This window comes from Vigna angularis, chromosome 3 (genome assembly GCF_016808095.1).
Source record: "Vigna angularis cultivar LongXiaoDou No.4 chromosome 3, ASM1680809v1, whole genome shotgun sequence".
Taxonomy (NCBI): domain Eukaryota; kingdom Viridiplantae; phylum Streptophyta; class Magnoliopsida; order Fabales; family Fabaceae; genus Vigna; species Vigna angularis.
The window spans coordinates 23083004-23155092 of NC_068972.1; the positions used below are offsets into that span (position 1 = coordinate 23083004).

General features: G+C 32.9%; 5 protein-coding genes and 2 non-coding genes across 10 annotated transcripts; 5 read left to right on the forward strand and 2 right to left on the reverse strand.

Moving 5' to 3' along the window:
- The first annotated feature begins 6010 nt into the window (after positions 1-6010).
- Positions 6011-8753, forward strand: LOC108324908 (U1 small nuclear ribonucleoprotein C). 2 transcript variants are annotated; one of them, XM_017557854.2, is made up of 7 exons: positions 6011-6144; positions 6250-6292; positions 6379-6421; positions 7119-7160; positions 7244-7514; positions 7981-8253; positions 8407-8753. In XM_017557854.2, exons 2-6 carry the CDS (start codon positions 6285-6287, stop codon positions 8238-8240), a joined length of 624 nt encoding a protein of 207 aa, XP_017413343.1. In that variant the 5' UTR covers positions 6011-6144; positions 6250-6284; the 3' UTR covers positions 8241-8253; positions 8407-8753. The 2 variants fall into 2 exon arrangements, with proteins under 2 accessions (XP_017413343.1, XP_017413345.1); XM_017557856.2 differs by having other exon boundaries at positions 6026-6144; positions 6283-6292.
- A 4558-nt stretch (positions 8754-13311) lies between these two features.
- On the forward strand, positions 13312-13383 carry TRNAP-AGG (transfer RNA proline (anticodon AGG)). Its single transcript has one exon. It is a non-coding gene; the product is annotated as a tRNA-Pro (tRNA).
- Positions 13384-14186: 803 nt separating this feature from the next.
- On the forward strand, positions 14187-25455 carry LOC108324123 (protease Do-like 2, chloroplastic). Its single transcript, XM_017556955.2, has 20 exons — positions 14187-14642; positions 15213-15263; positions 15722-15795; positions 15872-15935; positions 16398-16442; positions 17375-17482; positions 17976-18053; positions 18165-18231; positions 18379-18437; positions 19090-19189; positions 20185-20264; positions 22122-22178; positions 22946-23049; positions 23861-23948; positions 24045-24130; positions 24241-24265; positions 24357-24428; positions 24639-24689; positions 24780-24840; positions 24931-25455. The coding sequence occupies exons 1-20, from the start codon at positions 14343-14345 to the stop codon at positions 25173-25175; spliced, it is 1815 nt and encodes a 604-aa protein (XP_017412444.1). The 5' UTR covers positions 14187-14342; the 3' UTR covers positions 25176-25455.
- A 462-nt stretch (positions 25456-25917) lies between these two features.
- TRNAL-AAG (transfer RNA leucine (anticodon AAG)) lies at positions 25918-25998 on the reverse strand. Its single transcript has one exon. It is a non-coding gene; the product is annotated as a tRNA-Leu (tRNA).
- A 9288-nt stretch (positions 25999-35286) lies between these two features.
- LOC108325490 (classical arabinogalactan protein 26) lies at positions 35287-36154 on the forward strand. Its single transcript, XM_017558569.2, has one exon. The coding sequence runs from the start codon at positions 35410-35412 to the stop codon at positions 35824-35826; it is 417 nt and encodes a 138-aa protein (XP_017414058.1). The 5' UTR covers positions 35287-35409; the 3' UTR covers positions 35827-36154.
- Positions 36155-36518: 364 nt separating this feature from the next.
- On the reverse strand, positions 36519-39798 carry LOC108325156 (protein NETWORKED 4B). 3 transcript variants are annotated; one of them, XM_017558171.2, is made up of 3 exons: positions 39712-39798; positions 39050-39184; positions 36519-38294 (listed from the first exon to the last, which is right to left on the reverse strand). In XM_017558171.2, the coding sequence occupies exons 2-3, from the start codon at positions 39135-39137 to the stop codon at positions 36691-36693; spliced, it is 1692 nt and encodes a 563-aa protein (XP_017413660.1). In that variant the 5' UTR covers positions 39138-39184; positions 39712-39798; the 3' UTR covers positions 36519-36690. The 3 variants fall into 3 exon arrangements, with proteins under 3 accessions (XP_017413660.1, XP_017413662.1, XP_017413661.1); XM_017558173.2 differs by having other exon boundaries at positions 39050-39159; positions 39712-39753; XM_017558172.2 differs by having other exon boundaries at positions 39690-39740.
- Positions 39799-48273: 8475 nt separating this feature from the next.
- On the forward strand, positions 48274-52139 carry LOC108326411 (tubby-like F-box protein 3). Its single transcript, XM_017559905.2, has 6 exons — positions 48274-49044; positions 50100-50187; positions 50387-50516; positions 50746-50925; positions 51087-51574; positions 51786-52139. The coding sequence occupies exons 1-5, from the start codon at positions 48712-48714 to the stop codon at positions 51556-51558; spliced, it is 1203 nt and encodes a 400-aa protein (XP_017415394.1). The 5' UTR covers positions 48274-48711; the 3' UTR covers positions 51559-51574; positions 51786-52139.
- Positions 52140-72089: the final 19950 nt, after the last annotated feature.

Genomic DNA, 72089 nt, shown 5'->3' on the forward strand with positions numbered 1-72089 from the left:
TGCAATACTAGGGAGTTATCACACCCCCACACTTAAACAACTGCCCTCCTAGGTAGGGACAAACTAAAAAGAAAAAGAAAAGACTCAAATTAAAAGGAAAAGACTAAAGACAACTAGGAAAATTAGACTCTATCACATTTAACTCAACTATACCAATTCACACAACAACTAGCTATTTTCTCTAATCAAAACTGCACAAACAGAATCATCAACTCCAAATTCAAGTTTCAGCAACTCTAGCAAGCAAAGAATAATTAGATTCAACCAAAACAAGCAGAAAGATACAATTCAAAGAAGTAGCAACCCAATTTCAACCTTATAGGATAAAGTGTTTATACTCAAAGCACTCAAATAAGACCTACAACCTCTCATAACTACAACTTTTACACAAAAAGAAACAATAAAATGGAAAAGAAATGAGCAAGTAAGAAGCAACAAGAAACCTAAAGCAATGAAACTAAACTAATAAGAACAAAAATGTATAAGAAAGAAGAACCTAAAGAGAATTTTAAACAGACTAAAACATAACCTAATATTGGAAAGAATCTTGAAAGAAGTATGAAACTAAACAAGTCCTAAAGAAATGAAAAGAATCTAAAACAGGACAATAAAAGTTAGAAAAAGAACCTAAAATTAGTCCTAAACTACCTAATATATTGACAGGAAGTAAAACTAAACTATTCCTATAAGCTATCTAAACAAGGACAGATTAACCAAAGAATTGAAAAAGAAAAAAAACTAAACAGATTTAGACAGTAGAAAAAAGAAAATAGAACCTAATTGAAGACTACAAACAAATCATGAAACTAAAATGAAGAATAGAGACTAATCAAAAACTAAAATAGAGCAAGAAATTAACATAAAGAAGAGACAATAGAAACAGGAAAAGAAAGGAACCTAAGCTAAAACAAACTGAACAAGAAAAAGAATGGACTTTAAAAACCTTAAGAACTATTATCCACAAAGTTAAAAGCTAAACTAAATCTTATTTACAAACTAAAACATGAATGATTATTTACACCTATGAGCTAGCTATTTACAAACTCATTCAAATGAACACACTCAGAAAAAAAAATTACCCCCTATTTTATTCAGAAACAAAGACTATTTTACTCAAACAGACACAACAATTATAACAAAGCAAAAGCAAAAAAAAATTAACTATACCCTCTCACATCCCAGAAATTGGGGTGTTACGGAGTAGCCCATGAATGATTAGTAAATCTTGTTCATAGCATTGGGCATGGTTTGTTGCTTTGGGAAAGAGGATCCAGACTATAAGATAATGGATGAGGTGCTCATCCATCTTGAGACCTCCCACTAGCAACTATTTCTTCTCAATATGTTTGTTGAGGATTCTTGAAGAATGAGCGGTAGGCCAAATTCTACTGAATCCTTCAATCCAAGTATAAACTTTTATAACATCTTCACGTATAATAAAAGTGAACATGTCATTCAATCATTGCTCACATGTACACTCTATCGTTAACTATTTAGACGTCGTCATAAAAAAGGACCAAATTGAATATAAATTATGAAAATTGGGACCACATTGAACACTAGAAAAAATGTGTTCCATATTAAACAAAGTCGACAAAAATAAGGATCAAAAGTGATATTAAGCCTTTTCTTTTCTATCTTAATTTTTTTTTCATATAAAGAAAAGTAAAAAAAACAAATGAATTTTTGTATTCTTCACTTTGTTTTGAAGCTTTTTTTAAGTTCATTGTTCTTAGAATTTTTTAAGGAGTAAAATCTCTAAGATTTTATCCAATTTTGTTGAGTTTTAAAATTTTCATGTTTTTCGTGTTATTTGTCTATAATTGTGCATTTGATTTGTAAAAATTAATTGTTTTTTTTAATCATCAATTAATTGTCTACTTTGATTTTGCATGAGTTTTGGTGTTTGAAAGACAATCTCTTTAATTTTCTTTACTTGTGTTTTGCACTACAAAATTGAAAAGAAAAGAAAAAAATAGTAGATCCATGTCAACAGGAAACAAGCATATGGAAAGAAAAGAAAACATTAAATATCTAAGAGCAAAAAAATTAAAGAGTTCAACCCAAATTTTCACTACTTTTTTATTCGGGTAGGTTATTGATTTATTGAATTGCAATCAATTTTTTTCTTAGAGTATTCGTATTATCTCATTTAAATCTTTTTTGTAGTCCTACATTTTCTAATTTTGTTGTTTTGTGTTTTATAAAATTCTTTAAAGTTTTGTCTATAGTTTTGTATTTTTTTTTTGACCTCTTGAGTTTAGATTTCACTATTACAATGTTTTGTTTTTCATTGTTTGCTTAAGTTACTAGAGTTCTTTATTATGTATTAAAGAGAATTTTAGATAAAAAGTTTAGATGATGATGATTCATGGAGAAGTGTTGAAGATTTAAAGAATACTTGGATTCAAGGGATATTGAAGTTTTGTAATTTTTGTATTTTATTTAAATTAGTAGATTAAGAGTTAATAGGTAGAACCAAATACTATAGCACTCAGGAAAGTTTTATTTTTCAATGAAACGTGAGATATATCATAAATAATAATTGATTATCACAATTAATTTTAGTTTTTCAACTTTGTAATAATCGATTACCACTTATGATAATCAATTATCAAAGAGAGAAAATAACTTTGAAATAGTTTTTAGAATAATTGATTATCATTTATGATAATCAATTATCAATGATAGTTGTAAAATGGACTTTTCTAATAATAAATTGTCAATGATAGTTGTGAAATGAACTTTTGAGTTTTTGACATAATTTTCAAAATACAAGTCTATAAATATTTAACTTAAACCTAATTTTAAAATAACTTTTCACTTAGAGGTTTAAGAGTTGTGTGCTAGAGAAACTCTCAATATTTGTGAAAAATGACTTTGAAAAAAATAGGGTGAATGGAGCGATTTTCACTAAGTATGTCTTGTGATTGAGTGTCACTATTATTGCTAGGAAAATTGTTCATCCTTTTTGTGTCAAAGGTTGTGTTGTTCCTTTTTTGTGTGTCAAGAGAGGTTTTCTCTAACCTTAAGTTTATTTTCTATGATGGTAAGTTATTTGTGATTTTTAGTGTTTAGTTAATTCCTTTTTAGAGAGGTAGGGTGTTTTGATATAAACTAGTATAAAATTTTTTGCACGAATTTTTCTTTTTCTATTCTCTTTATCTTTATTATTGTTATTTATGAAGAATTGGTTTTATTTATAAAATCAATTTATAATTTTTTTAAAAGGTATAGTTTTTATTAAATAAACTAATTTTCCCCTTATTGGTTTTTGTTTGTATGCCAACATTTTGCTGTGTGATTCTAATAAAAGCTTGCATTAATAATTATTCAAATTTGTAAGAAATGATGAGATAAAATCAAATATGTGCTGAAGATGCTTATGTTAGGATACCTTCACCCTTTATTGGTGAAATTTATCCATTCTGAAAATCAAATCCACTCAAATCATACCATCTTTTTCTTAATTCAAATAATACCTTACTCCCTTCTTCGTTTTTTCAAATACATCCATTCACTATTTATAAATCTTCTCTTCTCCCAATCCAAATACAAGTGATAAATTATTAATAAATTCGTTTATATATATATATATATATATATATATTTAAAACGCATCACCTTATCTCACATACAGAATGTCTCACATAATATTTAATTACTAATGTGAAATTTTATAAAAAATCTCGCTGAAAAAAAGACTCAACGTGTGTTCGCATGAACAGATTACACTGTTCATGCGAAATTGCAAGTGATGATTTGAATAAGCTGTGTTGTTCATTTGAGAGGATGAGGAAGGATCAATGACGACGGATTTGCAGGATTCTTCGAATTTTGGTCACCCGCATTGGAGAAGAGATTTGCGCGGATTGTAAGCGAAAAGTCATGTGTGCCCTCCACCAATTTGTTAAATTCCACCAATTTGTTAAATTCCATCCCTGTATATCACTTTACCATGTATAACCGATTCTCTACCACAATGTAGTAACACAAAACCGATTCCAAGGGTGAGGTTATTAAGATAGTGTGATGTATGTCCAACCAGATATTGTTGTTTTTCATTTGCAGGGTTCTAGATGGGGAGGAAGAAGGACGTTGTGCGTGTTGATGGCATGAAGAAGCAAAGGGTTGAAGATGAATCCGCGTGTTTTAGAGGCAAAAAAGACGATGAACAGTGCATATAAGGTAGGAAGAAGGTGGTGTTTTCGGTTCCAACAGAGACGTATTCGGTTACCCTCGTCTGAAGTTATTTGTGCACATGTATATTCGGTTCCCTCAAAGGGGTATCCGGTTCCACGGGTGGGAAAAGTTGTGCCATAAAATGTATTTGGTTACGGGGAGGGGTATTCGGTTCCAAAATGTAAGTTGGAATAGGTGGTGGAAGCGTTCGGCCAGGGTTCTTCTTGGATGACACCATGGTGGACGCGAATATCCGAAGTGGAGAGGTATGGTAGGGGTGAGTGGTTGTGTGTGCTGAACACAAGCATTGGAATCGGTCTTCTTTGTAGGCAATAAAAAGGTTTCGGTGGAGGCTGTTATGGAGGACGTGGTGGAGGCCATCTGAGAGAAAGGAAGGTGGAGAAGAAACCAACAATATGAGAGAAACGAAAGTGGAAAAGGAAACAACAAAATGCGGATGAGGAGTGAAACATGTGTACTCCATGCAGAGAAATCGATGGAGGATTGGGTTGTAGAATAAGCAAGTCAAGTTATGGTTTCAGAACCGACGAACCCAAATGAAGGTGATTTAGAAGTGGTGCGTTTTGTTGCTGTATATATATGCTTGACTTTGTCTTAATAGTTGCTGGAACTGATGACCAGGATTATGCAAGTGTATATATATGCTTGACTTTGTCTTAATAGTTGCTGGAACTGATGACCAGGATTATGCAAGTGATTTAGAAGCAAGGCGTAAAAAGGTTGAAGAAGCATTGCAGAAAAAGAGGTATTTGCTTGTTCTTGATGATGTGTGGAATGAAAACCCAGAGAAATGGAAGGAGTTGAAGGGGATGTTGGAGTGTGCAAGGGGAGCAAAGGGAACTACCATTTTGGTCACTACTCGACTCGAGGAAGTTGCTTCCACCATGCAGACGCATCCTGCTTACCATTTGAAAAAATTGTCAGAAGACGAAAGTTGGTCGTTGTTCATATACCATGCGTTTGAACCAAACCGAGAAGACATGGAAAAAGTCGTGCCAATTGGCAAAGATATAGTGAGAAATTGCGTTGGTTCGCCGCTTGCAATCAAAACATTGGGAAGCCTATTACGTGATGAAAGTGACCTAAAATAATGGCAGAATGTAAAGGAAAGTGAGATTTGGGATATACGGGACGGAAGTAGTTCTGCGACAGATGAGGAAAATTCTATAATGCGTGCTTTGAAATTAAGCTATTCTAATTTGGAGTTGTCTTTGAGGAGATGTTTTTATTTTTGTGCAATTTTCCCAAAGATTTTGAAATAGACAAGGAAGAATTGATTCATCTCTGGATGACTAATGGATTTATTGAAAGTGAAAGAAACATGGAAGTGGAGGATGTTGGAAATAAAGTATGGAATAAATTGCATCGTAAATATTTTTTCAGGAAGCAAAGTGTGATGAGTATGGTATGGTCAAAAGTTTCAAGATGTATGATCTATTTCATGATCTTGCCCAAATTATAATTTTTTTACTTTTTAAAAATTAATTTTAATAATTATTTTTAATTTTTTACTCTTTATAAATATTTTTACAATTAAATATAACATTAATAAATATTATTTTATATTATTTTAATAATTAAAGGTATTTTGGTAATCTTTAATTTTTATCAATTAAATAAATTTTTTAAATTTATTATATCAATCAAATTCTACACTAATTTTCACAAATTATCTCCCACAAAATGCAACTGAACAAAGCATCAGTAAAAAAAAAAAGTTAAAGTTCCATTTAAATAAAATTATTAGAAAATCTAAAATTATTTAGAAACTTTTATAGGAATTAAATTGGTATTTACTCAATAAGAGTTAAAGATCAAATGAGACTATAAATTAATACCTCTGTGGAATCCGGACACTTCCGCGCTCTGGGCACATTGTCTCTCTTTTAATCGCTGATTGTATCGATTTTTCACCCTTTCCATCCGGAACATCAAGCTCAGGTTAATAACTTCGATTATTGTTCTTCTTCTTATTTTTTTATTTTTTTTTGTAGGGTTTTAAGTTTTTTCTCCTTTCACGATTTTGATAATTTGCTCCACTTCTAGGGTTTTTGACGGGACTCATTGTCATTGAAACAGTCATGCCTCGGTACATATGAAATTGTGGATTCCTTTATATTTCAGTTTTCATGAATCCACGATATTCATTTTTTCTTGATCGATTTTGCATTGCAGGTATTACTGTGACTACTGCGACACCTATTTGACCCATGATTCTGTAAGTTGTTTTCCTCATCAATTTTGTTTCCCCCTTCACTCTAAGTTAGTTTAGTCTAGTGAATTTGTTACGTTTTGTTGTACCAGTAAACTGCATTTGAAAATAGTTTATTATTTGTGTCATTGTCATAGTCTGCTAGAAAGATTTTCTACCTGGCATTAATAAGATGCATTTGCAAGCTGAATGTGTATTGTTTCCTGTGTCATGTGGGATTCTCAGGTGTAGTGACCTCTTTGTTATGGCTAAGGTTTTGCACCTGAAACCCCCTAAATCCTCATTCTTTTACTCAAATAATTGGGGTTGGAGTGTAATTTGGGATGCAAAACAAACTGAGGTAGACGTTTGAAGGATTTTGTTAGATGTGCCATGATTTTAAGAAGGATGAGGAATTGGGATTCTCTGATTTTGGGTGATATATAATGTTTTTATGGTGATTTTTGAGTGTAAGAGGGTTTGAAATGATTTTATAGGTGATTTTGAGGATATTTTATTTAGAAAATGATGATTTTAGTGTTTTAGTTGAAGGAAAACTTATGAAAGGGTTTTATTGTGACAAATGAAATAAAAACTGGGGGATTAACTTTGATGTTATTCGGGTACCAAATTACACATTAATTACGGTAGAGGAACTAAAAGTGTACTTTAACCATTAGTGTTTCATGAAGGTCTGTTAGCCACATTGTTTGTCTTATTGCAGCCATCTGTTAGAAAGCAGCACAATGCAGGTTACAAACACAAGGTACCATGAAATTTTTAACTTCTTGGAATAAATCTAGAATGTACACCATATTCATGGCGTTTAGTATCTGATCATATCTTCAGGCAAATGTGAGAACCTACTACCAGCAATTTGAAGAACAACAAACACAGAGTTTAATTGATCAGAGGATCAAAGAACATCTTGGGCAAGCTGCAGCGTTTCAGCAGGTTGGTGTAGCTTATAATCATCTGATGGTTCAGAGGCCAAACCTTCCTCCTGTGTTGCCGCCACCAAGACTGCCTATTCCTGGAAATGCACAAGTACCTGGAGGCCAACCACTAATGCCAGGGATGAGACCACCTGTCTTTCCTAGACCACTTCCTGGGGCACCAGGTGAATTTTATTTTGCACATTGCTTTTGTGAAGTTCATAAATCTTCCATCTCTTCTTATTGAAACATTCAATCTAGCTTGGGCTGTCATATTTATGTCTTTGCATTTTACTTGCAGATATGTGGTTCTTTCAATTATTATCTTAACAGTGACTCTTGTTATGCATATGCCAAGGGCTAACCACAAATTAATTTTGGTTTCTATTGTTGCAACGACATTGTTATTTAAATCTCCTTTTATATGGAGCTTCTTTGGATTTTCTGTATTAAAAATAATTATTTTGTTAAATAAATAAAATAAGTTTTGGACAAGAAAACCTATCTATGCTTTTATCTGTTTCTTCTTTAAGTTGTTATTTTATCTAATGCTGAAGTTCTGAAAAATTTGATAGTCATGTTCAAGCATTATAAATTTGTTCTTTTATTACCCAATATCTGATGTAATTGATTTTCAATTGGAATATATAGGATATGTTTCTGCACCTACGATGCCTCCAATGTTACCCCCACCTGGTGCTCCCCAGGTGTCAGGTCAACTTAATACCCTACCAAGACCCCCTTCATTAGCTCCCCCTCCAACTGTTCCTGGTAGCACTGCTGCCCCAGCTTCCAATGGTGCTCCCTCTATGGTATCATCAGCATTGTACCAAGCCAATCCACCAGCACCATCATCTGGAGGTTATGATAATTACAATGCCAGTGCTCAAGCACCTGAGGGAAATCACTGACCTGGTTAAAATGGTATGTTATTTAATATTAATTATTGAATTTTATCAAATAAAATACTTGTTCAACTATAACTTGGGTGAAAGCATTGTAGTTGCTGGAATCACGTATCCACTGAATTTCAACTGATTAACATTTTTTGCTATTTCATTTATTTGTGCTATGCAGTTCTCTCTGTAGAATGCTATCTCTATTGGAATCTTAAGACTAGAGCTATTTGTGCTCTCCCTACCCGCCGTTCGTCAAACGAGGACTTGCCATTTGTGGTCATATGTAGACTAATCATTGGTATGTAGCATGTCCATCAGCTTGAATTCGGAAAAAAATCTTTTAAGTTACGTCTTTGATGGAAGATTTATGTTAAGTGCCGATCGCCATAAATTTCCAATGTGGCTTGTTGATGATAGCTTCTATTCTGCAATTAGTTTATTTTTAAACTGAGTTGCATTAGTGATAAATGTACTTGTATTGTAGGTTTGGAGGAAAATCCATTATTTCAAATTGTGTTTTTGGCTCTGAATTTTCTAAAAGCTTTACCTGTTAATCAGCAACAAAAGTCTTATTTCACAATGTAAGGTCAGTTACATAGATCACATGCCATTTTCCTCGGTTAAGGCTAAATCTTCATAGATATTACTCACCACGAGATCCTTCTTAGCAACTTCTTTTAATGTTCTTCTTGGTCTCCCTTCTCCCTTTTCAAGGATTGAAAAAGCCATGAAATCTCACAATGTAAGGTCAGTTACATAGATCACACATGCCATTTTCCTCGGTTAAGGCTAAAATCTTCGTAGATATTACTCACCACGAGATCCTTCTTAGCAACTTCTTTTAATATTCTTCTTAGTTTCCCTTCTCCCTTTTCAAGGATTGAAAAAGCCATGCAATCTATTTTCCTCATTTTTATGTTATTTGTAATGTTCAAACGACCTCTACTGATTTTTTTTGTCATCTTTTCATCAATAGTTGTCATACTAATATCTCATTATATAGTTTTTTCATACCCTATCATTTTTTGTGTGATCACACGTCAATCCTAACATTATAATATACGCCATTCTTACACGTGTTTAATATATGGGAAATTGAAACAGAAGTTCCCACTTCATTAATTTCAAATTAAAATAGTGGCAACGAATGAAACAAAAAAATGGTTTGTTTTCTTGGTTTACTATTCTAGTAGTGTGTAGTATTGTTAAATAATTTCCGAACGAGACCTATACAGTTTATATAAAAATCCTGCACTTAAGAGAGGTCATTTCTAGCAGACATTAGATATCACCCAACGTTTGGATATGGCGCTTAATTGGGGATTTCTTTTTGCACGTTCCATATTTTTCTTCTGCATGTTTATTGTGACATCCCAAAAATACAGCATAACACCATAAAATCAGAAAATCACATTTAATAATATTTCAATACAGTTTTCCAACTAAAAACAAAATAAAACCCGAACGAACGCTCAAGGACGAACGTCCTTGAGTACAAATCCAACATAACGGACGAATGTGCAAAAGTCGCACGCCACACATAAGAGTTTTACAAATTTAAGATAAACGTACAAGAAACCTGACCGAACGGTTTACACAGGATAATTACTGAACGGTTGAATTAACTCAAAAGAAAACAAGAGATGGTCGAACGACCCCTCAATTCAACTAAATACAATACTGGCCGAGCGATCTCACTGCTCGATCTTCACTTCAACATCAACCAGGCTCTCTTCATTCAATGCTTCTTCCAAACGCTCATCTCCCTCTGCTCACACCCACACGGATGATCATTGCAATGACAAGACGGACGTACAAGTACAATGGGCAACACAAGGAAAACGAAAGGGTAAGCTTACGTAATTTAACTCATGCATCAACATACAAATTTAGGTAAACAATTCAACATACATGCATATTTCAACGCACTCATTCATCACATATCAATATACTGTAAAGTAAGTACTAATTAAACTCAACACGACTGACTGTCCGGACTGTATAAATTCCCGTGTAGCTACGATGATCGTGCACCCGGGTGGTGTGGTAACTGGCATTCTCATCAGCTGCCACCCGAGGTTAGTCCGTTCCGTCCAAATTACTGTTATGTGACGGTTCCGTCCAAATTACTGTTATGTGACGGGGACCTCCTGCCATTCCCACGCATGACATACCCCATCTATGTGAGGACGAGTAGTCACGGAATATCAGGATCGAATCGCCTGCTAAGTCTGTCCACGGTCATACTTTATAACTTTCAACTTTCATCCATGAGTCGTTCCTGCCTGGAACGCTCGTTCAACATTCATAACTTTACTTTCATCTCATATACTGTTCATCATTCACTTTTCATCATGTATTCATATTTTCATTTCATCTCATATACTGTTCATCATTCACTATTCATAATTCACTAGTCATCATTCCATAATCATTTTCATCATTCATAAGGAAGCCATTAAAAACGAACGTTCTGTCCCCAATAAGACCGAGGACGAACGCTGTGAGCCGAGACCCAAAAAGACGCTCGTTCAAATCAGAGTACGAACGACAGCATTTCAATGACGTTCGCGAATGGCTGAATAATATACTGTTCATAGGACGAACGCGAATGGCTATTTGGACGAACGTTATTTACCTTGATAATCAGCTAAATGAACGAACGCTCAATGCAAAACCGAACACCAAACAGAACGAGCGTTCAGTATAAGACTGAACAGCAATTAGGACGAACGCTCATCATAAAACCGAGCACCCTAAAGGACGAACGCTCAATTCAAAACCGAGCAGCATTCTGGACGAACGCTCACATCTTGAGCGAGCGCGAATATCATTTAGTGCGATCGTTCGGTATAAGACCGAACACCAAACAGAACGAGCGTTCAGTATAAGACTGAACAGCAATTAGGACGAACGTTCGGTATGAGACCGAACACCAATTTTGAACGAACGTTCGGTGTAAGACCGAACCCCAAATTTGAACGAACGTTCGGTGTAAGACCGAACTGCAATATGGACGAACGCTCCCATTAAAACCGAGCACACAAAAGGGCGAACGCTCATTTCAAACAGAGCATCATTTGGACGAACGCTAATTGATGCGAACGTTAGGTGTGAGACCGAACGTTAATAACCTTAAATAATAGATTTTACGAACGGAAATAGACTATTTCAAACATACCAGATACAACAAAGCTTGGCCGAACGCTCAACAAGGCAGTGGAATATGAGGACGCTCGTCCTCTACCAGGGATCATTCCAAATGAACGAATCCCATTCCAAAGACCGTTCAGTACGAACGTAAAAATCATAGGGGAAGTTCTTATTCAATATTCATTTACATTTCCAGTTCATTCTTCATTATGCAAAATCTCATAGTTTCATACGTTCATATCATCATTAACTTTCATATTTCATACGATCCATATTATGTAAATTCATATTTCTCACTTCACCTAAAATAACGTACGTACATACATATCAATCACAGCAAATATCATGCAAATTCATTTATCTCACTTCACCCAAAATAACGAACGTTCATATACTCCAGTTATATCAAAAATCATGCATTTTACTCAATCAAATAACGAACGTCCATACAATAAAATCACAGTAACATCATGCATTATACTCATACAGTTAACAACGAACGTTCAAACGAAGCACACAACATGAATTAAATCAAATAAGCTTCCCTTACCTGGAAATGAACGAACGTTCACAGACGCACACAAACGCTTCTCCACTCAAATTCCACTAACCAACGCTCGTTAATCCACTGTACGAGCGAACCCCAACAACTTCTCTACCCAAAGAAAATAACGAACGTACAACTCAGAAATGAGTTTGCATGCCAGGAAAACGAACGTCAGAGAGGAAGGAAAGGACTTACCGGTCCTGATTCACGAACCGAACGTTCTCCTGGAATTCTTTGACGCCGAGCGTCCTTCAACAGTGCCGGAAATACAGATTGGAGGAGATTAAACGGGTGGTATCTTAGAGTGAGAAAGGGTGCAGAGGGTGTAGAGAGAAGGTGGAGAAAATTTGAGTTTCAGAAATGAAGGAAAGAGGGGTGCGTGCAGAGGGTGGAGAGTATTTCAGAAATTCTCAGATTTGCTTTCCACCCTGCCAGCGCACGTCCGCACTTTGCCAGCACACTTCCGCACCCACCAGCGCACTCCACTACGCCTCAGCCGCCCACAACTGACGGTCGACCAATGCACTGTTGCCACGCGTTCTCCACTATCGCCGACGCACGTTCAGCTGGCCGACACACTGTTCCCCACTACCGGACGTCCACTCTGCGGTCGCCACGTGTACTCCACTACGCCGGACGTTCGTTCACAGCCTGGCATTCGGCGCTCCACTGACGCTGCTGACTCACCCGGACGCGCGGCAGCTGGCGTCCGTCAGTGGATGTCGGGCACTGTTGTCGGCCATGTTCACTGCTGAGGTGGCGCGCTCTCCAGCCGCCACGTGGACGCACGTTTTTCGAGGCCTGACATTTATAAATATGAAAACCTTTTTTGCTTTTGAAAATAATTTTGAAATTACTTAATTGAAAAGTCAATTTTGCTTTTAAATTCTTCAATTTGAAAATTTTTCTTCTTATTTTTACATTTCTTAATTAAAAAATAATTTAACATGAAAAAAAAAATTTAAATTAAATAATTCAACAATTATTTTTTCATAGGAAAAGTTTGTAGATTACGTCATATGGAAATATCTCACCTAATTTAGTACTACGGACTACGAAATTTTGTACTATAGTTTGGTGACATTATTTTCTCATGGTTTAAAAAGGTTTTCACATTAGTAAGCCATTAATTTTCTTTCTTTATTTAAAACCGAGTTTTGAAAACCTTGTTTCAAAACAATCGTATGAACTAAAAAATAAAAATAGTCAGGAGATGTTTTCTCAATATTTTTTTAAAGATACTCTATTCTAGAGTTTAAAAGGCAGATTAGAATATACAAAATGTATTTCAAGGAAGATAAAATTTAAAATATAATATTTACATGCAAACTGCAAAATAATTTCTTCTGTCATCAGTTTTTAACTATACGGGTATAAGCAGGCGGGCATTTGGTCTATTGGTATGATTCTCGCTTAGGGTGCGAGAGGTCCCGAGTTCAATTCTCGGAATGCCCCTCTTTTTTTTTATCATTGCCTTCGATAATTAAAATGATATATTTAATAATTTTTCTGTTTTTCTTTCCAATTTACCTTCAATTCAAATTATCCTATTTTTTTTTCTTTGGAGTAAGAGTTTAATGATATGTACTTTTACTATTAAAATAAATTTATATTATTAATCAATACAAAATTATTATTAATGCCAATTTAAGAATAATTATTTCAAAAGTAAATAATTTTATCAAACAAAATGAATTATTGTTAATTGATACTATAAATTTGTTTTGCATTGTTTGCACATAAACTATTTTCCTTTATAAAGAAACTTAAGTTAAAAGAATTTAAGTATTACGCACTTAAAATTTATTAACCCCAAGACTTCAATAGGTCTACTACTACTTCATTTATTAACCCTGTTATAAATTAAAATTTATTAAAAAACTTGCGTTAATCACTTTCTAACACATTTTACTGTTCAATTAAAATTGATATAAAATTATAAAATAAGAAGAAAGTCTTGTTAAAATTAAGATGATATTCACGAAAATTTACAATTCTAATAATTTCATACAATAATAAAGAGTGTTCAAAATAAGATATTTGAAAATTGTAGTAAGCATTCCTCTTGTAAAAATCAATGAACTTTTCTTAGGTTATTAATATGAGTTTGAGATAACTATGTATAAAAAACAAAAATACAGATCCTAATGATTAAATAATAATAATAATATAAACTATTTTACCCAATGAATTTAAAAAATGGCTCTAGGTTTTTATATGAAGACGTATCAACAGAAACAGTGAAACTCCAAACCGGTGAAACATAAAATTAAGATGTTTGAAGATTTGGATGCAGAGAGGATAAGGAAAAGGAACAAAAACACGAACAAGTAGAAATGCTGCTGCGCCAACACTGAACTCAGACAAACTCAATTTGCAACCTCTCTTTCTTTTTCACTCACTGTGTTGTGAAAATGGCTGTTGCACTATCAAGTTGCACTTCCTTATCCTCTGTGCTCTTCTCCACCGTTAAATTCCGTTGCTCATTCGGCCAAAGACCCATCATTGCCTCTATTCGTTGCAATCACTCGCTCCGACTCTCCTCCTCTTCCTCCAAATCCAATCGTCAAAAGGAAGGTGCAGGCCACAAGAAGCAGCACTCTAAAGATGAAAGGCCTTCAAGAGGGAATGCTGTGGAACCCCAACCGACTTCTTCTAAAGCTTTTGGCATTCTTAGGAGAAATAAAGAGATGTTTGATTCCAAGGATCAGCAGGTGTATAACAAAGTCCTACCTTTTTTACTTTTTAGCATTAAATTGTCATGCTCTGTGTTTGGAACAGCCTGTAAAATGCTGAAATAGGTGAGTTGTGTCTGTCTTCATATTTGGAGGTGCTATTGTGGCGGCTATGTAGTGAATTATGTGATTGCAGTGACATTTAAGGACTTGGGTTTTGCGTTTTAGGAAGGGCGTGTTTGTACTTTGGATGGAAGAAATATCCTTCCCTCTCCTTCCAACATACTGTAGTGTAACTTGTGTGAGGAAGTTAAGTTTGGGTTGAGGTGCTTCAGGCATTGCGTGAAAATTTAATCACTATTTTGTGTTGTGGAAAGTCGAAACAGGAAGCAGTGGTTTTTCAGTTGTGGTGCGGCAAATATACACCGGTGGGGAAATGACGAGATGGATATAATGTCAGAAGATGCATTTAAAAAAAAGATATTAGAAAAGGGCATATATTCTATGAAACTGGCAATTTTTTTTTCTGGTTATATTTAAGATACTTAGTCAAACTGATTATTTCTCTTTATGGGGTTAGCCTAATTTCAGTTAATTATATAATTTCAGGTTGAACCAAGTGATTTACAAGACTCGGCTTTCCTTAATGCTGTTGTGAAGGTGAAGTTTAAACCTTTTATATTCCTGGTTAAGATTTTTTATTTTTTATTGTCTCAAACCTTTGGATGTGAGGGGGAAGAGTTGCACCTCAAATTTCAAAGTTCAAAAACAAATGTTGTTTACTTCATGCCTCTGTTTGATTGTATGTGTTCTGGCTAGTTCGCCTCCTTGGTGTGGAACTTTCTCACATTTCTGAGTTATCTAATGATGTCAAGTTTTTGAATTCTTATTCATTATCATAATATGATCTGACTCCTTACCTAGTGTCAACATAGTATTTTTTCTATACTGCCCATAGTTTTTCCCTTCAAAGTGCCTTAAAACAGTGTCTATTTTTTTTAGCAACAAGCAATCATCCTTGTTAATTTCGTATAATATTTTTGTGCTATGCTTTATATTTGCATTGCTCATGTATGGATTTTCTTTGATAATATATCTTGTTCCTATAACATTTTTAGGTTTACTGCACCCACACTGCCCCGGATTATTCACTTCCTTGGCAAAAACAGAGACAATACACTAGCACTGGAAGGCAAGTTTTTGAAAGCCTTGACTATAGAATTGTAAGAGTCCTTATTTATTAATCTTACAGGCAACGTTTTGTGCAGTGCATTTATGATTGGAGACAGGAAACTATTAACGAATGCACATTGTGTGGAACATGATACCCAGGTAATTTTCTTAATTATCCTATATTCAGTATAATGTTGATTTTGTAATTTGTAATATAAATTAATTAATGGGTTTAGTACGAGTTATTATAATTTATAATTTTGTGCTAAATGGACCTTACAAACTAGCCAACCAAAAGTGGATAGCTAAAAGAAATTTCCAGATATAAAAGAGGGCAACCCAATGCATGAGTTTCCACCTAGTGGGATTCTTGGTGCATAACCTTACCTTGAAGAGAAAAAATATAGAAGAGGTAATGGATAGAACTTGTCTTTGATAGATAACTTACTTGTGTTACATATTGCAAATTGGTATATCTGAGCTATTAATAACGTGGCCAATGAAACTAAAACTTTAGATTCATATGTTTCTACTTTATCTAATTATTTGTAAGGTCTTATTTGTTAAGCAATTTAAGAAGATTCGATGGTTATAATTTTTTCTCTTTTGGGATGATTGCAGGTCAAAGTAAAGAAAAGAGGGGATGATTCAAAATATGTGGCTAAGGTGTGTCTGGTGTGAGGCTTTAGTTTTTTCTCTGTATTCTATTATCTGTTCAAATTTTAGGTCTCTAGAACAATTTTCTTGAATTATCTGGCTCCGTAATATTATCTCATTTATCATTGATACTAAGACCCGATAATACTGAAAATACTAGCAAATTAGTTTGTAAAATAATTTAAGTGCAGAAAAAAGTTGTTATTTTTAGGGTTTACTTTCTAAGTTATACCTTGCTAAAAATTTCAATTGTACACTGTAGACTACAAGTCACCTTTACATGGGTAAAATTTTATAGTCATTTGTGAACTTAGGAAAGTATATCCCACCCAATTGCAACTTGGAATGGTGGTGCAACTTTTTATAAATTTATGGGTTAATTCAGGTGACTTGCAAAGGATTCTTTTCAATAGTTTACTTGAGATAAAAATATGTTCTTGAGGGCTTGAAAGACACCTCTCATGTTCTGTTATTTATATAGATAAAGAGTTGATACAATAGAGAGATAGAAGGTCAAGTCACTGTCCTAGACTGCTAGGTACAATGATTAGAGATAACCCAACACACTACCCCCTATATTAGTCCTACTGACTACACTAACAAGTAGACTTAGTAATTATTCTAACAAGTTTAAGCATACTATCAGGTAAAATGCTTTTCTGATTCACAAAATGTATTCATGATAAGCATAATTTATTGATAATACGGAAAATGCATGTATTTGTAAGTAAAATTTAGATTATAAATCTCTGGCCTTTATTTCATATATTTCAAGCCTTGACATTATATATAATCATCTAAGACCCCTGTTGTGACAAAATATAAGTAGTATATTGAGTACTTTTAACCAAATGAAATTATTCAGCCGACAGAAATACTTTGAGACATCAATATTTAGCACTTGTTCATATATTTACTTTACTAATAGATGGAATGTACAGGTTTTGGCTAGAGGTGTTGATTGTGATATAGCTTTGCTTTCAGTAGAAAATGATGAGTTTTGGAGAGATGTGGAACCTCTCAGATTTGGACGTTTGCCACATCTTCAGGTGTAAAATTTTCTGTCTTGGTATTTCTTGACTTGTAATCTTCCCTAAAGAAAGGTGTTAAGTGATTTGTTAATGAATTATGTATAAACTGGTTGGGGGAGTGTTAGATGATGGATTTAGAGTATTTCTTGCTATGAAGTATTGGGAACTATTCTGATTTATATCATGAGGTCAATATTTGTTATCATAACATAAATTATTACACACCTGTTCCACAAGATTAACTGGTGCTGGGAAGGGTAAATTTTCACACTTCCTCCTTTTGTACGCCCTCCCCACCAATTCTATTTACAAAAATAGTAAGTGATTTATTTTCCTAGTGATCTACACCAATTACCCAAAGGATGTGGGGTTTGATATGTGTCTGTGTTAAAAATGAAAAAAAATAAATTTAACTGGCCAATTTTATATAGTTTGCATAAATTTTCTTAAATATTTCTGTTCAAATGGTTCATACTGAAATTTATATTTGTTTTTTTTTTCTGATTTGAAGGATTCTGTAACTGTTGTGGGATATCCTCTTGGAGGAGACACAATTTCAGTGACAAAGGGAGTTGTATCTCGTATAGAGGTTTGATATATTAAATTAGATGTATAGCACCATTTCATCTGTGTCAAATCAATCAATTTTTTTTGGTTTATGGTCTTAGTGCTCAGTTGTTTGAAAATAAATTTTAACTAGGTCACATCATATGCTCATGGATCGTCTGATTTGCTGGGCATTCAAATTGATGCAGCAATAAATCCTGGTCAGTATGTCTGAAAATGATTAAATTTTATTTTTGCCTCCTCTAGCAAACACTCTTTCCACTCTATCTTTTCCTATTATACAGTATAGCTATCACCCACCATTGAAATATTTTTATTATAGACTGCTCAAAATTGTTAAATTTTAGGTAATAGCGGAGGCCCAGCATTCAATGACCAAGGGGAATGCATTGGAGTAGCGTTTCAGGTAGATTGTTTGGCATGCAAGTAGTCGATGTATCATTACTTGGCTTGGATACTTTGCTAGGAAAGGTTCTCTTTGTAAGACAATTATTAAACATTTGTGAACTTGGACATTAAGATAATCCTGTTAGAGAGAATGACTACTTTAGTTATTTTAATTAAGAAATAATATTACGTTAGATGTTAAATATGAAATTATTCATGATTCTTCCTGAACAACTTATGCTTTTGGGAGAGTGGTCAGGTGAACATTCTTTGCCTCATTTGTCTAGATTATAAATTGAACTTTAGTATAGGCTAAAGCCTCTAGCATGAGGGGGCTTGTGAAATATAAAATCATTAACAAACCTTTACAACTCAAGCTTCTAGGAAGTGGGTTCTTTCTTGACATACCATGATATGTGTATCTTATGCTAACTGATACAAATTTCATTGTATTTTTAACAGATAAATTTGATCTTAGTTATTAGGGAAATATATACAACTGATAATTAGGGATATTCTCCACTATTAACCATTATTAGATTTCCCCAAATTATACTTTGAATAAAATTATAAATAAACGATTTACATGTGTGATTAACACAACAACATAAACTCTTTGATATTGTATTTTTTTTAATCTGGGGCATTTTCTTATGGGACATTACCTTTAGGTCTTCAGATCTGAAGAGGCTGAGAATATTGGATATGTGATTCCTACAACTGTTGTATCTCATTTTTTGACCGACTATGAAAAGAATGGCAGGTATACTGGTAAGAAGCTCTTCTAGAATATTGTTATATTTGATAGATTTGGCATGGCACTGTGTTATTTGAGTAAGCACACTGAACTGTAAGGGATAGAAAACCATTTGATTTTTTTATGGTAAGGGATAGAAAACCAATGGTTACGTCCAGCAATTAGTAAACAAGCCTATCAATAACCACATCCTAGCCCCATACGCATAATGCATCATGCAGTAACAGTCACCATTTTATAGCAGCAGCCTCAATACAGAAATAGCAGAAATAATGAAACACATTCGTGGCTACCTTAATAACTGCCTAAGGAAACCATTGCTGCACAAACACCATAATTCACTCCAACTGAGCCTTGTTTGCATCTTATCGCTTCTCACACACTCTTTCCAAGGTGTATCTCTATTGCTATGCTACAGACATTGTGTCATATGGTTACAGGGAAATTCAGTGTTGTGTAATGTGAATATCATTTTGTTTGACCAACTCTCAGAAAGTATGTTAAAATTTATAAGCTACTGAAATTTCACTTCTGCAAAGATGCACACACACAAACTGTTAGAGAATGGAGGGTCTATGAGAGAAGAAAGGGAAAACAGAGGACTTAACTGCTAGTCAGTTAAGTGGGTTTGGGAAAGAGGCCTATATAAGGACCTTTTTGTTGTATCAGTTGGGTGGTTAGATATTTGTTGATTTGTTGACCGGTCATAGTACCTGGTGAAGGAGGTTAAGCTCCTGGACTATTCTGTATTCTTGTTTCTTTCTTGTGAATACACACCCATTATTCATCCCATACTGTGTGGTGTTTGTTTCTGTGAGCGTAAGAGTGAGTGAGTTAGATTTCTTACCTGAATCTCTAACACAAACACACTTATAATTTCCTGAAAAAGAAAAGAAGGTTACTATTGTATTTCACAAAGCATGTTATATTCTATCATAAATTATGCCTCCTGATCAAGCTTAATATGACAACTATACTGATAGTCTGAAAATGTACTTTTTACTCCCAGGTTTCCCTTGCCTTGGAGTACTTATCCAGAAGCTAGAGAACCCTGCACTACGTGCATGGTTGAAAGTACAGTCCAATGAGGTATGATATGCATGGAGATGATTTGTTTGAATGGTGCTGTTTGCAGATGCCAATATCCATTAGCCACGTGTTCTTTTGAAACCTTCCTCTTATCTTCATTTTAGACCTGTCATTATCTAACTAGTGTTATGCTTATAGCTCTTAAGATTACAGTGTGATTTCACATGTGGGGTTTGCTTGTATGAGGTGGATCATTCATTGAGTACTTAAAATCAAAGGAGTTAGTTAAGACTTGGGGGGGAGAAAATGAGAGTATTTAGATGAACACTTGCAATGTTAGTTGCTTGATGAACATATTTTTGATATTCTGGTGTTGCCAAAAGATTTTTAATACGATTCAGTATCACTTGGTAGGACCTTTTTTTTATCGAATGTTTCTGGTGATGTAGTACAACTACTTTTGTCATTTTGTCATGAAAAATGCACTGTGCAATAATTTTTGTTCCAAGGCTTAAGGTTTTTTAGTGTGGTGAAGTTTGGTTAACAGGTACTTTTGTTTTTATGATGTGTCTGATTTTGTGATATCATGTTTGTATTTGTTAGAATTGAAAACAGCTCACAATATCATTTAAGAACATTTTAGAGCATCTCAGATAACCTGTTAGGAGTATTTTCCACATTTCATTATAATTAGTTAGTAGTCTTTTTGCATTTGTGTGCTTGGGCTTGTGCTACTTTCTTGATTTAAGTATCTCAATGTAAAACGAATCACTAAGTCAGTGTTGTCATATCATTTCACACCATATCAATAATATTTTATTATTTTCAAATATTCTTTATCTTGTTTCTCCACCCATACCTATGCCCTATAATTTCAACATAGCATTATGGCAGTACCATCTTCTATGACTTGATTTTGTCACTAAAATATAAAATTACACTTTGACAATGTTTGATCTCCATGATTTTTTTTTGTCAATTACACCAGGCAAAACTCTTATCTTCTTCCATCTACATGAAATTGTTTCACTATTCTTTTTACAGTGATCTTCTCCTGGGTGCCCTTTCCAATTTACTTGATTGAAGTCTTCATCTTTGCTTTCTTTCATTTTTCATTTTGGCCTATTGGTTTCCAATACTCGCCTGGTATATGAAATAAAGATGCAATTTTTAACCACAGATGAATCACTGCTGCGATATTCTCCTCTCACCATTAATCATATCATATCACATTGGTAATTTCTCTTCCAATCATGAATAATAGTCATGGTATTTTCTGTTTCTGTTTAGTCTTGACAACCATTAATTTCAATTTCCATTTCTGAGTTCCTCAATTATGCTACTGCTTGACTAGCCTGGAGAAGTTTTAGTTATTGTCATCACAGAAACTTTCTTCTGAGCAGCTTTTCTTGAGAAGTCTCTTCCTTGGTCATACAATATTCAAACCAGTTTTTCAAGATGATGATCATTCTACCCGTCTTGTTAGGTTGTCTGTCTTACAAGGCTCATCCTACTTTGTTCTGGCATCTTTCAGTTTCCTTCCCACACTTTGTTGTGGAATCCCATTTTAAGTTGTCTTATTTTCTTTCTGAATTGTTCATTTGTGAATAATATAAAAGATTAGCATGCTTTAGCTTGAATGAGAATGTTAGAATATATAAAAAAAAAATCCATTATATAAATTAGAATATTTAGGAGTATGTTAGATGATACCTTAGGAGGGGTTTCCAAGTTTATTATTGATTCATATCATTTGTAAATAATGCAATCTGTTTATTGATCTGATTATTAATACAATCAGATTGCATTTATCAACAAAATTTTGCTTTGAGTGTTCTTTTTTCTGTTCTCTCTTTCACCCTCACTTTTCAACAATTTCATAGCACTAATTTGGATATTTCACATTGTTATCTGCAGGGGGTATTGGTACGTAGAGTTGAACCTACTTCTGATGCAATTAACGTATTAAAAGAGGTAATGTGGATATTTTAATTTGCAGGATATTGTCCTTAAAGGGGAACCAACTAAAACCTTGAATCATCATTACTCTAAAATATTCTATTAAGCTTCTGTACAGTCTAGTGGAAAGCATAAAATCCTTAGTTCATTTGAATTTTTCATAAACAGAAACCATAAGGGACAGGCAACTAAAACCTTGAATCATTCCTCTAAAATATTCTATTACGCTTCTTTACGGTCTAGTAAGGTAAGGGGTCAGACAAATTTAAGAAATGGTATTTGTTTATTGGAATAAAGGATGGGCTAGCTTGGGGGTTTAGGATATTAGGTGAGTTTGTTTGTGTTTATTTTTTAAAAAAACGTGTTTATTTAATAAAATAAACAGATTTTTGCTTTTTTTTATATGTTTATTTAATCTACTTATTTAACAAGAAAATTCTATTTGCTTCTTAAGTAAGTGATTATTTTAAAAATTACTTATTTCAAATACACTTTAAGTTTCAACAAACTGTTCCATTTTCACAGAAATTGGTTGCATTAAAAAATTGAAAGTTATTACCCGTGAGGTGTCTAATTTGTCTTGACGTGTGCATGTCTTCTTTGTTATCCTTATTTAAAAATCATTAATGTCGTCTCAGGTAAAAAAGTTTGTAATTTTTTGTCATTAACATTTTAAAGTAAAGTCTAGAAGATGCACGCTTTGGTGATAATGTGAATTCTGTTTTCTATTCTAAGTCCCATTGATCAAGGCATTAACTTTTCTAACAAACTTCCCATTACAGGGCGATGTGATTGTCAGCTTTGATGATGTTCGTGTTGGTAGTGAAGGAACAGTCCCATTCAGAACAAATGAGCGAATAGCCTTCCACTTCCTCATTAGTCAAAAGTAAGGGCTTTCATTTTTCCCATAATCTCTGTATTATCATACTGTAGTTTGCCCATAAACTTTACACCAATACTGTTTCTGTGAGCTGTCAACTAGACAATTGCTGAAATTAGAGGGGGAAATTTATTGATTGAAAAAATGTTCTTATTCTTTTAGAATGTAGTACATAGATTCTACATTATCATCCGTATATATAATAAAGAAGACATACCCTAGGATTATAGTAAGTGATTCAACTTCCTAGATTCTAATAAGTATGAGCATTAAATACATTTTAGCATGTGATACTTAAACCACACACACTTCTAACAGCAATTTCAGTACCCTCGGAATTTCTTATTTCAACTTTAATTACAAAAATGTCATCATATTTTCACTTTATTTCCTATTTTCAAAAGCTTTTATCGGAAATAGTAGAAACAAAAAAGAATAAAAAATGTCGTTTTCTATGAAAACTTTTGGAAACAGAAAATAAAGTAAAAATATGGTGACATTTCTGTAATTAAAAATTATAAAAGAAATATTTTCTTAAATTTAACAACCCCTTGTATTCGTTGCTAACCATTCCCCAGCTTTTCTATGCTTTGCTACATTAAATTTTTCAGTTATTGAGGATATCACACTTCACAATTTTGTGCAAAGATCATTTAATGCATGCTGGATAGGATATACTGGTTAGGTAGTTTATTGGGAAGCTTCTGAAAGGTTTCATTTGACAATATGATTAGACAAGTTTCAGAGCCTTTGGCATTTGCTTTTCTTGGCTGTTGATGTTCTTAAAATTGAAGCCTATAGTAATGGTGTTATACAGATTTTCAGGTGATACTGCAGAGCTTGGTATCATCAGAGCAGGATCATTTATGAAAACTAAAATTGTTTTAAACTCACGAGTTCATTTGGTATGTGACATATCATTGAATTTTGGCATCAATCGTTTTCATGATATGGTTGATCTGATGCTATTTCTTTTGCAACTTTATTTTCCTGTCTTCAAGGTTCCCTATCACATTGATGAAGGTCAGCCTTCCTATCTAATAATTGCTGGTTTAGTGTTCACACCACTCTCAGAGCCATTGATTGAGTATGTTGTATTTATTATATTTTCAGATTTTATAGTGTTTTTCTATTTCCTTTTTTTAGTTGGGTGTCGTGAGTTAGTATTTAATTTATTCATTATGAATATTTTGGCAGGGAAGAATGTGAAGACTCTATAGGGGTAACTTCTGAATTTGTATGGATTAATCTTAAAGCAAAAGTTGAAATCCAATTAGTTTGTGACTCGGTTTTACATTTATTTTCTTTGTCAGCTAAAATTATTGGCAAGGGCGCGTTATTCATTAGCAAGGTTTAAAGGGGAGCAAATTGTAATTCTTTCGCAGGTTGGGGGCTGAATTACTTCCAAAAACCTATGCATATGTATAGCTTGGTTGTATTCATGAATTCTTGCATCACATATGGCATTTACTTTTATACATGCTTTGATCTATTTTATTAATTTATTCAACATTGTCATAGCATTTACCATTTTGTAATTGAACATTTAGTTGCTTTGTGTGATATAAGTTTGCTTTGCTTCTTTATGTTGACAGGTCTTGGCAAATGAAGTCAACATAGGTTATGAAGACATGGGCAATCAGCAGGCAAGTCATGTCCATATGTGAGATTGACTCCCACATACCCAATACTTAATGCATATGCATGTTTCTCTAAAATGATGCTTTTTTTTTCAGGTTGTAAAATTCAATGGAACTCGAATTAAAAACATTCATCACCTTGCGCATCTCGTTGATTGTAAGTTGTTACATTCTTGATCTATTATTGTGCATTCATTTTCTTTAAAAATATGTCTCAGGGTGGTTCTATTACTTCTCTCTTGCTCAGCATGCGAGGACAGGTATCTGCGTTTTGAATTTGAAGATAGCTATGTAGCTGTTTTAGACAGAGAAGCTGTTGCTGGTGCTTCATCCTCCATACTGAGTGATTATGGAATCCCATCTGGAAGATCTTCTGATCTTTCTAAACCTTTTGTGGATACACTAGAAGGTGATCAACCAGCGAACCAGGAATTTGGTGATAGCCCAGTTTCAAATTTTGAAATTGGCTCTGATGGACTACTCTGGGCGTAAGAAACTTGCATCTGAAGATATCACTGAAATTTCACGTGGCGGTGTTATTCGAAGCAAGCAATCTCAATTTTGGCTGCAGAATGAGCTGCATAAGTATGAAGCAACCTTAATGTGAAGACATGAATGCTTTTATGCTACACTGGGGCATATCAGCAGCCTATTAGGGTAGGACTGTAAGAAAGAGAGCTCATAGTTATTTCTTTCTCTTTGTTGTTTTATTATTGTGTCACTCTTCTTGATTTGATGATCCTGAATGATCACTTTGGGTTTGAAGTCTAAAATTTTTCACACATTCTATATTTTTAAGGAAATAGTGCACATAGGAGTGACTCGAATATCTCTTTGATGTAATCAATGTAACATTTTTCAATACATTGATTTTACATTTGTTCTGATTGAAGTTAAAATTATATCAATGTCTCATTTATGAAATTATCAGTGCGAAGTTTGAGTGAATCTCTTTTTGAGATCAAGTGTAATGCTCAGTTTGAATGAGCCGCTTGTCTTTAGATTTGTTCACTCATTTGAATTTATCAGAACTTCAAAATTTTATTAGCTATAATATTTGCAGTTCATTATCCTTCTTTAAAGCAAGTAAAATGACATTACTAAGAAAAACAAAATGTCAATCTTGACAACAAAAACTTAAATAAATTCAAATCCAACCAAATCTGAAAGGACTAGCACAGCAGGAAAAGAAAAAGTGAAAAGATTATTGTTTGGACAAAAAAGAGAAAATATATGTTGAGAGTGGGATTTGAACCCACGCCCTTTCGGACCAGAACCTTAATCTGGCGCCTTAGACCAACTCGGCCATCTCAACTTTATGATAATTATAAATCCATAGTTTAATGAAATAAATTGTTGAGAGATAGGATAGAAAGTGCACTCCAAATGGAAGTTGGTGAAATGAGCTGTCACTGCACCTTCTTCACAATTTGTTGTCCCTACCATTATGGAGTGTGAAGCCAACACTAATTACTAGCAGACAATCAAAAACAAATATTTGTTTCATATGTGCTGTCCTTCAATGACAAAATGAGTTCACAAGGAAAACATAGTCCAAACCAAAATGACCCACCCGATTAAAAGAAGAAAAAAGAAGGCATAAATGGAAGAAGAAAGAGCAGTAACTTCACATTCCCCTACTAGTGCTATACCATTTCTGTTGGCATATTTGTTATTATGATTGTACAATACTCATCCATAATTTTTTTTTCCGATGTGGGACAGCGTTGAATTTTTTTCACTCCTCCTTTCTGCTATAAAGTTTGTATGACATCTGACATCTTCTGACATATTGAGGACCTCAAATGCCACTTCTTTTGGATGATGGGTGAAATCAGTTGAAATGATATGATAGTAGAATAAATAATGTGAAACAGTCTCTCAATTTGAATAAAACTAGTTCATATTTTAAACTAAAATTTTAGAATTTTATAAATGAATAAAATAAATAAAAATATTTAATTGAGAAAAAAAGACTTCAAAATAGTGGTGATCAAATTCTTGAATAATGGTTGATGTGAAGTGTTTTCTTATATAATTCAACTTTTTTTTTTAAATTAAGTCAATTAGCAATTAATATTCTGAAAACAAGTTGATCAAATTCTTGTAGTTAAGTTATTGTTGTGCATAATTACTATTTCCAATAAATAATAATTCACGCATTCAAATTTTTTTTTTCCAACCATACAACAACTATATAATGTAAAAAAGTGAATAAATAGTGTCAATGTTACATTAATACTAAGCATAGTCTTTTACCACATTAACATCTAAAATAATATTTACAAGAGTAAGGGTAAGAAGTGAAATAAAATATTATAGAACTTAAAAATATTTTTGAAATTTTTTACTAACTAATTCAATTAGTCGTTGAAGGGTTTGGTTTTGATGTTACTAAAAATAAGTTTACACATTTTTTTAAGATAATCATATAAAGGAATTACTTAAATAATGTAAAGGATAGTGAACACTTAGTTTTATATTAATTTATCGAAACATGACTTACAATAAGTTATCATTAGTAATTACTAAATAGTTTTATTAATCTCAAGATCACAAATATTGTTTTCTTATCATAGCTTAGAAGAGTAAATAAAGTTTCTTTACGTTAGTTATATGTTAATCTCTTTTAACATCTAATACATCATGTTTCTCTAGACTAAGTATATAAATTCAACAAGTTATTTAGTATAATAAGAAAACTCAATCTTAGACAACATTACAAAAAGTACTCTTTATTTCGAAATTATTAACTTTGATGTGTGAAAGATTTACTAGCATGAGTAATTTCTAAAGTTTGGTCTATCAAAGAGTTTGATTCTACTTTTACATTCAAGAATTTATCTTATAGCATCTATATCTCACATTCATTAGCTTATTATGCATGCAAAAGTTTCCTTTTATAAGTGTCTTAAATTAAATTGTTAAAACTTTTATTTTGTAGATTTGTCCTCGTGTCAACGCTATGTAAGAATGTGTTTGACTTTTAGTCGACATGTTTTAATACCACACTCAATATCAATGTAAGTATATGTTTTCTATTCTAAAAGTTTTTTTCTATTATTTTGATGAAATATACATTTTCAAATCGTTTATGTTATGTCAAAATCATCTTTAGGATTAGTTTTAATTAAGTGTTTTATAAAACTTAGATATTTTACAATTTATAATGCCAATTGGGTTGAATATATGTAAGATGTGTAAATAGTTTAAAACTTGTTGTGTCTTATGATTCTTCTAACTAGGTGTCTCTTGTGTCTTCATTGAGACTTTGCATAGATGATAAGTTTTTGTAAAGTGAAGCAAATCGTTTCAAGTAATAGGTGTAAGGTTCAAGTATCGTTCTTCCAAGAGACTTGTGGTTTGTTTGTCTAATCGGAATTATTTAACAAAATCAATTTAGAAATCATAACAATTGAATTCATATTGATGATTTTGAATTGAAATAACAAGATTTAAAGATTATTATTGAAAATTTATGAAAAACTTCGTTTGAATTGGGTTTCATGAATTACGTTAGAGTAAAATTCTGGACAACATATCATGTGTTCAAACATTCACATTAATGTATACTCGGTTTAACTCCTTAAATCAAGTTCTAAATATATATGTTAAATCATTAATTCCTCATTTAACATATAATTTACATTAAAATCTGATGTTCAAGAATTACCAGAAGAATTGACACCATTTCTAGTATCGTTCATTTTGGTTGCTCTATCTGATGTCCACGTTCAAGTTTGCTTTCTAGTTCTCATAAACATTTAGATTACATCATACTTTCGTATAATGACAGTAAAATCAAGAAGAGTATATGAACACAAAGATATATTGAATAAGAAAATTACATCATAGTGAGTTCATTACATCCAATTCCAACGAAAGAGAAATCTAGCTATTACTAGTCATTTTAAACATACACGTTTGATGAAAATCGATGAAGAGTGATGTCATGATGTCTCAAAGTAGCCTCCCTAGAGTTCCTAGAATTTTTTCGTATTTTCTTAAACCAGAACTTCTTTGTTTTCTGTCTTTCTCGAGCTAATAATCACTCCATAAATATATAAATCGTTCAACACACAGATATGCATGCGCTGAGCGAAAACTGAATTGATTCGCTCTTAATTGATTTCACTTGTTGAGCGAGCTACTCTACTCGCTGAGCGAGCTACTCTACTCGCTGAGCGAGTAGTCTTTCTTTTAACTAAGCAAGTCATAGGTGACTTAGTGAGAAATTGATGACAAATCTTCTATGATGTATCAAGTTCCTGTACAATATACATACTTTTTTACTAACTATTACATTTTTCAATGAGAAAAATAATAATTCATAAATAATTACAAGATTTGAGAATAAAAACGTTTTTTTTTACACTTATCTATAAATTGCATCTAATTGTTATGTTAGTCTTACATCTTAAAGTATTTATTTAATAAAGACACATGTCGTGCATTTTTATTCTATTGAGTCTTAATTGAAGAACTACCTTTAAGTTTTTTTTTAATGTCTTGCAATGAAAATTTTGTCTTATCTTAAACGCATTTAGTGCTTCTATTTACACTTAATTAATTTCATTTAAGTTTTATAATTAAAAGTCTTATAGCTAAAACAGGCTTGTTATGAAAAAAAAGTCATGATTTTCTTTATGAAAATAATTTTATACTTTTAAATTCATATACCACTAATAAATTTATTTTTTATCAAAGGGTTATTAAGGAAAATAATATATATATATATATATATATATATATATATATATATATATATATATATATATATATAATATTGAGTCTTATTTTCATAATACTACTTTTAACTTAAAACTTTAAGATAATAAATTTATAATTTATAAATCTTTCATCTTTTATAATATTTATTATTGTTTTTTCTATTTAATATGAGATTTTGATTTACACTTTAACAATTTTCTTGCAATTTGAATCAGGTTGAAATATAAAATATAAATATCCTGTGAAAATAAATATTAGAATAAAAGGGTAGAATAGTAAAAGTCCAAACCCAGATATTTACTTTCACTTAAACGTAATGTGTGCACGTGTTTAGTGAGAGAAAATAAATGGGAGGCGAGAATCAGAGAGAGAAAGGGGCACGCGATTCTCTGCTAGGGTTTCGACCCTCTTCCACAATCACCACCACCACACACGGCTGAGCACCACCACACACAGTTTCAGACCGATCAAAAGGTTGCAAAAGCTCACAGGTATATTCTGAATAACTCTCAAAATTATTATTAACTGAAAATTGCATGTTACAAAGTATTTATACAAACGCACACACAGTAACAGAATACACTTCTGTTTTTGTTTATTTCCAACACTCCTCCTAAACAAAACTGTATGATTTCGAAGAAACAATAAGATTTTCAACCCTTTTCACCGATTGATCGGTGAAAGTTTCAGTTTTTCCACTCCAATCTGCTTTCTGAGTTTCAGAAAGTGTTCCCCTTTTAATGCTTTGGTGAGTATGTCAGCAATCTGGTCTTCAGATCTGCAGTACACCACCTCTAGCTTCTTTTTGCTAACTTGCTCTCTGATAAAATGAAATCGAGTCTCAATATGTTTGCTCCTACCATGTGATGTAGGATGCTTAGTCAGGTCAATGGCTGACTTGTTGTCAACAAGCAGTCTGACCTTCCCTATCCCTTCAATCTTCAGCTCCTTCATCAGTGAGTCAAGCCAGGCTGCTTGACAAGTGGCTTCACATGCCGCAATGTACTCTGCTTCACATGAAGACAGAGCTACAACAGGTTCCTTTGTAGAGTTCCAGGAGATAAGTGCCCCATCAAAGTAGAACACATACCCTGCTGTACTCTTCCTGTCACCCTTGTCCCCATACCAATCAGAGTCAGAGTAAGCAATTACTCTTACCTCTCCTCCTGATCCATACTTAGGCAGTCGAATTCCATACTCAGTGGTACCTTTTAGATACCTTAGGATCCTCTTTACAACATTCAGATGAGACACTCTGGGATTTTGCATAAATCTGCTGACCAAACCCACACTATAGCTAATATCAGGTCTTGTATTGCACAAGTACCTTAGGCTCCCAACCATTCTTCTATACTTAGTAGGGTCAACAGCTTCTTCTTCAGGATCTTTCTCGAGTTTTATGCCAACTTCTGCTGGAGTACTAGCAGAGTTGCATTGATCCATGTTAAACTTAGTTAACATGTCTATAACGTATCTAGACTGATGCATCATCATACCTGTATCAGTTGTAGTGAACTCAATCCCAAGAAAGTAACTAAGTTTACCCAAGTCACTCATCTCAAACTCCTGTAGCATCTGGGCTTTGAACTTGTTAATTCTCTCATCACTGCTGCCCGTAACCAACATATCATCTACATACAGGCACACAATTACCATATCTTTCCTATCATTCTTCTCATAACACTGAACATATACTCCATGTTCAGACACACATTTTTCAAAGCCAATGCTTCCCATGAATCCATCTATCTTCTGGTTCCAAGCCCTTGGAGCTTGCTTAAGCCCATATAAGGCTTTCTTTAACTTGTATACCTTGTCAATGTGCCTCTTGACTTCAAAACCTTGAGGTTGAACCACATAGACTTCCTCTTCCAAGTCTCCATTCAAAAAAGCAGACTTTACATCTAATTGATGTAAAGCCCAGTTGTTCTGTATAGCCATTGAAACAACCAGTCTTACTGTCTCCAATCTGGCCACAGGTGCAAACACCTCTCCGTAATCAATTCCAGCTTTCTGCAGAAACCCTTTTGCCACCAACCTGGCTTTGTATCTAGTCACAACCCCTTGTGGATTTATTTTAGACTTATAAACCCATTTTAGAGCTATGGGTCTCTTGTTAGGAGGTAATTCAGTCAGTTCCCAAGTCTGGTTCTTCACAATTGACCCAATTTCCTCCTGCATAGCCCTGTTCTATCTCTCATCCTTCACTGCCTGCTCAAAATTAACAGGTTCAGCTTCTGCTATTAAGGCAAAGTGAACAAAGTTGCCTTCTGATGAGATTGTTGCATCATATGCTAGGTCATAGTCTCTCAAATGGGTTGGCAATTGAGTAACCCGAGAAGACCTCCTAACACTCTCCTCCCTCCTGCATGCCTCTGATTCTGCTGCAGGTTCACTTTCCAACTCAATGGTTGGGTTTTCTTTTTCTTTAACTTCCCATTGCCACTCTCCTGTTTCATCAACTTTCACATCCCTGCTGACTGAAGCAGTACCTGTTGCAGGATCATACAATTTGTATCCTCCTGTAACATGATACCCAATCAACACTAATGGAATTCCTCTGTCATCCAGCTTTTTCCTCAACTGTTCTGGAACATGTTTGTAGCATAGGGATCCAAACACTTTCAGATGCTTCACATCTGGCTTCACTCTTGACCAAGCTTCCTCTGGTGTGACATCATTAAGTCTCTTTGTTGGAGACAAATTTAATACATAAGTGGCTGTCAACACAGCCTCACCCCATAAGAAACTAGGTAACCCCTTACTTTTCAACATGCACCTTACCATGTTTAGAATTGTTCTATTCTTCCTCTCTGCTGCCCCATTGTGTTGAGGCGTGTAGGGAGGAGTAACCTCATGAACAATTCCTTCTTTTCCATAATAATCTCTGAAATTAGTGGAGATATATTCTCCTCCTCCATCTGTTCTCAGTGTCTTCAATTTGTTCCCACTCTGCCTTTCAACCATATTTTTGAACTGCTAAAAATGTTGCAACACTTCCCCTTTTCTCTTTAAGAGATAAACCCAACATTTTCTGGTCCAGTCATCTAAAAATAGTAGAAAGTACCTGCTGCCACCAGGTGTCTCTACTTGCATAGGGCCACAAACATCCGAGTACACCACTCCTATTTTCTCTGCAGATTTCTGGGGTAAAAACCTCTGAAAACTGCCACGGGTCTGCTTGCATTGGACACATTCACTGCAAACAGTTCTAGGAATGTCCACCTTTGATAAGCCAGTCACCAAATTCTTCTGACTTAACATTGATAGATCTTTGAAATTCAGATGTCCAAATCTGAGATGCCACAGCCACTCATTTTCCTCTTCTACTGCAGTAAAACAGTGATGGTTTACTGCCTCCATCACCAATTTAAATGTTCTGTTATGGGAAAGTTCAACCTGTATCACTTCTTTTCCCTCTTGATTGAAGATGCTCAGGCCATTGTTTTCCATCTTCATCACATAGCCCTTTTGAAGTAGTTGTCCAAGACTAAGTAAATTAGTCTTTAACCCAGGTACATACAATACCTCTTCAATGACCACTTCTCTACCATCTTCACTCCTCAAAGCTACTCTGCCAGAGCATTCTGCCTCCAAACTGCTGTTATCAGCAAATTTGATCTTTCTATTCTTCACCCTCTGCACTCTCACAAACCAGTCTTTTCTCCCAGTCATGTGAGTTGAACAGCCAGAGTCAAGATACCACACAATGCTTTCTGGTTGCTTCTCATCATCATAGGCCATCAAAATTACTACCTCTGAGTCTGATTCTTCTTGGACCAGATTAGCCCTCTTAGGTTTATTCTTGGCCCCTTCACCTTTCCAGCACTCCTTTGCATAGTGCCCCAGCTTCTGGTAGTTATAGCATTTCACCTTTTTCTTGTCAAACTTCCATTCTCCATCAGCATTCTTTGTCTTCTTTTCTTTTCCAGATTCAGTGTACTCTTCTCCTTGTTGGTCCAGAGAATCTTTTCCTTTCTTACCTCCTTTTTCACCTTTCTTGAAAACCTTTTTTCCTCTCCATTATGATCTGGCTTGCAGGGCCTGTTCCTGACATTGCCTGCGTTCATTGAGACGTAACTCATGAGCCTCCAATGAATGCAACAGCTCCTCACTGTCAATATCCTCTCTTCTCCGAGTTTATTAAATGGCAGCCACCACATAGTCAAATCTGGGAGTTAGGGTTCTCAGAACTTTATCTACAATGTACTCATCTGTTACCTTTTCACCACAAGCTCTCATTTTATTCACTAACTCCTGGACCTTATCAAAATACTCAGCCACGGTTTCACTTTCCTCCATGATCAGAGTTTCAAATTTTCTCCTTAAAGCTTGCAGTTTAACCTTTGCATTTCTGTCTCCATCACCATAGGTTTTCATCAGCATTCCCCAAATCTCCTTTGCAGTGGCTGCATTAGAGATTTTGTTGAAAATTTTCTGACTTACACATTGATACATCAAGAACCTGGCCTTGCTGTCCAGTTTCTCCAGCATCTTGTGTTCTTTCTTCTGTTCTTGGGTTGCCTTTTCACTCAACACAGGCACTCCATCTTCAATGATTTCCAACACATCCTGAAAGCCAAACACAACCCACATCTTGATCCGTCAATCTGCAAAATGCTTGCCATCAAACACGGGTAGTGACCCCTGAATCCCTCCTATTCCAACCATCCTTTCTTGCTACACTCTTTCTGAATCTTTGATCTATACCCAGTCAAAGAAACCTCCTTTTCTGCACTTCTAGATACACACACCTCCAGACTACAGTACCCACTTTTTCACACACCTCAGGAAAGGAACCTATGCTATTGATACCATATTAGAATAAAATGGCAGAATAGTAAAAGCCCAAACCCAGATATTTACTTTCACTTAAACGTAATGTGTGCACGTGTTTAGTGAGAGAAAATAAATGGGAGACGAGAATCAGAGAGAGAAAGGGACACGCGATTCTCTGCTAGGGTTTCGACCCTCTTCCATAATCACCACCACCACACACGGCTGAGCACCACCACACACAGTTTCAGACCGATCAAAAGGTTGCAAAAGCTCACAGGTATATTCTGAATAACTCTCAAAATTATTATTAACTGAAAATTGCATGTTACAAAGTATTTAAACAAACGCACACAGTAACATAATACACTTCTGTTTTTGTTTATTTCCAACAATAAAAACTTACATCTTATCGTATTTTGCCATAACAAGAAGCAAACAATTAATTAATATTGAAAGTTGTTAGTTAAATTCTGCATTTCTAATTTTTTATTATCAGCATTCTGCATTTCTAATGATTCGTTGTGTGTAAATAAAGCTCTCTTTATCTGCATCCACTCGAACATAAACCAGCTTGCATGATTTGATTTTGAAAATTTAGCAGGAAGTTAGAATCAAGCAAAAGAACTTTACTTCATGCCTAAGAATTTCTGTAGTCCTCTTTTTTTTCTTCCATAAACTCTTTTAGTGTTTTTTATTTTTATTTTCAGACTGGGACATATCACATGGACTCAGTGGTGAAGCACACAGGTGAACCCCTGATGTGTCTCTAGAAAATAAGTGGGGACAAACATAAAAGGAAGGAAAATTCAGTCTAAAAAAGTATTTGAGAAAATTAAATGTCACAAATTCCTAGTAATTGGGTTGCTAAGTTCTAAGTTGTAAGAATTCCTTTATGTTTTGTTCTTATTTTTTGTGTTTACTTTTATGCGAGTGACACCTAATGTTCATGTGCTCCACAAGGTAATTTCACTTATCAGTTTTGTCTTGTAGCAAACAGTGTGCAGCTGGAAGATGGAAAAGGTTCCAATGATCTACTGCCACTGAAAATTGGAGCCCCACCACCACTTCTTGTAGACCCTTTTAAAGTTAAGTACTTCAATGATGGACCTCCTCAGTTTCACCACTCTCCAAAACACTTCTCTCTCTGGAGACACATTCATTAAGGCTGCTTCATCATAAACCAATTCATATCTTCCTATCATCATCATCATCATTTATGGCTTCCTTTTGGTCATTCTTAGTAATGCTGATGGCCTTAATGGCATGCAATTCTTCATTGGCTTTGGCTTTTCGACAAAACATGCATGTTTCCACCATTTCAGCCGCACCAACAACATTACCAGGTGCCCCTCTGCAATTCTCTCCTGCTATGTCACCAGATATTGAGCCTTTGTTTCCAACCCCTGGAAGTGCTGCTTTCCCTCCCTCAGAGTCCTCAATCCCCACAATTCCTTCAAGCCCCAGCCCTCCCAACCCTGATGTCACCAATAATCCAGGCTCAATTTTGGCTTTTCCACCCTCAGAGTCTATGCCAGCTTTGGCCCCATCTTCCCACGGTGTATCTCTCCCTCTTTATTCACTTTTTCATCTTGCCATTCTCGTATTTTGCATAATGCAGCTTCATGGCATGTAAGGTGAATAGTGGTTGCAGTTTCTACATATCTTCTCCAAACATGTTTTGTCAGCGTTTACTTTTTAGTCTGTATATCAAGTGCCACAAGCCATTGCGAGTACCCTGAAGTGCTACAGTTGTACAATGTTTCAAAACATTAAGACTTGTAAACATTTTCAAGTTTTTATCTGATATTCTGGGATATTTGAGTGTAGAAATCACAGTTGAGGGGAAATGGTTTTCATCGTTATATCAGTTCGGAATAACTCGTGAAATGTAATGTGATAGGAAACTTTTGATGTTTGTTCTTTTACTCTTTAATTTTGAGTATTGGTTACATTTATTTTCATTTTTTAGTATATTTTATTGTAGTTTTTCTTAGTTTCTTTTACTTCTGCATATATAGTATATACTGGATGTAGAACTCGGAGACGCAGGGGGACATTCTCCTACTTATACATATTACCACTGGCCTCCACAATTAATTGAATCAAAGGCTTTTTTCCCCCTAGGAATTAGGACCACAAATCACTTTGTTGTTGTGAAAAAAGAACCTTTTAGTGACTCTGCATCGTGGGCACTTAGCATTATTATATAGGAGAAAACATTTTTGGCATGAAAAGGAGAGTTGGGCACATTGGGCGGGCTACGATATAGATAACTAACAAAAAAGTGAGACAACCAGAATATGCATATGTCGCTAACAAAGTATGTAGAAAAACAAGTGTCTAGGAAATCCACTAGATACTCGGTCTTGGATTAGTTAGGAATATACTAAACTGTATACAAGATCTGTAGGTTACTTGAGCAGGTCCCCATAACATGTACATAGGTATCTTTTAATATTGTTCTACAAAACTTAGTTATTTACTCTGTGAACCTTATCTAGAGAGCTACAAGACTAGGTTGATTATTTGTAATTCCATTAAACAACTGCTCTGATAATGATCCCATGAAATTCTTTAACCCAAATGGATTCTTCCATTTGTTGGAAGATTCCTTAGCAATGAAGCTTCTCATCCTTATGTTCTCCTGCTTCAGCATATCTATAGCTAAACTCAGGTGTCTTATCACCTCTATTTTCTCTTGGTCTTTTTGCTTAAGATGGTCCTTCTGCGCGCTATTCTCCTGCCTTAACTTCATTACTTCACCAGAAAGGGTACCTTTTTGTGCTCTTTCATCTTTTTCAAGTCGTTTTATTTCTTCCCTTAACATCACTACTTCACCACAAACGCTATCTTCTGGGTTTAGTTCATCATTCTTCACTCTATTCTCTTTTTCTTCCCTCGACATCGTTACTTCACACTTGATACCTTTCTGGTGGAGTTCATTCTTCTGCCCTCTATTATATTTCCTGAGTTGTTCTATTTCTTCCCTCAACATCATTATTTCTCCACAAATGATATATTTCTTGTTGAGTTCATCCTTCAGCGCTGCATTCTCTTTTCCCAATTGCCCTATTTCTTCCCTCAACATCATTATTTCACTGCAAATGTTGTCTTTCTGGTGGAGTTCATCCTTCTGCGCTCTATTCTCTTTCCTGAGTTGCTCTATTTCTTCCTTCAACATCATTACTTCACCACAAATGATACTTTTCTGGTTTAGTTCATCCTTCATAACTCTATTCTCTTTACTGAGTTGCTCTATTTCTTCCCTCGGCATCATTGCTTTACCACAAATGATATCTTTCTGGTTGAGTTCATGCTTCTGCGTTCTATTCTCTTTTCTGAATTGCTCTATTTCTTCCCTCAACATCATTACTTCACCACAAATGATACTTTTCTGGCTTAGTTCATCCTTCAGAACTCTATTTTCTTTACCGAGTTGTTCTATTTCTTCCCTCAACATCATTGCTTCACCACAAATGATATCTTTCTGGTTGAGTTCATCCTTCTGTGCTCTATTCTCTTTTCTTAGTTGCTCTATTTCTTCCCTCAGCATCATTAATTCAACAAAAGTGATGCTTTTCCGGTCGAGTTCATCCTTCTGAACCCTGTTCTCTTTTCTGAGTTGCTCTATTTCTTCCCTCAACATCACTGCTTCGTAAATGTTATATTTTTGCTTGTTCTGACCCTTATGATCCTTGTTCTCTTCACCAAGTCTCTCAAACTGAACTTCCTCCAGTTGTGCACAGTTATTGAATATGGAATCCTCTTCCTCTTCTTGCTCAGGATCATCAATTTCAGATTCCCCAGACTCCTCTACATCACAACTCTCAGAATAGCTATCATAACAGTCATTCGCAAAACTTATCAACTTCTCTGGTTGATGATGCTTGAGTGGAGAAAAGGGGGACCCTCCAGTCTTCTGCTGACGAATTCCAGCGATTTGATCATACCGCTCAGCTAATGATCGATGTGTCCTATAGAAGTCTTCAACCATGCTCACAAGTTGTGGTCTCTTCTTGTAATACATCTCAGCACGTTGGGCAAAGGAATCTGCATCTTCTTCAATTAGTTTTAACATTGCCTTTGTCTTCTCATTTAGCTCTGCCATAAAAAGCACAGTAAAATCACGTTACATTATTAAACTAACAAAAAGGCCAGGACATCATACGCACGGCCTAATAATCCACTAAGCTTCCACTACCAAAAAGAGAAATATAATCCAACTAAACACTGATTGCTAGAACTAACAAATGCATAGGGACAAAGTCAAAAGGGAGTGAGAGAAAAAGGTTTTAAAAAGTAAAGCTCATGAGATATAAGAAAACAAAGGTTTTTCATTTTTCTAAACTAGTACTTTCTTTAAAAACCTTGTATCTTCTTTCGAAAAGGGCCTGTTTCTTTTAAGTAATTCTTAGTGGAGAAAGTAGAGAGAGACATGTAATATAGGTCTAAATACTTGTATCGCAAAAGTAATAACAAAAGAGCAGAGAATGATATGGGGACCTTGGTTTATTCAAATATTTTATGCCCATAATATTAGAGGACAGGTGGGTAACAAATTACACACCATCATTGCATGATGATGATAAGCCATGAAAAACATTACTGCTAAAGTCAATCCATCGCTGCACTAATGGACTTTGCGTGCATCTAATTTTCACTAAACATCTAACTGTAGAAATCAGGATTTCAGTAAAATCTTGAAATCATTTGTTTTTTAACTTACTGTTCAACTAATCAAGTAGTAACATGTTTGTCAAATTTTCAGACTCAAAAATTTTAAACTATTTAACAAATCTGAAACAGAATGTATAGAAGTTGTTAAAGGCAATAATATAAGAGGAAGGAAACAGTACCTGTGAGAGTGGATTGAAGCCAAGGGGATCGTCTTGTGTTACTGTGGCTCTCAAGCCACCACCACTGTGACGGTTGATTCTTCATCATTTTAGCCCTCCTCCTCAGTTGTCTATGTTATCACGAACACCAAGAGCCTATTATGGCAAAACACATAATAAAAAACAAAAAGAAAACCTTGATTTCTCCAAACAAAAATCGCAAATATCATACATAATAATAACATAAACAATTATGACGTCTCAATCACTAAATTAGTATGTCTTGGTCAGAAAAAGAAGTTGCAATAAAAAATACGGGGGAAAAAACTACTGTAAAGGAAACCGTTTCGTTCCAAATAATAACCATAATTAATCGATTCACAGTGCATAAAAAATAAAGTCAGACAATATAGAAATGAAAAAAACAAACATATCAAGTTCGATGGAATGACAAATGCACCGACTGAGACACACTAACACTGCCACTTCGTCTTTCACAAGGCACCGCATACAAACAAACATAAACTTCCCCGAACAATGCCACTTCCTTTAGCAGAAAACACTCGAAATTCGAAAGTTCAGAGACAAAAACATACATAAAATTCAAAAACAAACAAATCAAGACAAAATTAAACACAAGTAAAGAAAAAAGAGGATTTACATGGAAAGAGAAAAAATCTCACATGAATTAATGCAATGCTTGCCACCACCGCCTGCGATGGAATTAGAGTTCACGAAGAGCAAGAGATTAGAATAGAACCATTTTATATATACTGTTGTTTTCGGTTTTGAAATTCTTGATTTGTCTCGTCTGAAACCCTCCACCTATCATCTTACGACACGTCTACTCAACATTTCACAATCAACCCTTTGCCTCGACCAAAAATAATAGTAATAATTCATACAAACACACTCAAATTCAAAATGCTACAGTTCAGTCAATGATCCCGCTGCCATAATCTATGGAAGGTTTAAATTGAAAAGCACGAAGATTATGAGAAAAATTAGTGCTTCACTAATGCAATAACTAGTGCTTAAATGACGTATTAATTATTTAAATTGATGATTAGCGATAATTCTGATTTGGCAAAAGCAGTATCTGGCGTGGGACTTGGATGGAAAATCGGAGGAGCGTGATGTGAAGACAAAATTTTTGGTGCAACGGTCGAACCCAAAATACAAACTAATTCAAAATAAACGCATTTTCTAGTGACAGATCAGTTTGTGGTGACACTGTCTTGGGTGGCTGTTTCATTTTGAGTCTAAATTATTGTGGTGGCAATAAAATTTGTTTGACTAGTAATTATTTTTTTTTATGGCTTATTTAACTTTTAGTAATTATTATTTATCTTTTAGAGAAATTCTATTAGTTTTTATATCTTCATTACAGCTTAAATATTTGGTTTATTTCAGTTTCTAATTCTATTGTTTAATGATCTTTTCATCTTTGTCTTTTGTATGTTATGTAAAGACATGCATTAGAGATTGTATTTTATAATAGCGTGTTTTCTTTAATATCTTATAAAAGGACATATAACTTAAGAAATTTATATTTTATAATATCATTGTCATGAAAGTTCGAAGCTGATGAATATTTTCGTCGTTTTCAAGCTTATTACGTACTTTTATGTATAAATCTACGTTTTTCAAGTTTCTGTGTGGAATGAACATGGAATACAGTAAAACCAGATACACATAACATGTAACAAAGTTCAGCCTGTTCTGTTTCTGAAAAAAATATATATTAAAGAAATGAGTTTGATGAAATTATTGAAGATTAAAAATATATAACTTAAAAAATAGTAATGATGGTTATTGTAATGAAAGTGATGTCATGAGTTTTTTTTTTTTTTTTTTCGTGTTTCTGTGTGTGCAAATTGTTTTAACTTTCCATCACTTATCCTATTTTCGTTATTTCCTTGATATCAGTGTTAAAATTCATAGCAAATACTTAGTGTGTCAGAATTATACTATTTTAATTTATAAAAAGGACTAGTTTGATTATAAACATATTTTTTAAATAATATTATTAAAATTGTTGAGTTCGTTATAGATTACTATGTTTTGGTTCATGAACAAATTTTATTTATATTTAAAATCAAAGGTAAGCATGTTAGATTATTTTATATTAAAAACCTATTTATAAACAAATTATATGAATGATACGGTGTTTTCGTGATTTTTTTTTCTTTAATGGCTTGTTTTCATTTTTTTTTTCTTTTTCTTGTACTATACCACGTCCATTGAAACTTGCGGAATTCAATAATGACTCATCTGGTTAAATTCAAAATAAATTTTTATTTAAATAAATAATTTCTAAAAACTTACTTATTTCAAAATTAAATAAGTTTTGTTTCTGATTGGATTGAGAGATGGATGTGAAAGAGACTGAGAGATAAATTTGAAGAAATAGAGAAGAGACTCTGGTGTTGTTTGAATTAAGTAATTCGAAGAGATAAATGAAGGGATTTGAAGAAATATTTTGTGAGAATTTGTGAATGATATGATGGATGTGATAGATTGAAAAAGTAAATGATTATCAATTTGTCCTTGCGTAGAAATTTGATATAAATTTAAATTTAAATAATGAAAATTATATTAAAATAATATTGAAATTGTTATTGATAAAAAAATTAAAATTGAAAAAATAAAAGAAAATTTTATAAAAGGAATTTGTAGGAATAAATTTTAAATACATTTTTTAAACCGCATGAATTGGCTGATGGAGCTTGTGAGTCGTAATTAGTTAATGGTTTAATATCACTATTAGTTTCAATTTTTGTGAGCTTTGTTCAAAATGGGCCTAATTTTTTTAAAATGTTCAATGTAGTCCTAAATATCGTAATTTGTGTTCAATTTAGTCCTTTTTGCAAACGCCGTTTAAATAGTTAACGGTTAAATATCCAGTTGTGCAATAAGTGAATGACATGTCATTTAACTGTTGACCTGCCTTGACTGAAACATGACGCAGCCAATGAGGGACTGCCACGTGGTAGCCCCTTCCCCATCCAAAAAATTGGGGTTTCTGAATGAAGGGGAAAAGGTTTCCTTACGCATGCGCCGCCAGAGGAAAACTGAATGGGTTTCGTGATGTTGCTACTCGAAGATGAAGCTCGCGATGGTCCAATTGACCATGGTGGGTCTATTGGAGTTTCGCAGAAACGAGAGCGAACTCCTTTCTCGCGGCGCGGTGAGGGTTGCAGCGGCGGTGCCTCCGCGAAGGTTCAATCTCCGACATTGTTACGATGTGAGAAGCCCACCGCTCTCAGGCGGTTTCGCGACAATAGGACTCGCGATTGAGTGTTTCCATTTTGGGGTTTTTGTTGTGTTATATGGTTTTTGTAAATTGGAAATATATGGTTTTCGTTTTAAAATTGATTTGGGAAATTCTTTGTTCTTATTTGTTTTGCGAGTGGTTAGGGATTCTTTTCTTCCTTACAGGTTTGAGTTTTGCAAAGTGGGGGATGATGGTTCAGATTGGGAATGTTAGGGTTTCTAAACTTGGAATTTTCTTTTGGAGTAAGTATCTGATTTCTTCTTTGGAAGGATGTTGGTTTTGGTGATCACGATTAGGGATGGTCCTTTCTTGATCTTTTTCTATGAATTTGTTTTTTCGTTTTGGGTTCATTTGATTCGCGATAATGGGTTTCGTGGTGGTTGTTGTTGGATGCAAGGGTGGTGCCAATGAAGGTGCTGGTAGGTGTCCATGGGTGGTTGCTGGACGGAGAAGATGATAGAGGTGCGAAGATAGTGGCTGGCCGTGAGTGTGGCAGCGACAGATAGGGTTAGGTGGTGGATAGGGTTTCTGTGTAGGGGAAAATTAGGGTTTCTGGAGGTAAGAGATGATGATGACGTGTCAAGGGTGATATGTCATTGATTGCACAACTAGACATTTGGTCGTTAACGATTTAAACTGTGTTTGCAAAAAGGACTAAATTAAACACAAATTACGATCTTTAGGACTACATTGAACATTTTAAAAACATTAGGACCAACAATTGTATTAAGCCTTAGTTAATTGCTTCTCCTTTTGTCTTGCATGTATGAGAGTTAGTAAGAAGGAGTGGAAAGAGTTTTAAATGTATTAGTGGTGGGATGTGCCATGGGTTCTTCTGCAAGCTTAATGTAGAAAAGGAATTTGAAAATGAAATATAGGGAGTTTGAGCATTAAAAAGCGTTGGGCTTGGTCTAAAGTGCCGTAAAAATGAAATTGCATAGTGTAGACAGTGAAAACCAATTGAGTTTAGTTAAACGAGGAAACAAATGAAAAACTAAAGGATGAGTTTCAAAATGGTAAAAATGGAAGTTGTAAATAGCAAATATATATATTTATATTTTAGAGAGAGTTGACCCACCAGGCCTAACTTTATTCTTTTCTTTTTTCTCTTTTTTTTTCCTTTTCTATTTTTTTTTTAAATTTTCTCTTTAAGAAAAGATTCTCCAAAATGTCTCTTTATGAGAGGTCCAATGTCCTCTAAGGCTTAAGGGAAAGCAAAAATAAGTTTGAAATTCTTCTTCTTCCAATCTCCTAGCCTTAGCTTAAGTTGATGCTCCCTTCATGGATCTTCATTTAGTTCCCAAAACAGATTCCATCAAATATACTTAACCATTGTTTATTTTTTGAAATCAAATTTTATTCATCTCAAATAAAACTGGGTGTTGACATCCTTACCATATATTTTTTTTTACTAAATATTCACGGGTCAATATATCTACTTTGATTTCACTCTTGTTATTCTTAGTTATAGATAATGCATCAAAATTTTCATAATATAACTTCAATGACCTAACAATTGAGTCTACAACTTTAAGTCATACATAAAATTATGTAACCATATATCATGTGAGGTAGTCACAGAATAAGAAATTAACTCAATCTCCATATGGTCAAAGTTTGTTTTTTACTGCTCAAAGACACAAAACACCTTAATATATAACAATAATTAGATATGTAGATTCCTTAGTATTAGTGCAACCACCAAAGTTTGAACCAAAAATATCCTATCACTTTCGAATTATTGGTTTGTCTTTTATATGAACATGAAGTTCTTTATTTCTTTAAGAAATCTCATTACCTTCTTTATAGTATTTTAATGTTCAAAACATGGATTACTCTTACATTTTCCCAAAACTACAACTACAAATGTAATGTACAAACCTAAGCATACCTAAGACTTTCAATAGTTTAATTTGAAATAATTTTCACCTATTTATGTTTAAAGTTATTCTTCTGATTCAATTGAAGTTTACGGGTCTTTACAATGGAAATCACACTTAGTGAACAATCTTTTATGTTATCTCTCTGTAACCCTTTATTAATATTGATCTTTTGAGATAAATCCAAAATACCTCAATCTTTTTTGATAGATCACAATTCCTAACAAAATGTTTTTCTTATTGTCAACACCCAATTTCGTCTAAGTGACTAAATAATATAAATTTTTATTTATTTTTATTTTATTCTCTTTTATGTTACTGTATTTTATTTTTTTTTTTGTAAAGAAAAAAAAACAAAAGAAAAAAAAGGAAAAGAAAAAAAAAAGGAAAAAAGATAAATGAAAAAAGCAAGATTTATGGAAAAGAGCCCTCTGTGCACCATGGTTTTTGCTATTAATTATACACCAAAGGGGAATGACGTTTGGACAAGAGTGGAACCTTTGGCAGGCGACTCTTGATTCTCAATTGATCCTTATGGGCTAAATGACAGGGGAGCGGATCCCTTCATCAGGATTCAGTTTTGATTCTCCCGTCGAACATACCCACGCAGAGCCTAGCCACACAACGTTTGACCCTTCCTCACCTCCACCTTCAACCATAATCCACTCTCATTACCACAACCGAATCCCAAAACTCTTAGACGCCCCTCACTTCCAACATCATCATCATTAACCTTTCGCGGTCTTTCACCTACAACAAAAGAAACGATACAAGGCCACAGAGAAGAAGCAAGGAGCATTTACCGGCGATTACAAGCATAGCACAAAAGAGAAAGCAGTACATAGAGGTAAGTCTTACAACTCCAGCTTACTGCCATTGTTCTTTGTTCGCTCTTGTATGTATGAGTCTGTGTTTCATTGCAAGAGCTAGCATTTCTGCTTGTTTGTCTAGATTGTTGTTGTTGTGTATCCGAATCTATGTTTCTCCATGATATTATATTTTTATTTTGACTCGGCTGTTTGAGCATCGTAATGTCCTCATCACCCGATCATGATTAGCCATTGTACCTATGGGCTTGACCTTTCATTCTTCCTTCTAACACCGGCACACAACCCGTAACCACCCAACCACATTTCCTTTCACTCACCACCTCCAACAAATCCATCATTGACCTTAGACTCTCTTTGTTATTTTCCATCATCACGCACATAAAGAGAGGGTATTCTCCCCTCACCTCCAACAACATCCATGATTCGCTTCTCAACGAACTTTGGATTCTTCCATTCACTCAACAGATTCACCGTTCTCTCCATTCCCACCCTTATCATTCTCTTCCTTTTTTCCCTACATTCAAACAAAAGCATAGAACAGAAAACAAAAACCCATCTTCAATCTCCAGTCATCTAGACTCAGATTGACGCCAAGAGGAGTGGATTTACCATAGGGTTTTTGGGGTTCAGAGAAGGTAATGGCATTGTGGTGATATCTCTGTTTGGCTGTAGTGGGAACAATGGTCTCCCGGGGTTAGGATTAGCAAAGGTAGAGGTTGAACCGCCATACATGGCGCGATTTCCTCTGAAGTAAGCAACAGCGGCGACGACCGACCTCGTTGTAATGGTGAAGACGTCGCGCGAAGGAGCACGATACTTCTTTCTCGCGCGAAGAAAAGAAGGAGAGGAGAGTATCTGGCGCCGTGAGTGGAAATGACTTGACTTTTATTTCATTTTTAAATATCTACCCATTTAATAATACATGAGAAATACATAAAAACTACCAAAAAAAATATTTTAAAGGTTAAGCACATATGTGATCACTCGCATCGTCCTTGTGTTAAAAACATTTTCTCTTTCTTTTATAAAAAATACCAAAAAAAGTATTTTAAATGTTAAGCACATGTGTGATCGCTCGCATCGTCCTTGTGTTGAAAACATTTTCTCTTTCTTTTTTAAAGAAATACCAAAAAAAATATTTTTAAGGTTAAGCACATGTGTGATCGCTCGCATCGTCCTTGTGCTAAAAACCTTTTCTCTTTCTTTTATATAAAAAAATAACAAAAAGAATATTTTAAAGGTTAAGTACATGTGTGATCGCTCGCATCGTCCTTGTGCTAAAAACCTTTTCTCTTTCTTTTATTAAAAAAAATACCAAAAAATATTTTAAAGTTTAAGCACATGTGTGATCGCTCGCATCGTCCTTGTGCTAAAAACCTTTTCTCTTTCTTTTATAAAAAATACTAAAAAAATATTTTAAAGGTTAAGCACATGTGTGATCGCATCGTTCTTGTGCTAAAAACTTTTTCTCTTTCTTTCATAAAAAAATACCAAAAAAATATATTTTAAAGGTTAAGCACATGTGTGATCGCTCACATCGTCCTTGTGTTAAAAACCTTTCCTCTTTCTTTTATAAAAAAAATACCAAAAAATGTTTTAAAGGTTAAGCGCATGTGGGATCACCCACATCGTCCTTGTGCTGAAAACCTTCTCTCTTTCTTTTGTAAAAAATACCAAAAATGAAAAAACCATCAAAAACTAAAAACATCCATTTTGAACAAGCAATCTTTCAGCCAGAACTACGTGATCCTTGATTCTCCATCAAGAGTGGAGATACGTAGGAGCAAGGCTAGTCCTTGTCAGGTTCACTTCCCAAAAATCCAAAATCATTTCCAAACAAAATTCTCAAACAATTTCCTAAACAAAATTTCCAACACAGTTTCCAAAAGAGCTACGTAACCCTGATTTCTCATTCTGAATAAGAATACGTAGGAGTGAGGTCAATCGGGCCCAAAAAAACTAAAAAATATATTTTGTTTCTTTAGAGTTTTATTTTAGGGGATAGTTAAACACTTTGAAAACCACTTCATATTCGCGTATTTAATTAAAGGTACTGCCTTAGGGCAGACATTGTAGGGTGCTAATACCTTCCCTACACGTAACCGACTCCCGAACTCAGAATCTGGTTTTTTCTAGACTATGCCTTATCTTTTTATAGTTTATCGTAGTTTTTCAGAATAAATTATGGTCACGACTCCAAATCTCTTTTTCAAAACTCGTTCTTTTTTTGAGATCATCGTCCCGTCGCGATTCCGGTTGCGACACTCATATCTTTCATATAAAAGATTTTTTGAGAGAATCGTTTCACCTAACATAATATATATTTGTCATTTGTCGTAAGTAAAACATCATCCACTTATATAATTAAGAAAACAAATTCTACTCACTTGAGTCATAATATTTTCTTTAAAACTGAATAAAGATATAACTTCATGAATTTTTTAATATCATTATCGGAAAATTTGTTTTAATCCATATATATAGATTTATTAAGCTGGCTAACTAACTATCACTGTTACTAAAAAATAATCTTTCATGTTGTTTCATTGTAAACCTTTTCTTTTAAATCACAATTAATAAAAGTTGGTTTCACGTAATATAACTCAAATTAAAAAAATTATTAATATCATAATTACTCAAAAAGAAATCCTTTTTAAACATGAGAGAAAACAATTCGTTGTAAAAAATATTACAAGTTATCAATTGTCTCATATAAGTAGATCAAATTATAATCAAACCATAATACTTAAGTTACCATACTCTTAACTAGAAATATTTTTGTCTTGACTATTTTTTAATCAAACACTTGGTATTAGAATTAATATCATGAATTTGATTCAATGTTGATGTTGATATACAATATCCAGCACAAGAATACCTGTCACTTTTAATTATTGTTAATACATTTTTATTTGAGAGTTATTTTTATTTTTTTAAGTCAAATAATAAAAATAATGTGATTAATATGATTCATTTACAACTAAATTAAAATTTGATTTTATATATTTATATATTTTTATTTAAACTTATAAAATTAAAATTATTTTCAAAATGATTAATTTATTAATTTTTTTATGATTTAAATTTTTATTTGAAAAATAATTAATTTACGTTAATATTTTAGTTATAATTTTATTTAAATTATATTAAAAAATATTACAAAGTCTTTACTATTTTATTAGTGGATATCTCTCACAACAGTGAAAGAGGAAGTATAGGAAGTTTTGTAAAGAAATGGATAGGTACTACCATTCCAGTCCCGACCCGGTATTGGATAAAGGCCATTTGGTCTCAACCCACATTCCTCACACTACCTTTTTGCGCTTCTTACTTTGCTTTCTTCCTTTCTATTTTCAACACAATCATCGCAAGGGTTTCCCTTCCACCTCACATGCTTCCGAGGGGAGGGGATTCACGCTCTTTTTCTCCCAATTCCGCCTTTCTTAGTCAACTATTCACTTATTCATGTTGCTTATCCCTTGTGTTCATTTCTGTCAAAATTCACCGTAACTGAAGCTAAAATGTCTATGTGTCTCCCGTAGTGCTTCGTTTCTTCGACAAAAGGAGATTTTTTTTTTTCCAGAAAAATTTCTCACATTTCCATGTTTTGGGGTGTTTTGTTAATCTTGTGAGGGGTTTAGAGGAGTTGGGGAAGTGGGAATGATCTGCAAGAGGTGTTAAGAAAAGGGGTTGACGATGTCGTTTAGGAGTATCATTGCGGAGAGGAAGGGATTTGAGTTTAAGTTTGGGTATAGTATGAGATCCAGGTCACAGTCACACAGTGATGCCATTGTCCAGGATCGTTTGGTGGTGCTTGATGGGTTGAAGCAGAGTTGTTGGGCTAACATGCCCCCTGAGCTTTTGAGGGATGTCCTCATGAGGATTGAGGCTTCTGAGGATTCCTGGCCTGCCCGAAAACACGTCGTCGCCTGTGCCGGAGTGTGCCGCAGTTGGAGAGAAATCATGAAGGAAATTGTCAAATCCCCTCAAGTATCTGGCAACTTGACATTTCCAATCTCCTTGAAGCAGGTCTCACTTGTCACCACCATTTTTCACTTATTTTGATCATCTAGACTATGCTTAGATTCTTGCAAGGCTCCTTTGGTTGTTTGTTTTTAAATTTGTAACTTTTGGTTTGTGTGCTGTATTTTGTTTGTGACTTGTGAATTAGTCAATTTGATTCACGTAGTCGGCTGCCTTCTTGCTTGTGTTTTCTTTATGCTTTTGAGTGGGGCTTAGACAACTTTATTTTTACTTACATCATTTTAAGCTTAAGTAGTTTGATCTTAATGATGACAATATACTTATATTTTTCAGCGGTTTAAGATGAATTGCTTCGATCAAGGAAGATTGATGAGTTACATTTGTTTTATGAAAGTTGTTTACTGTTTAATGCTGCTCTGCAATCAATAAAACTTGAATTTGTCGGGTAAGTACTGTTGAGTTATGTGGTTGGCGAGATGAATTTCCAACCGCTCCTTACCCTGAGCGGGAGAGCAAGAAATATTGTTGAAATTTGATTAATTGAAGGCTTTTGTGATTGAAATCGCTAAATTGTCAGTTAAAGTGTATGAAATATGAAATTCTTCTTTTTTCAGTTAGCTTTTCCTTATTTGTACACCCGACATTGCGTGCCTCTTTTGCAACTATTTGTGTTATCGTTAAGGTGAATATACTTATGTAGACATGTTTGAACAGACTTTTCCATAAAAACTTGTAGGACAGAAGAATATGGAAGTTTTTCCATAAGCTAAAATTAGCTTATGCATATATTAAAAAATAAAATCAAGAAAAACTATATGAGAGAGTTTATACAAATTAACTTATGCATAAGCGAATTTTAATCATTTCATTTTTTCTTCTTAACAGACCCTATTATATTATATCCTCCTCAACCTTAGGATGTCTAGGAAAAATAACTTCAGAATAACATTATGCAAAGGAAGCACAAACCATTCTACATTGAAACATTATAAGGATTGGCTTCATGTTGTAATATTAGTTACATAACATGAAATAATCAGTACTGTTTAATATTCTAGTTATTGGCAAGCATTAATCTGCTTCTTATTGTCATCTTGCAGCCTGGTCCTAGGGGCTCTCTTCTTCAGTGCTATATTAAACGAAATCACAGTAATAAAACATATTATCTGTTTCTTGGTTTAAACCAAGGTGAGCACTACCTACTTCTAAATTTAATGTGTATAATGCCTTCTAAGCATTGTGACATGTGGGTTCGATGAACAATCATCCTTCTTTTTAGGCTGTACTGAATTAGCAGTACAATATTTAGTGAAGAGCTGGCCTTTTCTTTTCTTCTATAACCTTCCACGTTGATGCTTTTGTGATGCTGATTTTTATAATCTTCCAGCCTCAACTGAGGATGGCAAGTTCCTTCTTTCTGCACGCAAGTGTCGACGTGCAACTCACACTGACTATATCATTTCTCTTAACTGTGATGATGTCTCAAGAGGGAGTAATACCTATATTGGGAAGCTGAGGTATTTTAGCTGATATTTGACATGACTTGTTAATCACTATGAGCATGTTTGGATTAAAGTTGGGAGAGTTGAAAAATACTTTTACTCTCAAAGCAACAAATCTTTCTTTCCCACTTCATGTATCTGAACGTGCAATTACATTGGAATTCTCCAAAGTATTTCTGTGATTTAAAACCAAACATGAACTGTCTTGTTGGCCTAACTTGACTCTTTTTCTCATTAATAATAGGTCAAACTTTTTGGGCACCAAATTCACTGTGTATGATGCACACCCTCCAATTTATGGAGCCAAAGTTACAAAGTCTCGTTCCTCCAGGCTAGTCAGTCTCAAGCAAGTTTCTCCCAGAGTTCCTGCTGGCAACTACCCCATTGCTCATGTCTCGTATGATCTGAATGTTTTGGGCTCTAGGTATTAGCGTTGTCACTAAAAAGTCTGTTTTGGGTAAAGAGAATTATTTGGGTTGTCAATCAGTGAATGAATATGTTTGGTGACTTTTCCAATGTTATTGATTGTTCTCAGCTTTCCTTTCAAGAGGTGGCTCTATTGACTAGTTGTCAAAATGTTAACAGAGGCCCTAGAATAATGCACTGTGTTATGGATGCCATCCCTGCCTCAGCTGTTGAACCTGGAGGTGTGGCCCCAACACAGACTCAATTTCTTCATAGCAGAATTGATACTTCTCCATCCATCCCTTTCTTCAGATCAAAATCAACCCGCATGGATACTCTCACGTCAGAACCTTTGACTTGTCAAGAGGAGGGGATGCTGGTACTGCAAAACAAGTCCCCCAGGTGGCATGAACAACTTCAATTCTGGTGTCTTAACTTCAACGGACGTGTGACAGTTGCTTCAGTTAAAAATTTCCAGCTGGTTGCTTCTCCAAAAAATGGAGTTTCTGAGCAGGCTCAGGAAAATGTTATTCTACAGTTTGGAAAAGTTGGTAAGGATGTATTCACCATGGATTATCAGTATCCAATCTCGGCCTTTGAAGCATTTGCAATATGCCTTAGCAGCTTTGACACCAAGATTGCTTGTGAATGATTGCTGCCATAGACAGGTAGGTATTCTAATTCTAATAAAAAATGCCATCAATCAGAAACTTTATTTAATGCTTTGAGATGTTGGTCGTTTATACACAAAATATCAAAGTGCAAGTAGGAACACAATGTTATTGGAGCCACCTTACAATTTGCAAAATAATATTTGGTTCACATTTAGACCTTTGTGTAATGGAAATGCTCACTAAGTTGTTACTTTTTACTTGCCAGATATTTTGCCAATCCTGGTGCTGGTTGGAGTTGCACAAACAGTAATGTGGGTAATACCTGCAAAAGATTTTCTACTCTTGTATTTAGTACTGCTAAGTTTCAGAATCACCTTTCCTTTGTCTATTGTATATGGCTGTTTGTTTGCATTATATTTAACCAATGTTGACTTGTATTTTGTGTTGTTTGTGTAGACTAAATTCTTTCTTTTTCCGTGAGTTTGTAGATGACCTTAGTTGTCATTGGTTTGTGAGTTTTCAGGCTGTGTTTTGCGTAGAAGTTTTTGGCTTTTGTAATGTACCTGGTTTTTAAGTGACAAAGGCTTCCTAGTAAATTCTATAATTTCTGTGTGCTAAATTTTCCCTCGTGTTCATTGATACTTGATAAAAAAGAAAGGGAAGAAAGGGTAATTTTTGTGTGGTTTATAATATATTTATTAATTGAACTATATAAAACATAAAATGATATGCATATATTTATGAATTTTATTTGTAATGACTTATTGATGTAAGAAACTTTTTATGTTAAGTGTAATAAATGTTTTAAAATTAAATAAATATCTGGCAATAAATGTTTTAAAATTAAATAAATATCTGGCAAATTAAACATTTACCACGGTTACTGTGTCCACTTATATTTAGAATTATAGATGAGTATTTATGTAACGGTAATGACTAATGACCTACTGTGTGTAACAAAAGAAAAAATACAGTATTTTTTTAAGGTTTGTTTGAATAAAATTATTCATAATTATTTTATATACAAACTAAGTTTAATCTATGAAAAAATTAATTTCAAGATTTATTTTATTTTACTTTGCTCTTAAAAGGAGTTTATACTAATAGCATCTATCATTGGCTGGTATTTGGGTTGTTTCTCTCCTTGTGACTACTTAAAAAGATATCTTTAGGCCAATTTTAACATTCTTCACCACTAAATTTGGGCCTCTGTGATTCCTCTTAACAAGAGAACAAAATCATAATAAAAAGAATTGCATTGAAAATATATTAGCGAATGTGGTGGTGGGATTTTGAAGAGGAACTTAAGTATTGGAATATTTTCATTTGTAAGTTGTGTTTGTAGCTCTCCAACATATTCTCATTAAATAATAACTATGAATCTTCCGAATTTAGATTATCTGCTGAATTTCTTTGTTATTCTTTTTCCTGTGATTTTAAATTTTTTTATTGATTTTGATGTTTTAAAATATATATTTTTTTTAAAGTGCCAACATTAGTAGAAAATGATTTTTCATGCCCCTCTTTCCAACTCTTCATAATAATAATACTCATTTCTTCAAACTGCATAATATTCATTTTTAATATCTTGTCGATTGTCAAATTAAAGCTTCTGTAATCTGGCTGATAAACTTTATCCCAAAAGTTTTACAATAATAGCAGCTTTTTTCCTCTCTGGTTCTCCACACCCTTAACAGCCACCAATAATCTTCTACACTACACAACTAACCAACAATCGTAGATATAAGCCTATTTTAAATGGAAGGCTGAGATTTGTTATCCTCTAAACTGAATATTTTAGTTGATAAATTTGTGGTTTACGCTTTCAGCAAGTTACAAGTGTTTGGTGTTTTTTAATATTGTTTTAATATTTCTAGGCACAAAATTGACATGGTTTAAATTGAATCTTTCTTTTATTTTCATATTGTTAGATTTGTAAACTTTATATTGTAGCTGCTGCATAATGTGGTGTTTTTCTAAAATTTCGGGCCGAAGATTCTACTTCACTTTGAATGGGATAAATAAAATGAATAATATATATATATATATATATATATATATATATATATATATATATATATATATATATATATATATTTAAACTTGCAAATTCATCACTATTATGATTAGGGACTGAGTTAAAAATTTTAACTTAGAATGATGTGTTGTGTATGGGTTTGTTTTATGGATTTTTACTTGTTTTTCCTTTATGTCACTTTGTGTATTTTGAAGTACTATAAAAACGTTTAATATCTAATTTATAAGCTTGTTAATCATTAACATTAAAGTAAATTAATATTTTTTTTCCTCAAATTCTAGCTAAATCCGTTTTAAATACTTTATTAGATTGTTTCCTAGACGATCAATCATTTAATAAGAGATCATCTTATTTTAGAACGGATAATTGGAAAATTAACTATACTGAATTAGGTAGAACTCATGTCTTAAGTTCATTCATATCCAATCTTTTTTAGTAATAGACATTGTTATGAAAAAAAAAGTATTGTAAAAGGAAGACACAAACCCTCAGCTCTCTAGTTAAGACAAATGCAAAATTTAATTAACTATCCTAAATTGAGATGATTATGTAGACTCCAACGTTTTGTAAAAGATTCACACAATGATTCTCCTTTTTTTTTTTGAAATATCACGCACTAACCTCTTCTTTTCAGTGTTCACCTTTCTTTTACATAGGAGTTTTGTCGCTATTATCTTGAGGTGGTTTTCTGAAGCATGAAGACTTGGACTTCAGCCATAAGGATCGCAGGGGTGCAGTGTTTTCTCTGTGGATAAAGGAGGACGTTAGGCTTCTCCAGCTCTTGAGTGTGTCTCCCCTCCCCATAAATAGCTCGTTTTTCCTCTTTCTAAAACACACTTTTCGCTCATCTTTCCTTTTTTTTCTTCTCTTATATTATGGATTATTACTCTTTAAGATGATATTGCTAATTCTGAGTTTCTCATAAAATTTGAGAAGTTCATAAAGACAATAATTATACATGTGTTAAGAAGAATGAAGTTTTGTTTTTGATTTCTTCAGCTTTTACATTTTCTTCATATTTTAATAGGTTATCAAGAGGGAATATCTCTTAGCTTTATCAAGAGAAAGGTTCAATGAGGAAATACAAAACTAATGAGACTTAAGCTTAATCACATAAGAGATTGACACAATTCTCTAGCTAAAACCTTAAGACAATGGATTAATGAGTATTCACCTTTATATGGTGTTCCAATTTCTCATTCCTACCTAATGTAGGACTTAAACTAACATTTGGATTTTCAACAAATCTCCCCCTCAAGGGTAAGTCCCTTCTACATTGGTACACTTCTCCTCCTCTGAAAGCATTCCCAAGTACAAGTACCCCTTCATACCGTTCATCTTAACGGGACAAACATACCATTTGTTTGGTTTTTCAAGAAGGAAATTCAATAGGGAGACACTATAACACCCAAATATTTTAAAGGGTATTACTGATAGTAGAGACTAAATTAATTTGATATCTCATATAAACAATCAAACTTTATTTCAATTACTCCAAAGTACAATACCAAACTTACAAACTTTAAACAATATAGTCTTCACCATTGAAATTTCAACTTATAAATTTTACACAACATAATCTTCCCAATACAAATTTATTCTTTTTACAAAAATCCCTGAAAGTTTTTCCCCGCATCTCTCTCATCTCTAAGCTTTTTCAACCGCATCTGCAATATTATCTAATCACATATAACATGAGTTATATGATCATAGTACAAACAAATAAGGGTAAGCCAACCATATCATAAAATCATTAAACTTGTAATAAAAATATTATAATCATGTATTTCTGCAATTGATAAAATATCATTATTTTGATGTCATTAATTCATCATTATCAAAATCATCTTTCTCATTTCCATAAATCTTACAAGTGTACCATGCTTACTCATGAAGCCTTATGGTCAGACCGCTCTCTGCCTGCTTCCTTAAGCCTCACTTATATACTATGTCTTACTTTCTGAAGCCTTATGGTCAGACCCCTCTCTGCCTGCTTTTATAAAACTTACGAATCATATGTTTATGTCAAAGCCTTATGGTCAGACCACTTTCTGCCTGCTTTCATAAACCTCAGGTGTTACTTTGCTCATACCAAACTCTCATGGTATAACTCGAACATACTACTCCCGATAGTAACATCATTTCATAAGTAATGATTTCTCATATCCACCCCAACATTTCATAAAACCAACAATTCATACCCTCTTATCCACCTAACTCAATCATGTTCATTCTTTAATCATGAATTCATAATAACCCGTTTTGGTATCAATAAATTAAACATATTGCCAGATATCATGCTTCATATTATAAACTCATTTTGCCCATAACGAGTATAACTCAACGTATTTTCACCAAACAAAGATCATGGATCAACCAAAATATATCAACATATCTTAGGAACTACATATTAAAGTCTGGGCTCAATGTAATAAAATATATATGAGATAATATTATGCATCTACAATCAACTTGTTTTATTTTATTTTCATCCTAGTATAGATTTTTCTTTACTCCAATTGGTCACCGGAGAGGACCCAGATGTCTGAACGCATCAAACTCACCTTCGACGCCAGCACATATGACTAGTCACAACTGACTGGACCAGGCCAGGGCTGCTCTATGATCAGGGATGTGCCAACTCAGGTTTCTAAGGTTCCTCTATCCTACCAACAAATAAAGGCCCTTAATAATTAACAATTGATTTATTTAAATTATCTACCATGTTCTCTTATGCTCTAAATTTGAAATGCCAAATTTTAATGTGTTCACTTCCTCTCATAGCAACCTCAAACAATATTTGTACATCTATTTAATACCCATATATAAGCTATTTCAGAACCCTTACTTCAGACCTTCCAACAAGATCAATTTCAGCGAACAAACTCATTCAGAACAGATTAAATTCATCACATCACAACATGTAAAATTTCACAGTTTCAGTTATCATACCCAATATAATAAAAGTCATAAAATAGTTTCACAAGACCACACCAGTTCAACATTCATATGCAAATATTTTATAAAATAAATTCATACAAAAATAATTAGATCTCATTACCATCAAAATAATATTAATATAAAAATTTAGGGGAATCAAGAAGTTGAATCTGGCAGAGCCGGTTAGACAACTTCTCATCCTTCCAGAAAGATGCAATAAAAAAAAATAGATAAAACAATAAAATTTCTGGGGAAATAAGAAGTTGAATCTCGCAGAGCCGGTTAGACAACTTCTAATCCATCCAAAAATACAATATAATTAAATAACACGAACAATAACATGTCTGGGGAAACAAGAAGTTGAATCTGGCAGAGCCGGTTAGACAACTTCTAATCCTTCCAAAAATGCAATAAAATAAATAAGTAAAGCAATAAATAGTTTGGGGAAACAAGAAGTTGAATCTGGCAGAGCCGGCTAGACAACTTCTAATCCTTCCAAAATACAATAAAAATAAATAAGGAAAACAATAAAATGTTTGGGGAAACAAGAAATTGAATCTGGCAGAGCCGGTTAGACAATTTATAATCCTTCCAAAATAAAAAAAAATAAACAACTAATAACATACAAATGGCATAACATAATCAATATCACATTTTACAATTATCACACTTGGATATCATCACAGAAGCATACTCTTATTTAAATTTCAAAATCATACAGAAACAAAATACTCCATATTCAAGATTTAAGATTAGACAAAAACAGAATATAGCATATTCTAGACTCAAGATAATACAAAAGGAAATACTAAAAGTTAGCTCCCCTTACCTCTATTCGAGACTTAGTTTCCTCTTCTCAAACCGTTCTCCGGAAACTTCCAGAATTTCCCCTCTTCAACTAGAATTTCATCCAACTCTCTTCTCTCACAATTTCTCTAGAATTTTGGTGTAAATCTTCAGCCTTCCCCCCTTGGCTATTTATAGCCAAAAATTTTACTATTCATTTTTACTATTCATTTTTACTATTCACTTTTACTATTCATTTTTACTATTCAAAAATTATTTTTTATTCACCATTCTTATCTCTGAATGATTAATTCTACGTGGAGTGTTCTCTTCCACAATTTATTTTAATATATATATATTTTTTATTTATTTTTTTTTCATTCACTATTCACTATTCACTATTCACTATTCACTATTCACTATTCACTATTCACTATTCACTATTTACTATTCACTATTCACTTTTCTTAAAAAAATCCTAAATAAGTTATCAAAAATTTGAAGCTCTCCCTCTAGAGTTACTATAATTTTATATCCAAAAATTTACATTTTTCTATCCATTAAAATTATTATTACTAATAAAATGCTAAAATTTACTATTATATATATATATATATATATTTTTTTTTTCTTTTTTCATGGGTCTTACAGACACAACACCAATGAGACCTAAGTCCAACCACATAAGAGATTGATATCACTCTCTACCCAAAACCTTAAGGCAATAGGTTAATGGGTCTTCATCTTTATATGGTGCTTCACTTTCTCATTTCTATCCAATGTGAGACTTAAAATCACACTTGGATTCCCAACAATATGCATGTATTCATCTCATTCACATCCCTAAATTCATGCAATACATGTCTAAGTCCTCATATCCTGCTTTAAATTACTAAAAGACATATATTTTTATTAGGAAATCTAGAAAAAAGTTATTCTAACTTTCTTTTGTCTTTAATTTCATAACTTATTTGTAAGACACAAATTTGTACATCCTTTTATCATTAAATACTTGATAATATGTATTATATAAACATAGTATTGCAAAATCTCTCTACTCCATAATCTTCTCCATATTCCACACTTTTGTTATTAGGAAGTTTCTATGTATATAATGAGTGATGGTTTACTTGCGTTGATCATGAAGTTCAATTGCAAGATGCTTCTAAGGGATTGTGTGTAACATTTTCTTGGTCATATTGTTCTTCTCCTCAAGTGAAGATCTTTCCATGGATTAAGGGACCACAAAACGGATGACTGCAAGCCTTTCCTACAATTATAAATATGTGTTCCTATGCTCCTCCTAGGAACACACTTTTTCATTCTCATCCTCTTTCATTTTTTCATCCTTTGTTCTTTTCTATCTTCTTTTATATCTTGGGTTATTTACTCTTTTTAAAGTTTCTTGCTAGTTCTGAGCTTCTCAGAAGATTTGAGAAGTTCTTGTTGTATCTTGGAGAGCTTTCCCAACACACCGTGAATAAGTCTTTGAGGCAATGATATACATGCCCGATGAAGTCTAATATGTTCATGTTTTCGTTAACTTTTGCAACAATCTTAAGGACTTAATGACTATCGAGATGGACACAAATGAAACCTCTACATAGGAAAAGTCAAACAATATTTTTGGAACACATTATTTTTGCATAACCTTTCTTATATATTTCGAAAGTCGAAGATATCATTAAGGAATGTGTTGTTGTAAGGGCTAAGGCATTATCTGCTAAAACAAATATCATAGAATACAAACTAACTCAAACAATTTATGATAAAAAACTTGATCACAAAAGTAAAATTAATTTAACAAATTTCCATCCAATGCATCTAACCTCGCTTTTAAGGTAAATAGAGTTAGGAGCAAAAATCCTCATAAGAAAAGTATAATCAAAGGAGAAGATATAATTATTGTTGTTATTTTCCAAAAAATCCTTGTGACCAACGTGAGAAAATGGGTGGTAACGTCAAACTGAACTTATAGGATTAATTGATACTAATATAGCTAATCTAAAACAAACCATGTTTATAGATGGTATAAATTATTTTATAAGATTTATAGATGACTATTCTAGGTACACCAAAGGGTGCTTAATCAAATATAATCCCTTAGATATTTTTACCAAAAGTTCGCATTAAATTCAGATGTTTAAATTGACTAATTGATAAAACTCTATGTCTAGAGGTAAAATCTATTTTATGTTATATTCTAATCAAGTTTCTAAATTATTTTCCTATAATCAGATACCATAAAATAAGCAATCAATAATCATGAGATTAAGAACAAGAATAGAACACAATAGTAATGGAAACAAAGTATATTGAATAACAAAAATCACAAAGAATAAAGATACATTACATCCAATCTCAATGAATAAGAGACTTAGTTACTCATAGATATTCTGAACACTAGAAAAGGAATAAATGATGAAAATAATGATGATGATGAGTGACTCCAACCTTTATATTGAGCCTTTGTCATCTCTCTTTTAGGATTGATTCCTTATTCCCCAAAAGATTATTTTCTAAATCTTTGACGCACTTTATTTAATGATTTTTGAAATACGTTGAGCGAGGTAAAGTTGTTGGGTGACTTGAGCTTAATAAAATTATTTAATAAAATCTTAATTATTGAAACAGATAATAATAAATATTCCAATAAAAGATAAAATACTTATTTTTTTTTCTAAGATTATTTAACAAACCCTTAATTATTTATAAAGATCATAATAAAAATACCAATAAAAGATACAAATAAACAAATAAAATAAACATGATAATGTCAATTATCATAAGACGAAATTAGTAGAAAAGGGTTTTACTAAAAAACCTAACATAGATTACTTTGATACTTTTATCCTTCTGACTAGGATTTCCTCTATTCGAGTATTGTTAGCTCTAGAAGTTATCCATAAGCTAGTCATAAATTACTTTGATACCTTTGCCCTTCTTATAGTAGGATTTCCTTTATTCAAGTATTGTTACTTCTAAAAGTTATCCATAAGCTAGTTATACACCAAATGACTGTTAAAACTACTTTTCTGATTTGAGTTAGAGGAGGAAATTTATATGACTCAACATGAAAGTTGTGTTGTACTTGATAAAGAGAATAAAGTCTATAATCTTTTAAATCTTTGCATGGGTTAAAACAAGCACCAAAATAATGGCATGAAAAACTTGATAATGTGTTACTTTTTTATGGTTTTTCACCTAATGATGTTGATAAATGTATTTACTCTAAATCTGAAAATGGTGAATGTGTCATATGTTTGTATGTGGATGACATGTTTATCTTTGGTAAATGCAATGAGATAGTATCTATAACTAAGTTGTTCTGAGATCTAATTTGGAAATGAAAGACATGGGTGAATCCAATGTGATTTTAGGAGTTTAGAATCATAAAGAAGGGAGATAATATATTACTATCCTAAGAAAAATACATTGGGAAACTTCTTAGGAAGTTTGGGTATTATGACTTCAAACCAGTGGGCACCCATTATAATACTAACTCTAAATTAAAGAAAAATAAAGGAGAATCTATTTCTTAAAGTATGTCGAGATAGTTGGGAACTTATTGCATTTAATGAGTTTTTCTAGACAGAACATTGATTATGTAGTAGGTAGACTGAGTAGGTGCACTCAATGTCCTAATTAGAAACATTATGATGCACTTGTAATGCTTATAACATACTTAAGAGGTTTGATGGATTATATTATTAAATATAGTGGATTTCCCGTTATACTATAAGGGTATAATGTTGCTAACTAGATCTCTAATTCAAAGGGGACAAAATCCATTAATGGTTATGTATTTACACTTATGGGATGTGTAATTACATATGGAGATCAGTCAGGTAAACAATTATTGCAAGATCAATAATGAAATATGAGTTTGTTTCTTTTGAAATCAGTATTAGTGAGGTTGGGTGGTTGAAAAACTTCTTAACAAACATTCCACTAGGAATGAGTGGAACAATTTTGCACTCACTATGTGAAGTCATGACTAAATCTAGTAGATCCTTTAGGCTGTATTCACTTGGACGAATGGATTTGAGGGAGATAGTGAATGAATTAGAAGAGATTTTAGAGTAAATTGAATATTGTTTTTTTTAAGAGATTTGGAGGTGAGTGAAAATAGATTCCGAAGTAAAGTTTGTGAAAGTTAGTGTAGGATTTATTAATCACAGAGTTTTATATAATAAAATATAATTAAAATTGATGTACTATAATTAACTAAATTGATAAATTCACGTAATAATTATAAAGAAATAAAGTTCCACATTCATGAAATTTGTATAATATTTTGTTAATTTTGTTATAATAATATAAATAAAATTAAGCAAGATATTTTTAAATAAAGTTATCAAATCGATAAAGATAATGTTATAAGTTTACAGCATAAGTGGTATACGTAATCACAAAAACGAAAGAACATTTGTCCTCAATAGTTGAAGAAGAAGAAAGTGAGGAGTTGACTAAAATTGAAATGGCTAAAGCACAACTGCAAGACCAGCATGGCAACCCTATTGGGCAAAAAAGAAAATTTCTTTTCATTCCCTCCAAATAGCAGCATATTAGAGAGAATGCAAAAAATCAACATACTGCAATCACTCACTTTCAAATTAGTGAAATCCAGCACAAATTTAATTCACAATTCGTTTTGTTTAGACAAATTCACGTAAACAATGAATTAATTACAAACGAACATAACATTAATTAAACTCCTAAAGAAAAATATGTTTTTAGAAATATTAAAGGGATTGGACTCAAACCACGTCTAAACAAACAAGTGATAATAATTCAACCTTTGTGATTGAATGAATTAGGTTATATGGGTAAAAATAAGTTACTTTTTAGTTTTGCTATCATTGAAATTGATTTCAAATCAATTTTGTCCATTTTTATGGTGTGTGACTGGGTTACATACTGCATCATTATGGTGTTAAACTTTATAATTAAAATTAAGAATTTTAGTCTAAGGTTGTGATGATTTTCATATTCTTTATAGGTGGTGTGTGATTTTATAACATGCGATGAAATTATCTATATGAGTGTCAAGTGAATATGCTTGTATGATATCTATACATGATATCTAGAGTACTCATGAATATTTGGATATGAACATGACTTAGTGAACGAAACACAATAATAACAGTAAGAATTGCGTAAGTGTATTGTGATTGATAAACTCATTACAAATACTAGGTGTTTTGGTTCATATAGTTTTATTATATCAACAAGTTTTTTAATATAGAAATCTTTCATATAGTTTACTATGTTAGTTCTGATACATTAGTAAGATGGAAGATTTCTTCTTTCACTCTTGTTTGATTTTGCAATGAGAGATTATTATGAAAATAGAGTATGGAAAAATCTTTTTGGTCCATGATCTTCTCCATATTGTACGCTTTTGTTGCTATCTTTGTGGAGGTAGTTTGTATGTAGATAACGAGCAATGATTTACTTGTGTGGATCATGAAGTTGAGCCGCAAGATGTTCTTAAGGGATTATCATGTGTAATGTTTTGCTGGTTGTATAGTTACTTTATTTTGTTCTTAGAAAATTTATTTTGTTAGTAACTTTATGAGCTTTTACAACAATATCATGTTTTATTTATTATTTTATTTATATTTTTTTGTGAAAAAATATTTAATCAATATTGATGATAATAGTAAAAGGATAATACGTAGACTCGTTCCCAATAAGAATAAATATAAGAATGGAAATAAAAATAAAATTTTACTTAGATAATAAGATAAGCTAGTTAGACCTATAGTCAGACGGTCTGGTTATCATCCCGAGTGACTCCAAACCGGACTTTGTCCTCGAAACCCTATTTTGACGGCAGAATTAGTTTACAGTTTTCAATTGAAAATGATATCTGATATGATCTGTTAATGTATTTTTGTGTAATTGCATTTGAAATATTGGTATTATCCAATGGGGTAATGTAGTAATGGTCGTTCTTCTAAGAAGAAGAATTTTGGTTGCAGTTTGAAGCAAACGAGCGATTAATCAAATATTTTCAGGAAACCAATAAGTTCTGATACGGTGCATAGAGATCCCATTGATTAAGGTAAGAAGGAAAGTGCAAGAAGTCAAGAACTTCCTTCCAATGCAAAATAAAAAGTAAAATATATAAAGATTTTAGGAGAAGAAAGAAAGAAAAAACTTTGTCCTTCTCCTATGCAACATGTGATGAGCGTAAAAAGCTACAGAACAAAACCGCGCCTTCCATAATAAGACAAAACAAAAGCTGTGTCACCAAGGAATCACGTGTCTTGTTCTACACTTCACAGACACTTTAGATACTTTTATTTACATTTAATCATTTCTTTTTTTATATTTCATACAAATACATGTGAAATATTTATTGTACTTACAATGATTCGTACTATTTCTTAAATATATATATTTTTTTTCAATCCAAAATACTAGGCACGTATTTCAGAGTCACTTCAAGTGTTGGTGTCCTAGTTGGATCTCATTTATATATACCCACGTACGCGTAGGAGAAAAGTAATTTCAATATTGATTCTTTTATGTTTATGTTAAATATTTTTTTAAGGGTATTTATGATCACTGTTTATTATATATATCATAAACTCTTACGTTATGATTTTTTAAAACTTTTTTTATATATTTTTTTATCGGAATTTAAATATAAATTTAAGTATTAAGTGTAAGAAAGTCGAATATTATATAATTTTCTTAAGGTTCTAAATTAAATATAATATTGATTTTAATGTGAATCATTACAATAGATATTATTAATAGTTATCTATTTATAATACATTTATTGACTATAATCTATTTATTAGTTTATCAATTCTTAAATGAAGAAAACTTATAATATTTAATAAAGTACTATATAGTACATTGTGATAAAGTTTTAAACATGACATAAGAAACATAGTCTAACCAAAATGTGAGAATATTAACTTTAATAAAGTTCACCCTAATTTTTTTTTACAATTACTATATATATATATATATATATTAAAGAGAAATAAATAATTAATAGAATTTAAGTATAAATTTAAGTCACACATCACAAAAAAAAAAGAAAAAATATACAACATATAATAAAACAAATCCATAAACTTATTATTCATAAATTCATTATTTTAAATTTTCAAATTGAGACATCTTATTTAGTTTTGATTTAGATCTAGATAAATTTTTCGCACAACAACATTAAATAACTATCTTATATACTTTAAAAATATGTTTTTCCAGTCAAGAAAAATTAAATATGTTTAGTCAATCAACGATTTCAAAATCCTATATTGTTGCGTAATTTTTCTATATAAACAAGCAACCAAGTTTATTGAAACTTCTTACAAAGTCTAAGTTAGTCTTATTGAAATGTTTGTATATAGTTCTTTAACAAATTAAAATTATATAGATTTGTGACAAATTAGAAGTTAATTTCATTTTTTATTATTCAAAATGAATATTTATTTTTTGGGTTAAATATGTTTTTAGTCCCTAAACTATTGGCCGTTTCTGGTTTTCGTCCCTCTTTCAAAGTAAGGTACGATTTAGTCCTCAATCTTTAAAAAACGTTCGTTTTAGTCGAAAAAACGAACGTTTTGAGGACTAAAAACAAAATTTTGAGGACTAAAACGAACGTTTTTTAAAGATTGAGGACCAAATCGTACCTTACTTTGAAAGAGGGACGAAAACCAGAAACGACCAATAGTTTAGGGACTAAAAACATATTTAACCCTTATTTTTTTTTCTTGAAAGAAGGTTCATGGGCTAGCCTTGAGATACAAAACTTTTTGTGGATATTTTAACTCCATTAGCGTTTTTAATGGTGAACTTTTTGGTGTTGTAAATTTTTTTGGCCCTAACCCATGTGGGTCAAAGTCAAACCATGTGATAGGAGCCAAATTGACAAGTTTAATTCCAACTCCATCATCTTTATTACATCACCATCTTCAACCTCTATTTTTTTCTTCTTTCACCACCATTTTTACCATCTAAAACATAGAGATTCAAAACTTATTTGTGAGAAGGAAGGATAATGGCTTCAATAATGCCTCAAGTAATGATGACGTAACTAACGACAACCATATTAGGAGGTGAAACTTATAGTAAAAGTGGAACAACACTTTAGTGGTGGTTTGCGTGAATAGAAGAGTTTCCATGACATGGATGAAATAAGGGAAGAGAGAAATTTCCTTCAAAGGTTTAAGTATGCTCCGTAATAAATCTAGTTTTGGACAAAAAATTTGTTGTTCTTTTTACTAATGAATTTAGCGATAGAGAAAACTGTCAGTAATAATTATTTTAAATTATTGATTAATTTTAAGATATGCAACTAGTGTTGTCAAACGAGTTAAAATCCACAGGCTCACCACGAGTTTGGGCCGGGTTGAGTTTGAAAAAATATTGTTTTGTACGGGCCAATTTTCAATCCCACTCACTTAGAACCCGGCTCACCCGAGTTCAATCCGTGGTGAGCCAGGTTGGCTCACCAGCCCACATAATTTAATTTAATTATTTATTATTTTGTGTTTCAATATTATTAGTTAACAGTTTTTTATTGTATTGTAAATGAGAATAAAGAAAAAGATGTTTCAAGAGAGAAAAATATTATAAATTTATATATTCAAGACTCTAATCTTATAAATGGATAAGTGACACAAAATTTATCAATATTATAAACTTATTTATTCGCTTTTTAGGTTTGCTTTTAGATTACATTTGAGTTGTATGTTAATTTTTTTTATTTTGAATTGTTTTTACAGTTTAACATATTTCTAAAGTGAAATTATTTAAATTTGAATTACAAAAAAATTGCATTTTTTTAATTAAAAAAAAAACTTGTAATTAAGTTAGCCATTGAGCCAACCCGTTTAGCCCACCAACCCATGGTGGGCTAGGCCGAGCTCGAATTTTTTCGGCTTGCTAATAAATGAGTCGGGTTGAGTTGGCTCACTAAGTGACTAACCCATGGTGGGTTGGGCCGGGTTAGGCCGAGTGGCCCGTTTTAACATTATATGCAAGTATTAAAATTTTTTATCGATGATATAATTTGTCGATAAATGTAATCTATATCATTGTCATATTTATTGATGAATTTTATCGACAAAAATAAATCTATCTATAATTTAAATTTATTGTAACACCCCAAATTTTGGGATGTCACGATTACTAGTTAATATTTAAAATTTTTAAAATCATGATACCATTGCGGAAATCCAAATTTGATAAGTCTTTACAATTCAAGAAAACTAAACCAAAATTTCAATTTAATTACAAAATAAAAATCCAAATAAAAATAGTTTATTCAAACAACCATAAATTCACCAACTCTCTAAATTCGCTCGTCGCGCTATATAGCATCTGAAATAACTACATGATCATTTTCTCCCTATAAAATGATCTTCGCAGGTGGAAATTACAACCACAAACATGCAAGGATGAGCTAATAGAAAACAATACAAGATAATACACAACAACTGCACCCATCCATACTATTCAAATATTCATCCCCAATCCATAAAGTCAACAACATTCACATCACACAAAAACACGTTACCACAAACACCCATAGTGTATCCCTCGTACCATACCATACCATATGTAGCTTTCTCATAAAGGCTCTTTGTCCCGCCTTCACGGCTAAAAGACCTAGGTACTATACTCAATAACGAGCAAAAGACCAGGCTAAACATCATTCCCTCATACAAAGAGGGTGCACCACTCTCTTTTCGCACACAAGGCCAACTAGAGTCTTTTTCCCGCATCACACGGCCAAAACAATCATATTTGAATTTACAGAATACGGAGAAATGAGCCCACAACAACTTATCTTAACCTCGCACACATACAACCAACGACACACAATAAAATCAGGTTCAAACATAACACAACCAACCACAAAACTTGACAACAAAACACAACCAACAACACCTACAACTCAACAATTATCATAAACAGCTCGACCAAACACACACAGCATGACATCATACAAAAACAACACGACAACAAATCCAAACAAGATAACATCATACAAAATAGCATGAAAACATACTCAACAACATGACAATAAAGGAAAACAAGAAAACAAACTCAAGAATGTAAGCTCATTTTACAACATCATCATAAATTGATCAATGCATTTAGAATAATACCAAAACAAAACATCAATTTAACTCAATTAATCATGTACACAAACAAAAAAGGCAAGAAAGGAAAACAAGAAAATAACAAATCAAGAATGTAACCTCCCCTTACCTGAGTTTTCCACTAAGACTTTTTTTCTAGAATAAACAAGGTCCTTCAACAACTCCCCTAAGCTTTCACAGACCTTCACTCGATCAAACTCTCACTCTTACCCTCAAAGCTTCGATAAGTCTTTAAAATTCAAGAAAAATAAATCAAAATTCCAATTTCATTACAAAATAAAACTTCAAATAAAATAATTTATTCAAACAACCATAACTTCGCCAACTCTCCCAATCTACTCACTGCGCTATACAACATCTGAACTAACCACATGATCATCTACTCCCACATAAAACGATTATCGTAAGTGGATACCACAATCACAAAGATAAAAGGGCGAGCTAATAGAAAATAATAAAAGATAATACACAATAATCGCACACATCCATACTATTCAAATATTCATCCCCAGTCCATAAAGTCAATCACATTCACATCACACGAAAACACATTACCACAAACACCTATGGCCTATCCCATGTACCCTACTATACCACTTGTACCTTCCCTATACAGGCCCACTCGAGATATCTCGCCTTCGTGGCTAAAGGAGCTATTTTTGTGCTCTGCAAGGACTTACATGTAAAAACATCAACACATCATGCATCGGGTATTATACTTAGCAATGACCCGGAGACCAGAAAAAACATCATTCCCCCATGCAAAGAGGGTGCAACACTCAAACACTACTCTTTTTTTGCACACCAGGTCAAAGAGAGCCTCTTTCCCGCATCGCACATCCATACACAACATGACATCATACAAAAACAACACGACAACAAACCCAAACAACATAACATCATAAAAGATAGCACAACAACATACCTAACAACGTGACAAGAAAGGAAAACAAAAAAAAAAACAAACTCAAGAATGTAAGCTTCATTTACAACATCGTCATAAATTGATCAATGCATTCAGAATAATACCAAAACAAACACCAATTTAACTCAATTAATCATCTACACCAACAAACAAGGCAAGAAAGAAAAATAAGAAAATAACAAATTAAGAATGTAAGCTCCCCTTACTTGAGTGTCCCGCTAAGACTTTTTTCTAGAATAAACATTGTCCTTCAACAACTCCCATGAGCTCTCACAAACCTTCACTCAATCAAACTTTCACTCTCACACTCAGTTTCTATTTCTTTTCTTTTTTCCTAATGACCAAAGTTTCTATATAAATAGGAGGTGTCTAATATAGTATAACAACTATGTATGAGATTAATTTTCTTTGTGCTGAATATACACATAACATACTCCATTTATAATAGAAGAAATATAGGCTAAGCCTAAAATACTAATAAGGAGTAATAAAAACTAACTAAAGATAAATGATAAAGATAAGATAAAAATAAGATATCTATCTAAGATATCTAATAATAATCTAGTTGTACCATCAATATTCATCTTAACCCTATTAGCTAATAGAACTTTTCATATTACGTCCATAAACGAAACCATATTACCTTCGTAGTTTGAATATTGGAAATTTTCATAACCAAAAAATTAAAGACAATACTTTAAGGAGGGACAACACACATAGATCTCCACAATTGTAAGATAATGTCATCTCTTAGACAAGCTCTCACGGATTTGCTTTTGGTACTGTAACACCCCGATTTTTGGGATGCCACAATTACGAGTGAAAATTTAAAATTTCTAAAATCATAATACCATTGTAGAAATCCAAATTTAATAACTCTTTACAGTTCAAGAAAAATAAACCAAAATATCCAATGTAATTATAAAATAAAACTCCATATAAAATAGTTTATTCAAACAACCATCAATTTCTCAAATCTCTCAATCCACTTGTTGTGCTATACAACATCTGAACTAACTACATGATAATATGCTCCCATATAAAATGATCATTGCAGGCGGAAACCACAACCACAACATGCAAGGGTGAGCAATGAGAAATATCATAACACACAATGTACAATAACAATTTTAAACACATAATAATATAATCATAAACAAATTTCATCACAACATTAACATCACAACCAAATTGTTCATCAACCAATGACGTTTCCTTGTATTGTGTAATCATAACATGTTCTCACTAACAGGGCGATTCGAGTCGTCTTCCATTGCAACTTTAAACTTATCTCCTTCATTTCCCAAGGACTAATGAGTAAAAACACCGATACTATGCGCACCGGTGCACTATACTCAGTACGAGCCGAAGCTATTGGACGAGACATCCAACCTTCTTGAGTCCTCGCGCAAGAGGAAGGGGGACACTCGAATCTCTGTTTCTACACGAGACTCAACATCCTTAACGTAGCATAGTACGAAAAGTTCACACATGAATGACCACACTATAAGGAAATAACATAGTTTCATATTCAATTCACAAATCAATACACATTCAATAACATGTATTTACTAAAACAAACACCAATTTTACTCAATTAATCATGTACACATACAAACAAGGCAAGAAAAGAAAACCAGAAAAACAACAAATCAAGAATCAAGAATAAAGAAATCAAGAATCAAAAATAAAGAAATCAAGAATGTAACCAATCATGAATGTAAGCTCCCCTTACCTGAGTTTTCCGCTAAAACTTTTTTTCTAGAATAACCAATTCCCTTTAATAACACCCTTGAGCTTTCATAGATCTTCACTTGATCAGACTCTCACTCTCACCCTCAAAGTTTTTGTCTCTTTTCTCCTAATGGTTAGAGTTTCTATGTTAACATAATATAAATAGGAGTCATACCTATCTCTATTTGGTTTATTTTCTTAATCTTTATAAAAACTCATTATTGTCATAATATAATCAAATAAAATTATCTTCGTTCTAATTGATTTTGATAGGTCCATAAATAATATATTCTATCATAATATCATTATTCTAAATAATATATATTATTATTATTGTTATTATTATTATTATTATCTAACAATAATATCCAATTACATATAATAATATCTTCATATATATTTTAATTTGTAAATATATATAGTATATAACAATATCCAAGAATATCTTTTAGAATATCTAATAATATCTAATAAAATAATATAAAACTACAATTATATATATATATATATATATATATATATATATATATATATATATATATATATATATATATATAAAAGAAACTCACAACTAACATATTTATTTTAAAAACAGATTTTATGATTATTGTTATTTAACAATAATATTTAAACACTACAACAACCCATGAATACAATTATTTATTTATATATTATCACTGCACCTAGGTCTGAATTTATATTATATACTATATACGTAATATTACTATAACCAACCCAAACCATATTAAAACAATAATTTCACGTTCTTAAATAAAATAATTATTTTAATATATCATGAAATCACAAAACAAATGTGTCATGTAAAAATGTTATTTCTACAACTATTATATATATATATATATATATATATATATATATATATATATATATATATATATAACTATTACTAAAAGAGATCACAGATCTCCACAATGAAACGATATTGTTCGCTTTAGGCCCCAATATGGATTTGCTTTTTGTACCACTCCAAAAGGCCTCTTACTAATGGAGGTATATTATGTGCATATAAAGTCATGTTCATCTCTTGTTTTATCCAATGTGGGACTTTGTTTGTATCCTAACAAATACAACTTATGCTTCTTAGGTTTATTCTCAATCATACGCACCAACTCCGTAATTTGAAAACAATCAAACTAAAAGCAAATGGAACATGAAATCTACTATGGTTTCTCATTCTCCAAATTATCCAAATAATCATAGTAATGAAAACCACTTTAATTACTTTAAGAAAAGGAATACAAAGAGGCTTCGTAAAGTGAACAACCAAATCAAAAGAGAAAAACTGCAAATCCTAAAAAATTCCTTCAACCATTCTTACAATCGCATAACAAAAGAACAATGAAAGAACAAATGACAAAAACATTTAACATTATTCGTGCACAAAGAACACATACAATATAAAATCACATCATTGTTTTAAATATCAAAATCAATAACTAAATGACCATACAAAAATTCCAAAGAATCAAAGTTTTAGTTGATGGCACAACATTCAATCAAATCAAATTCTCCCAACATGCTAGATGAGTAAAATGTTATTGCAACTTTTTAAAAAAGCTCACCAGTATTATCCATAATACAATTAGATACATCTTCATCCTCATAAACCATCAAAGAAGAAAAATCGCATAAATTGACAAAAGAAGAAAAGTTATGGTGAATACTGTTGGGTTATTGGGCTCCGTTCCTATGTGGAGAATAGGCCCAAATAATGTGGACATTTAGGTCTCACTAGGTCAAATTGAGATGGGTCAGATTAGTAGAGCACATTAGAGTCATTTGAAGAGAGGCAAAAGCCAAGTGAGAGAAAAAGAAAGAGAGAAAGTCATTCCCGCATAACCTTAAACCTGCACTGGTGTTTTATTCCTTGTGAACTCGTTCACCGTTGGATCGAGCTGATTTTTGGACAGTAGGTTTCAAACATATGGTTCTGCATTCTGACCGTTCGGATCATCAATCGGAGGTCTAGATCGGGAGAAATCGGTCCCG

Excerpts from the sequence above, each read along its gene's own strand:
- LOC108325490 (XM_017558569.2), top strand. The coding sequence starts at position 35,410 with ATGGCTTCCTTTTGGTCATTCTTAGTAATGCTGATGGCCTTAATGGCA.
- LOC108326411 (XM_017559905.2), top strand. The coding sequence starts at position 48,712 with ATGTCGTTTAGGAGTATCATTGCGGAGAGGAAGGGATTTGAGTTTAAG. Across the intron at positions 50,188-50,386 it reads GTTTCTTGGTTTAAACCAAG|CCTCAACTGAGGATGGCAAG; the intron begins GTGAGCACTACC and ends ATAATCTTCCAG. Across the intron at positions 50,926-51,086 it reads CTGAATGTTTTGGGCTCTAG|AGGCCCTAGAATAATGCACT; the intron begins GTATTAGCGTTG and ends AAATGTTAACAG.
- LOC108324908 (XM_017557854.2), top strand. Across the intron at positions 7,161-7,243 it reads ATGCAGGTTACAAACACAAG|GCAAATGTGAGAACCTACTA; the intron begins GTACCATGAAAT and ends TCATATCTTCAG. Across the intron at positions 7,515-7,980 it reads ACCACTTCCTGGGGCACCAG|GATATGTTTCTGCACCTACG; the intron begins GTGAATTTTATT and ends TGGAATATATAG.
- LOC108325156 (XM_017558171.2), bottom strand. The coding sequence starts at position 39,137 with ATGATGAAGAATCAACCGTCACAGTGGTGGTGGCTTGAGAGCCACAGT. Across the intron at positions 38,295-39,049 it reads GCTTCAATCCACTCTCACAG|AGCTAAATGAGAAGACAAAG; the intron begins GTACTGTTTCCT and ends TTTTTATGGCAG.
- LOC108324123 (XM_017556955.2), top strand. The coding sequence starts at position 14,343 with ATGGCTGTTGCACTATCAAGTTGCACTTCCTTATCCTCTGTGCTCTTC. Across the intron at positions 15,936-16,397 it reads GTGTGGAACATGATACCCAG|GTCAAAGTAAAGAAAAGAGG; the intron begins GTAATTTTCTTA and ends GGATGATTGCAG. Across the intron at positions 24,266-24,356 it reads AATGTGAAGACTCTATAGGG|CTAAAATTATTGGCAAGGGC; the intron begins GTAACTTCTGAA and ends TTTCTTTGTCAG.